Source organism: Balaenoptera musculus, chromosome 18, assembly GCF_009873245.2.
Source record: "Balaenoptera musculus isolate JJ_BM4_2016_0621 chromosome 18, mBalMus1.pri.v3, whole genome shotgun sequence".
NCBI lineage: Eukaryota > Metazoa > Chordata > Mammalia > Artiodactyla > Balaenopteridae > Balaenoptera > Balaenoptera musculus.
Window position 1 is genome coordinate 47257428 of NC_045802.1, and position 72089 is coordinate 47329516.

Consider the following 72089-nt stretch of genomic DNA (forward strand, 5'->3'; position numbering starts at 1 on the left):
TCTGTCCCAAGGCTGTTTCCTCTATTAAAGCATCACATTCATTTTGCCCACCTGCCCAGGCCCACATGACTGGACGGGCATCTTTCAAACTCTTCTTTATTTCCTCTTTCAAGTCACCTTGTGTTCTGCCTACAAAGCTCCTTTGCCTCTTGGTCAAGCCAGTCAGGTATAACATGTATATTTTATATATGATTTTCTGAAAAAGGGAGTTAATAAGCAAGACCACTCTAAAACAGCCTATATCTGGAAATCACAATAATTAAAATAATATAATGGTACAAAAATAGGCATATATGTTAATGGCACAGTAAAAGAGGCCAAAAGGGAATCTAATGAATTTTGAAATGTCACATAGCTAACATTTACTAATCACTTACTATGTGCTGGATGCTGAACTTACTGATTTCATTGTCTCAGTGAACTGATGACCTCATTAGGGATGAAGGAGCTGAAAGTTAAAGTAAGTTTCTCAAGATCAGCTAGAGCTGCAGCTAATATTAAATCCAGGCCACTGGGCTCCAGAGCCATATCTTAACCTTTACACTCTACTGCCTCTGAAAAATGAAGTTTAATAAAGCAGTTGGGAAAGTAATCATTAACTTATAAGTATTTTGGGTATAATAAGCTTTATGGTATTTTATACCGTAAGTCAAAATGAACTGAGGAAAGTGCTACATGTTTTCTTAAGCCATGGAAAAACACTAGAATCCACAAGATAAAATTTATTTTGACTCTGTAGCAATGACAATTTTCTAATTATTGAACAATGTAAAATATTACAGAGGCAAAGTCACACATTTGTCTATAATTTATTGCATATTATAGTATTGACTTTTAAGCTTCATTATAATTAAAAACATAAAACTTTAGAAACCAGTGGAACAAGAAAATATTTGTGATAAAATATTAACAGATTAATAGAATTCATACCTCCAATGTATAAAGAGCTTTAATATTTATAAAAACACAAAGATCTAAATAGCTTAATTGGCAAAGTTGATTTGCACAAGAGAAGATGCAAATAATAGTGAATAAATTTGTACTGGCCAGGCCAAATACACAATGTTAAAATTATTTATTTAAACTAATTTTATTATAAAAAGGATTTAGAAAAACTCAATATGCTAAAAAGTCCAATTAGAATGGTGAAGGTATTTGAAACAATTTCAAATGAGGAATGACAAGCAGTGAATCTGCTGGGAAAAGAAGAGTTGGGAGTCTGGGATAGTAGCAGGAACTCATGCCCAGGGAGCCATGTTTGGCTCACAGACACTGCCAGACCTTGAACTTCGAAGAAGGCTCAGAAATTAAGATGTAGTCGGACCTTGAACTTCAAAGAAGGCTCAAAAATTAAGATGTAGCTTATGGCAGTGGTTATCAAATTTTAACATGCATCAAAATCAGCTTAGGGCTTGTTAACACATAGCTGGGATCCACTCTCAGAGTTTCTTATGCAGTAAGTTTGGGGTGAGACCCACTGCCTGCCTTTCTAAGAGGTTCTCAGGTGATGCTGATGCTGCTTGTCTGGGACCCACCCTTGGAGAACCACTGACTTATAGAAGCATCTGCAGACATAGAGCTGAAGACAGGAAGCACAAAGAAACCAGCAATGGGGAAAAGGAGGGGTGGAGAGAGAGGAGACAGGGAGAAGGAGATAGGAAAGGATGGATAAAGATACACAGAGAGAAGCAATAAGCATTAAAGGAGGCTGCAATGAAAAAGGAAAATTTTCTTCCCACCAGAAAATATCTAGCCAGGACAGGTGAGTGGGGCTAGAGAATTACAAAACAGAGCAGACTGACATCACTCTAAATTTATGATCACAATTCTCTCACCCTGCCTTACCCTCTTTCCTTCCCTTCCCTGTTAATGATTTTGAATGACTAATAACGTACTATATCTGAGTCCCCTGTACCCCAAGGCTGCACCCCAACCTTCACCTTAACTCTCCAAATTATGTCTCCTACCTTCACCTCACCATTGAAATTATTTTCTTAAAATCACTGAATCTGTAGATCTGTTCTCAGAATTATATCCTTGACACATTAGCAGTGTTTCGTAGTTCTGTCTACTCACTTTTCCCTTGGTTTACATGACACACACTAACCTGGTTCTTTTTCCAAATACTGGACCCCTGACCTGCATCTCTGGTTTTCTCCTTGTATTTTAGAGGAAATCTTCTAGAATAAATTCTTCTAAGGTTCTCCAAAATTCCTTTCTTGTACTAGAAGAAATAAGTATATTTTGCCCAGCTTGGTATATGAAGACAGAAACATTCTAGTATTTATAATTCAGTAAATATTTATTTTCTATGGGATGTCATGCACTAGAGACACTGCAGTGAGCAAGCTTGATAAAGCCTTTGCACTTATGAAGCTGACATTCTGGTGGGAAAGATACAAGCAATAAACTGGTTAACACATAAATGTATGAGATAATTACAGCCAGTGAAAAATACTCTAAAAAAATAAAGAAATTTATATAGTAAAGTATCCTGAGGGGGCAGTACTCTGGAAAGTCAGGAAGGTTTCTCAGAAGAGGTGATATGGAGATGAGATCTGAATAAGAAAGAAACAAGCCCTGTGAGGATTTGAGGACAAATCCTTTAAACAACTGGAAGGAGGTCAAAGTGGCTGGAGTGTAGTAAGTGAAGGGAGAAGGTAGGGATAGGGTAGAAAGACATACAGGACCAGATCACATGGGGCCTTGAAGGTCATGATGATATATTTGAATTTTATTCTTAATGTCATAAAAATCCATTGGGGAATTTTAAACAGCAAATCATTATTTTGGTTAATGATGTTAAGGACTAATGGCTGGCCACACGCAGTTTTCTCTTTTTATTCCAAAGACTTTGCTGAAATAATAGTAAAGGAAGAAAAAACGCATAAAACTTTAAGAACAATGATAAAAGGAAAGAGACCAGCAGGAGCTAAAGTATTACCACAATATTTTTGGAAAATGGAAGCAGATGGACAGAGGAATGGTAACTGACTCAGATAGAGGTAGGTAATTATAACCTAAGTATGTGCAGAGAATACCAAAGGAGGGGTGAGTCATTTCTTATTGCCCAGGACTTGAAGTCATGCGGTCCCATGAGAGCAGTGTGAAGCAAAGGTCTGGAAATAGATGGATTGGATGAAAGTTTGCACATGAAGCTGTTAGTCTCCAGATGCCCATAGTTGAGCCCTGCATCAAGGTTATGTCCTCTATGGTAAGAAAAGGAGCATATATTCATGGAGAATTTGACTTGAGTGGAACATGGCAGAGTGAAGGACACATATGTGCAGCTTGGGGATAAAAACAGAAGATTAATCTAAAGTCTGAAAACTGATTAGGGTAGTTCTCATCCCCTTTTATTTGCCTGTTGCATGAATGTTCTTCTATACTCCACAGGCAAGAAACTCAAGGAAATTTTTCTCAGAAGAAACTGAAAAGTCCTAGAGAACACACTTTCACACAATTCCCTGACTGTTTAAACTTACAGTGAAGCCACCACTTGATCAGTCCTGATCATGGGCTACATATGTTTTCCAAGCACTATTAAATATTAACTAGGAGATAATAAAATAAGACATTTTAGAAAACCCCCCAATTTCTCTCTCCAATAAAAAAGAGATAAAAACAAATAGAAAGAAAACCCTGGAGAAACAGAGGTAAATCAAAGAGTAGCATAATTATTTCTGTCTTTAATATCATTAGGAAGATAAGATATTGCATATCTAACATGGGATTAGGAAACTAAAAAAAGGAACCAATAAAGAAAAACAGGTTAGATGAAATGAAAAATACAAGAAAATAGTTGGAAAATAAAGTTGAAGAAAGTCTTCAAAAAAGTGGAACTAGAAACAAAATGATGGAAAAAAAAGAAAGACAAGACTTGGGGGATCAGGGTGTCTAACATTTAACTCAGGGTGTTTCAGAGACTAAGAAAAGACAGAAGAAGATATAATGAAAGAAATAACACAAGATCATTTCCTCCAATTTGAGGACATGAATCTTTAGATTGAAAGGTTTACAAAATTCTGAGAAGAATAAATAAAAAAGACCTATTTCAAGGCAGACCATCATGACATATAAGAGCATCATGGTAGAGAGGCTTCTAGAAGCTTCTAGAGAGAAAGTAAACAGGTTACAAAGGAACAACATTAAACACACCATTCAACTTTTCAGTAGTAACAATGCTACTGACAAAAGGCAATGGAGGAATGCTTACAAAATACCAAAGAAAGTTATTTTCAACCTAAAATTTTATACCAGGCCAAATTATCATCAAGTTTGAGGATAAAATAAAATTATTTTCAGATATGTAAGTCATGCAGTCTCAACAAAATTACCTCTACATGCAAAACACAAAATGTGTCTAAAAAGGAAACTACCTAGCTTTAGAATTAATATATATTTAAATGAACAAAATAATGAAAACTCTGATAAGTTGTCTAATAAGAAAATTGTAAATAAAAATACTAATAATAGTATTACTATGGGAAATGGAGAATGAGAAGTGGGGGAATGGTGGTATATGAAAGCTAAGTGTTCACCAACCATAAAAGGAAGCTGATAGATAATATCTAAATTCACAAGTCACGAAATAGCAATCATATTACTTAGAAATGTGGAAGCAAACACCAGAAGAAACAAGGAAATATAAGGTAAGAAGGGATGAGCTAAGGAACTGCTGATTTTCACTGAAGTTTTTAAATATTATCAAATATTTTTCAACTTTGTGTATATATTACTTTGACCAAAAATAAACAAAACTTAAGGCAAAAGTTTCTTGTGGCAGAGTGGAGACTACATTGTAGTGAGGCAAGAATGGAAAGAGATGGCAATTTCCATGGTCCAGGTGAGAAATTATAGTGGCTTGGATCACAGTGGTAGTGGTGGAGAAAGAAGTGAAGAGATTCAGTATGTAACACAATGAAACTGACTTAATTTACTGAGGTATTGACTGTGGGGCATGAGGAAAAGAGAATCATCAAGGATGACACCTTAGATGGTACATGGTGGTACCACATGTTAAAGTAAATAAGCCTAAAGAAAAACTCAGTTGGTGAAAGCATCAATCAAGATTTCTGTTTTGTGCATGTTAGGTTTGACATTCCCATCCAAGAGGAGTGTCAGGGAAGAAGTTAGATGGTGTTCTGGGTTGAATTGGGTCCCCTTAAAATACACTGAAGTCCTAACCCCCAGTACTTACAAATGTGACCTTATTTGGAAATAGGGTCTTTGTAGATGATCAAGGTAAGATGAGGTTATTAGTGTGGGCCTTAATTCAATATGAATGAGTCCTTATAAAAAGGGGGAATTTGGACACAGAGAGAGACACACATAGAGGGAAGACAATGTGAAGACAGAGGAAGAATACCATATACAAGCCAAAGAATGTCTGAAGTTACCAGAAGATACGAGAGAGAAACAGAACAGATTATTCCTCACAGCCCTCAGAAGGAACCAACCCTGCTGGCATCTTGATTTTGGATTTCTAGCCTCCAGAACCATGAGATAATAAATTTCTGTTGTTTAAGCTACCCAGTTTGTAGTACTTTGTTACAGCAGCCCTAAGAAACTAATACAGATAGATACACATCCGGAGATTTAGGAAGAGGAAATGGTGGAGATACACATTTTGGAATCACGTGCTTATAAGTGGCATTTAGAGCCATGTAATTGGAGGAAATCACTTCAGTAGTGAATGCAGGTGGAGAAGAGGATAACGTTCAGTAATCAGGATTGAGACTGGAGTTTTCCCATATTTAGAGGTTAATCAGAGGGGGAGGAGTCTCCAAAGGAGAATGTGAGACTAAGTGGCCCAGGAGGTAGGAGAAAACAAGGAGAGTGTGGTGTTATGAAAACTGAAAAAATAAACAATGCTTTTTTAAATTTTTTATTTATTTATTTATTTATTATTTTTGGCTGTGTTGGGTCTTCGTTTCTGTGCGAGGGCTTCCTCTAGTTGCGGCAAGTGGGGGCCATTCCTCATCGCGGCACGCGGGCTTCTCACTGTCGCGGCCTCTCTTGTTGCGGAGCACAGGCTCCAGAAGCGCAGGCTCAGTAGTTGTGGCTCACGGGTCTAGTTGCTCCGCGGCATGTGGGATCTTCCCAGACCAGGGCTCGAACCCGTGTACCCTGCATTGGCAGGCAGATTCTCAACCACTGTGCCACCAGGGAAGCCCAATGCTTTTTTTTTTTAGGAGGGAGTGGACAACTGCTCAGATGACAAGTAAGATGAAGAGAAAGAAGGATTAGTACTGCTTTTGGAAACATGAGATTCATCATTGATTTGAGAGGATCACTTTCTTCTGTTTGAAGAGGGCTGAGGATAGAACTGGGGGTGAGGAAGTGAGGGCAGTAACTACAGAAAGCTCTCGTGCAATGATTTACTGGGAAGGAGACCAGAAGGCGTACTGATGGCCAAAGGGAGACATGGGATCAGAGCAGCAGCTTTAAAAGATGGGGGACTATGGTGTTGGACAGATCATCTTCGTGGATGTTAAGTGACAGAGGAGGTGAAGAACAGTCTTAAGTGAGCTAAAACCCTCAGTAATAGAAGGTAAGTGGCCAAAGGGAGGTTAGTAATAAAAACAGGGAGAAAAAGTAGGTGAGTGGTCTGAAGGCATAAATGTCAAAGGAGTGGGGGCTTTTGATAAAAGAAGGAAAAGAAATGACTTAAAACTAGCAATGTACCCCAACTCCAGGATCTTGTGGACATAGATGTATGAAGACAGAACTGCCTCATCCTGAGAAGGCTATGGAGGGAGTTGTGACCTGTGGACACAACCCCTCGCTTGTACTGGCCCCTCCTAGGGCAGCTGTAGGCATTTTCTATTTGTTATTTTTACATGTATTGCCCCAGGATTTTGTGACTTTATTTTCTTTTCTTTAAAAGGGCTCCACAAACTGTATGCATTTCAGGACTCAAAAAAATCCGATTCACTCTTGCCTGGAAGGATGAATGGGACAACAGATAGTTTCAGTTAGTTGAAGGGTCGAGAGCTTAGAGAAATGGTTGTCAAAACAAGGGAATTTGCCAATGACGCATCGTGAGATTTAGGGCCTACCAGAAGGACAGAGAGCATCAACTTCCCAGGGGACTTACAGAGACCAAGTGAAACACAGATTGTTAAGCTTTCTCCTTGACTTCCTCCATGGAAGTTCCATTTTACAGCAAGGCATGCCCCGTTTATGAAACTTTCCCTGGGGTATAGCACTTCCCTTGGTCCACTGGTAGAATGACTTGAGACAAAAAGATAAAGATAAAAGTAAGCCACTGGGTCGCGTCATGTCTTGGTGTAGGCAAAGATTTCTTAAGCAGTACAGAGCAAGTGTTAAAGGGGAAAAACAATAAATGAGTCTGCATTAAAATTAAAAGCTGTTCATCAAATGACATCATTAGAAGAGTAAAAAATCGAACCTCAGGTTGGGAGATGTCACTACTTGGAATATTATAGTACTGACTTGGATGAAGAGTTATAAAAGGCTACAATTTGTATGATTTGGGTTAAAGTTCACTCCAGCCTTTGCCTTAAGTTTTTGTGTTATTACTGTGTTTCTGCTTTATCTTACAAAAATGGGATCATATTGTACATGTTGGTTTGTACATTTTCCCTCCCAGTAGTCTATTACAAGTAATCAGACTTTAGAACTACAAGGCACAAATAAAACTGTTTAGTCTACCCATTTTTTATGTCAATGTCATTTTTAAAAATTGAGATATAATTGACATAGTATCTTGGTTTCAGGTGTAAGCATGATATGTAGATATTGCAAAATGATCACCACAGTAATTCTAGTTCACATCTGTCACCACACATAATTGCAAGTTTTCTTTTTTCTTGTGATTAGAACTTTTAAGATCTACTCTCTTAACAGCTTTCAAATATACCATACAGCAGAGTTAACTATAGTCACGCTACTGTAAATTACATCCCCAGGATGTATTTATATTGGAACTGGAAGTTTGTACCTTTTGACCACCTTCCCCCATTTCACCCGTCCCTACCTCTGGCAACCATCAAAGTGTTCTTCATTTCTTATAGGGTCTGGGGCAGTAAAAGGACTTGCTCAGGACCAGTGCTGTGTCTTGGCCCCCAGCCCATTGCTCCCCTTCATGGTAGAGAAAGCCTTCCAGAGGGCCTTGCATTAATTCTTTGCTCTTACCCCAGGTTGTATCCAAATGGGTGCCTGCCTCTTTTTTTAAAAAAATATTTGTGAAAGAAAGTTTCATAATTTCTTTCACTAGCTTATTTTTTGGGGGTGTCCAGATTCCTGTAGGGATGAAATTTTGATGAATTATAATATCTCTTTATCCCCAGGATAAAAAAGAAAAACTCTTCAGGAGTAAGAAGGAAGAGAAACATTCACTGCTAAGAAAGGTTCAGGTTGCAAACTTCTCTTGCTTATTTATTGAGGTTAAAAGTTAAACTGGATGAGGACAATCATATTTTTCTGACACATTGACTTGCTTCTTATGAAAATATATTTAGCTTTTTTTTCATGAATCATTTCAGTAGAAGAGCCAGGAGTTATGTTCTTATGCTGAGTAGAAACACTGAAGACCCCTTTGTGAGGGATTTAGCTAGGTACATGTATTAATTTGGTTCAGTTTTTCCCCTCTGGGCTAAATTTTGACTTGAAATTTGTGCATGAAGCAGGAGATGAGGGATTTGGGCTCATTTCTGTGATATCCATAGATAAAATTAGCACCATATTTATGAGCCTGATACCATTGTTCTCTGAACTGTTGCCAGGAAGGTTTTCTCATTGTTGTCACCATTTCCTTCTCTCCCAATTCCCTCCAATTACCCTTTCTCCTGGTTCCCAAGATCTGGCTCACTTTGTGCTGGTGAGTAAGAAGAAACGGGGCAGAGAGTAAAATCAAGAGATGCCAACCTTCAGAATCACAACTATGCGGTATTAAGAAATCTCCCTTCCAAATGGAGTGCCCTGCTCACAGAGCCGTTTTCACCATAACATATGTAACTTTTCATTTCATGTGACCTTTCTTTTTGCAAAGGTCACAACCTCCATCTGTAGAAATGTCCATTATCATTGAATGTTTCACGTATGAAGAGCATTTTCCATTTAGATTTTCAATAGTCATATAAATATGACTGTTTTCTGGACAGAGAATTCAATTTCACACCCACCTAATAGAAAAATGGTCAGAAATTACTTACCATGACATTTCCCCCTTCATAATAGGGAAGTGGGGGGAAATATACCTTTATTGTTTTTATGATGAACATAAATAATTTAGGAAATACAATCCCATATAAAGGAGAAAATAAAATTCTACATAATCCTATCACTGAAAGATGACTGCTGATACAATTTTGATGTATATTCTTTTTAAAAAATGGGATCCTACTGTAAGCATTCTTTTTGTAACTAACTTTTTAGAATTAAATGTATATTTGCCTTTTTGTAAGCAACCTTCCTACACTGTTGGTGGAAATGTAAATGGTGCAGCCATTGTGGAGAACAGTATGGAGGTTCCTTAAAAAACTAAAAATAGAGTTACCATATGATCCTGCAGTCCCACTCCTGGGCATATATCTGGAGAAAACTAATTCGAAAAGGTACATGCACCCCAATATTCATAGCAACATTATTTACAATAGCCAAGACATGGAAGCAACATAAATGTCCATTGACAGATGAATGGAAAAAGAAAATGTGGTATGTATACACAATGGAACATTACTTAGCCATAAAAAAGAATGAAATAATGCCATCTGCAGCAACATGGATGGACCTAGAGATTATCATATTAAGTGAAAGTAAGTCAGATAGAGAAAGATAAATACCATATGATATCACTTATACATGGAATCTGAAAAAATGATACAAATGAACTTATTTACAGAACAGAAGTAGACTCACAGACATAGAAAACAAACTCAGAGTTACCAAAGGGTATATAGTGGGAGATAAATTAGGAGTTTGGGATTAACATACACACATTACTATATAAAAAATAGGTAAACAATTAAGGACCTACTTATAGCACAGGGAACTATACTCAATATCTTGTAATAACCTACAATGGAAAAGAATCTGAAAAATAATATATATATGTGTATAACAGAATCACTTTGCTGTACACTTGAAACTAACACAAAATTGTAAAGTAACTATACTTCAATAAAAAAAGAAATGACAAATAATTAAAAGACTTTAGTAGTGAAATAAAGAATGAAATAAAAATGTGTATCGGCCTTTTCTATATCAATAAATATAAATTTACATCCTAAATGAATGAATATTGTCCCATCTATAATATACCCTATTTATTTAACTAATTCAGTATTGATAGACAGTTGACTTTTTCTATTTTCTGCCGATGTGTGAATCCCTGTGACAGGTATCTTTATATATAATACCCTGTGCTTTTCTCCAAACAATTCCTAAGTTCTAATCCTTAGAAGGGGAATCTCTATGTGAAATGACTTGTACATCACTAAGGCCTTTAATACATGCTGTCATATTCTCTCTAGCAAAGTTTTACTAACGTACATGTTCCCCAACAATGTATAAAAGTGACTTGTGGGCTTCCCTGGTGGCGCAGTGGTCGAGAATCCGCCTGCCAATGCAGGGGACACGGGTTTGAGCCCTGGTCTGGGAAGATCCCACATGCCGCAGAGCAACTAGGCCCGTGAGCCACAATTACTGAGCCTGCGCGTCTGGAGCCTGTGCTCCGCAACAAGAGAGGCCGCGATAGTGAGAGGCCCGCGCGCCACGATGAAGAGTGGCCCCCGCTTGCCACAACTAGAGAAAGCCCTCGCACAGAAACGAAGACCCAACACAGCCATAAATAAATACATAAAAATTTTTAAAAAATTAAAAAAAAAAAAAAGTGACTTGTTTCCTTGATCCTCATCAGTTAGAGACATTCTCACTCTAAAAATCCTTTCTCAGTCTTCTAGGTGAAAGCATTCTATCTCATTGTTACTCAATTTGATTTTCTTTTCTTTCTTTCATTGTTACTTAATCAGTGAAACCACTGGCTTAGTATGGTTCTAACAGAAGCACCATGGCTGCTGCTTCCTATTCTTTGGCACTTGTGAAATTAGGAACTGGATGCCTGAAACTGCCACAGCAGCCCCAGAAGAACCAGATGCATCTGCCAGAAGATCTCATCCCCCTGCACATAGCTGCTGCCTCACATTGCTCACTTCCAACTCAGGGACTCCCGTAAGTGATCCTCTAGCTCGAACCAGAACCGCATTACATTCTAGCACCCTAGCTGCAAAGGACACCAAGAAACGTAATTTAGCTTTCCAGACTATGTATAGCACAGGAGTAAGCTAGAGGTGATCGGAATGGACGCTGGAAGAGGCAACCTTTGTATCTGCTGTCAACCCAATGTCCCCTTATGGATGCCCAATGACTCTACACATTAGCCAGCCTTTTACAGCAGAGGGAGTAGAAAATGAGAGCTGTTGAGGCTGATCACCCAGTCCTACCCTGACATAGGATAGACAATACCCCACAGGAACTCCAGCTCTGGGAACTTCACCCCAGCAACTGTCTGGAATCCAGACTTTTCCCGGGTTCAGGGAGCCTTAATTCGGGTACGGTATGGGCTCACTGTAACTGTTACAGAAGAATGACAGAAGTGACCTTTGATTTAAAGAAATAATTTCCTTCCTAGTTCCCATTACTTAATTGTAAATTCAAGTAGAAGTTGTTCCTAAAGGGAACAATTCCACTGCCTTGATGGAGTGCATTGCCTCCCGATACTAAATAGTTAACAAAATTACATCCAACTATTTGCACACATTTGTTTACAGTCAAAGCAAGGTCTTTGTAAATAAATCGTTATATTGAAAAAAAATGTTTGAATATCTTTTTTTATTTGTTTTTTGTATGTCTTATGATGTAAATTCTCTTTTCAAATCTTTGTCCATTTTCCTGTGGGAGACAATTTTGTTGATTTGCGAGAAAACAGAAGAAAACTTCTGTCCACCACATATTTTACATATTCTGTCACTAGATTTTGTTTATGGTGGGTTTTGTTCTGTAGAAAATTTCATTCTTATGTAGTCAAATCTAGAAATCTTTTTCATAATGATTTCTGCCTTTAGGTGTCATTTTCACAAAGGCCTTCTAACCGACATAGAAAACAAACTTATGATTGCCAAAAGGGAAAGGGAGGGGGCAGGAATAAATTAGGAATATGGGATTAACAGATACAAACTGCTATAAATGAAATAGATAAACAACAAGGATTTACTGCATAGCACAGGGAACTATATTCAATATCTTGCAATAACCTATAATGGAAAAGAATCTGAAGCTGTACACCTGAAACTAACACAATATTGTAAATCAAATATAGTTCAATTAAAAAAAAAAAAGAAGGGCTTCCCTGGTGGCGCAGTGGTTGAGAATCTGCCTGTCAATGCAGGGTACACGGGTTCGAGCCCTGGTCTGGGAAGATCCCACATGCCGCAGAGCAACTAGGCCCGTGAGCCACAACTACTGAGCCTGCGCGTCTGGAGCCTGTGCTCCGCAACAAGAGAGGCCGCGATAGTGAGAGGCCAACGCACCGCGATTAAGAGTGGCGCCCGCTCGCCGCAACAAGAGAAAGCCCTCGCACAGAAACGAAGACCCAACACAGCTAAAAATAAAATAAATAAATAAGTAACTTTTTTTTAAAAATTAAAAAAAAAAAGAAATATGCACTAACCTCTTTATACACAGCAATGGAAAATATTAATAGATTAATGACAGAAAGGTCTCTGGGTTATTAGCAGATTCAGGCTGAATATCTTTTAAGCACACTTTACAGAAATTTTTTCTTATGGGGATTTACTTATGGCAAGTTGATGGAAGACCAAAAAATCTGTATTTCACTATTACTTTGTGATTATAATTCCCTAGAACTCGTTAGACTTAAAGTAACCTATATCTGGTATTTGACATTGAGAACTATCTGTTCTTTCCATCTGTCTTTGTTCCATGCCAAGATATCCATTTTGTTTTTCTTGTTGAGTAATAAGTTCAGTAGTGGTAAGCCTGGGTAAATAAATAATATTGAAAAGCACAATACTTAAAATCTAAGGTGATACACTGACATCTAACAAAAATTAGTATATTCACACTTCATAAACTAATGTTTAAATTAACTTGGTTACTATTTCCATAGTTTATTTAAGTTATAAAAAATAATAGATTTGAATTTTGTCACAAAATTTTTTCTAGAATTAATCCAGAAATCTCAGTTTTTATCAAGCAAAGCATAATCCCAGTTTTCCTCGCCTTCTTGGAAATATTATAAATTTTGTAGATACACTGTAAGGAGACATGATGGGAGGGAAAAGGAAGAGCAGTCTAGACACTGGATATTTTATATGTCACATTATTCTTTAATTCTGTGCAATGAATTCATCTCCAAAGTATAAGATTTTGGGATTCAAAATGCTCAAAAAATGAACTAAATTTTGAACTCTGTGTTTTTGAAAAAAAATTGCATAGTATTTAGATTTTTAAAAATCACTTTGTAGTCAATTCAAATAAATACCTCTCATCATTCTTATCACTTTTAGAAGGAGCTTTCAAAACGTCCAGGGCATGGCCAAAACACACTTTATGTCCAAGTTCTCCCTATTATCCTGGTCACTAGTGACCTGGTATAGATTTCAATTTGCTTTGGTCCTCTCAGTCCTATAAATCTTTCTTTTTTGCTTCATCTCTTTTGCTATATTATGACTCAATAATCAAATGATACCTTGAAAATTTCCTGTGAAAACATTTCGCAGTCTAGGTGCCAATTTGTATAATTTACACAGGTTGTAGGTAAAATATTCAATACCTTCTATTGTGTGTCATCTAACCTGAGTTCCCGGGAAAATTCAAGTATAAAATGCTTTGCATAAGATGACTGTATTTGTTGTCCAAACTAGGATACCTTTAAGAGTGAAAGGATGGTTGAGACTGTTAATGATTAAGCCAGAATAACAGGAATAGACTAGAAGTGTCCCAGGCAAACCAGGGCAAAGACTACCCCATTTAGAGAAATATTATAAAATATCACATGAGAATATTGTCATAATTGAATATAAACTCTTCTTGAGATTGCTTATTTAGATAGATCTCTAAATACTCTGATATCTTAAAAAAGGAAGAGATATATTCCATAAAAAACTCTTTAATCTGACTATCTCTCATTGAATTTAAGGCTTCTTAGTCTTCATTCCCAAAAAGATAGAATTTCTTTCCTTCCATCTTTCTTTCTTTCTTTCTTTCTTTCTTTCTTTCTTTCTTTCTTTCTTTCTTTCTTTCTTTCTTTCATTCATTCTTTCTTTCTTTCGTCTTCCTTCCTCCTCCCTTCCTTCCTTCCTTCCTTCCTTCCTTCCTTTCTTTCTTTCTCTCTTTCTTTCTCCCTTCCTTTCTCCCTTCCTCCCTCCCTCCTTCCCTCCTTTCTTCCTTCCTTCCTCCCTCCCTTTCTTCCATTCTCTCTTGAGGTTGAGGAATGGCAGCCTAAAAAAAGAAAAAACATGGAAGATTTATAGGAAGATACCTTCACCTGAAAAGATGCTTAAAGCCAGTGTTTATGGTTTTTTTTTTTTTTTAGTGTCTTTTCTTGTTTTTGATGATTGTGTATGTTTGTAAGCCTCGGGATAGGGACTGACTGGATTAGAACGTAGTTCGTATACAGTTAATATAAAAAACAGTAATAGCTAATGAATACTAGCTAGTATACCTGGGTGTGAGTAAGCAGATAATAACTGTAGTTAGTCATTCTATGTATATTATCTTTAACCCTTATAAAAAACCTGTAAGATACCATTAGCCCCATTTTACAGATGAATAAAACGAGGTTTAGTAGCTTGCTTAAGGTCACAATGTTGGGATGAAACAGAACTACTTTCTGAATCCAAACCCCATGATCTTCAGGCTACATGCTGTCTTGCTCTTTAAAAGGACCTGAAGATTGCCCTTGTCTTCTCTCCAACAGCATCTAAAATTTTTTCTGGGGTGATTAAAGACCTATAATTACAATATAATATTATGTATCTTTTCCAGCAAAAATAAATGTTATTTATTCTGTCTAAGGAGTGGGTCTCCTTGGCTACCTGTTATATCTGCTTTGCCAACACATTTAACCAAACAGAATTACAACAGCCTTCCAGAATTGATGGTTGTGTGATATTTACTCAGCCACAGTAGTTTTGCAGGTTATAATGGACTAAAAAATAATAATCTTTTCCTAAAACAGATTACAGCCCTGCTCGTTTAATCTCCCCAGATAGCCATCTGCTGTGGTAGCCAGTTTAAGCCACTTCTTATGTAGCTATGTCTCTTGTACCCCACTGTCACAGCAGTCTTGCCTCTCAGAGCCCCATTGAGATGACGAGTAGTAACAGAACCCTGATTACTATGAAACTGTTCATAGGAACACAGTCTAATGAGTGCTAATGACACACTGATGAGCATAACCATAGTGGCACTGATTATACGTAACGTTGATATCCTCACTAAGGAGAACTGCCTCGGTGTGTTTGTAACCAGAAAGAAGCCCAAACCAAAGCCTCCTGTGGGAGCTGAGGTCTAGGAGGTCTAGGAACATTGGCCCTGAAAATTCTACCTCCAAACAATATTGCCTGATTAATGCATTTCTATGAAGGACTAGCTTATGAAAGTTGAGGCAGGGCTCAGACTTGGTACTGTGTTGTAATCAAAACCTTACTATCGGGACTTCCCTGGTGGCACAGTGGTTAAGAATCTGCCTGCCAATACAGGGGACATGGGTTCAAGCCCTGGTCTGGGAAGGTCCCACATGCCGTGGAGCTACTAAGCCCGTGCGCCACAACTACTGAGCCTGCGCTCTAGAGCCCGCGAGCCACAACTACTGAGCCTGCGTTCCACAACTACTGAAGCCCGTGCACCTAGAGCCTGTGCTCCACAACACGAGAAGCCACCACAGTGAGAAGCCCATGCACCTCTAGGAAGAGTAACCCCTGCTCGCTGCAACTAGAGAGAGCCTGCGCGCAGCAAGACCCAACGCGGCCAAAAATAAATAAATAAATAAATTTATTAAAAACAAAAAACAACGTTATTATCGTTATTTACCCTACAACTTTGATAGACTTTTAAGTTTTTATTGGGGACAAAGACCCTATCACTTTTATCTCTGTATTCCCTACACCTTCACATATAATGTGTGTTCAAAGTATCTAGTAAGTGAATACATTCACGGAGCAGCCACAGGGGAGGCTCTATGCTGACCTAGATGTTTTGTCCAGTTAAGCAAAACAGGACCCTGCATGATACTGACTTACTATCAAGGCCCAATAGATAAGATAGACCTTCATTTATATTTATATAAGAGAATTATATTTAACCCCTTTGTTCCACTTCTTTCTCCCATTTTATCAGAATTCTGTGACATCTTTTCTCACTCTATTCACAAAATTATAACAAGTTTTGATCAAAAAAAGATATGTGCCTTCCTTGGGTAACCAGCATTCAAATTACCTAGTACTTTTAGATCTGTTACAGTTACAAAGGTGTACACCTGAGAATAGGAAGCTGCAAAGCAATCCTTGGAGACCTTCCAGAATTTTAGAATATAATTTTGGTATATATATATATGTATATATATGTATATATAGATATCATATATACATATATATGTATATATATGTATATATGATATATATATACATATATACACGTATATATATATATATATATATATATATATATATATATATATATATCTCAAGGGAATGGGATATATTCCCATTCCCACTGGTAATGGGAAGTTCAGAAATAATTTTTCCCCTTGACCTATATCTGTGATTTGCATATGTTAGAGGATGGGTTACTATCCGTTGAGATTCAGGATATTATTTCTCTACCAGTTTAGAAACTAGTAATTGTGACTTTAACAAGGACATTACCTCAAAATTATAAGTGATGTTTCGGCAAAAAGAGAAAATCCCTTCTTGTCGTAGTGCTAAGAGAGTACTGAAAGAAAATCACAAGTACCAAATAAGAGAGGCTTTTCTAGGGAAGTGTGTAGAAAGGCAAGGACTGGAGCTCTTTACACAATTGTGACCCTGATTCAAATCAGCTTGGTGGGACTCATTGAAACTATCTCCCCTCCCACAGCAGAGCCAGGGACAGGATTCAGGAAATCCCAAAAACAAGAAATGGCACTACTATCAGAATAATAGTCACAGAAATTTGGAAACTAACACCTCATGGCAGTAGGGTTAGGAAATATTCCTTAAGTTCAATTGATCCTGTCAGCAGACAAGCTATTTTTTTAAATGTTTTTTAAAGCCTCCATATAGTCTTACTGGGGTGTGGTACTTATTTCCTGCTTCCTTTATCTTGGCAGCACATCACCGTAATTGGGTTCCCACAAGGAAATGCCAAATCCTAACATCAGACAGTTATACTGAGAGCAAATAAAAATTATTCCACATTTTCCTTAGCAAATTAATCATTATTGCCGTTACCCATTATATTTGTAAGAATGTACCCAAATACTTAGCACACTCCTAACCACTTGAACATATATTTTTAAAGATCTCAGCTTTAGTCAAAATCCAACCAAAGAGAGATTAAAGCTTGATAGTAAATGAGACAACTAACTGGACAGACTTCGAAGGTCATCAGGCCTTACCAAAAGTGAGGATTTTTCAAGACAGAGCTCTCTTCCTGCAGTTCCTCAGATCCAGGTGTGGGCTGGGAGGCACAGGAAGGGGAAGAGGTTGCAAGGGGTCCCTGTCCTGGGGTCTAGAGAGTCCAGTTCAGGGTGAACCATAATAGGTGAGAAACATGCCCAGGGAGGAAGGTGACCTTTCAAGTCATCAGGATCTCCAATCAAGCTCCTCTCACACTGAGAATCAAGCAAGGAGCACGTACTGTCCTCAGCCACAGGTGTGAGCCATTAGCAGGCTGAACTTGCCATTGTCCGTCTTCCAGGTCTTCAAATCTCTGTTAAAATGTTGCATATCATTTAACTCTCATCCTAGGATGTTGCTTGATTTTTCTTTATTACTTTAAAAAAAAAAGCAAGGAAGATTCATTCATTTTTAGGTTTCACACTGAAGCCCACTCTACACTGGATAAGCCAGAGTTTATGACACTGTCTTGAGTTTTCTAGTTCTGTTCACAGCAAGATGAACTAAGTAGAACATTCAGACTCACACTTGCAGCAATATCAGTGCTTTCTATCCCCACTGGAAGGGACAGAAAGATTTTCCTACCAAAATGTTGCTTTCTCTTTCTTTCTTTCTCATTCTTCCTTTAAAAGTACACTCCAGGAGAGAGGAGAAGATGGTGGAAGAGTAAGACGCTGAGATCACTTTCCTTCCCACAGATACATCAGAAACACATCTACACATGGAACTGCTCCTATAGAACACCCACTGAACGCTGGCAGAAGACGTCAGACCTCCCAAAAGGCAAGAAACTCCCCACGTACCTGGGAAGGGTAAAAGAAAAAAGAAATAACAGAGACAAAAGAATAGGGACGGGATCTGCACCAGTGGGAGGGAGCCGTGAAGGAGGAAAGGTTTCCACACAGTAGGAAGCCCCTTCATGGGTGGAGACTGCGGGTGGCGGAGGGGGGAAGCTGCTGAGCCATGGAGGAGAGCGCAGCAACAGGGGTGCGGAGGGCAAAGGGGAGAGATTCCCGCACAGAGGCTCGGCACCGAGCAGCACTCACCAGCCCGAGAGGCTTGTCTGCTCCCCCGCCAGGGCGGGCGGGGCTGGGAGCTGAGGCTCGGGCTTCAGTGCTAGCTGGGAGGGAGTCCGGGAAAAAGTCTGCAGCTGCCGAAGAGGCAAGAGACTTTTTCTTGCCTCTTTGTTTCCTGGTGCGCGAGGAGAGGGGATTAAGAGCACCGCTTAAAGGAGCTCCAGAGACGGGTGCGAGCTGCGGCTATCAGCGTGGACCCCAGAGACGGGCGTGAGCCGCGCCTATCAGCGCGGACCCCAGAGGTGGGCATGAGACGCTAAGGCTGCTGCTGCCGCCACCAAGAAGCCTGTGTGCGAGCACAGGTCACTCTCCACACTGCCCCTCCCGGGAGCCAGTGCAGCCCGCCACTGCCAGGCTCCCGTGATCCAGGGACAACTTCCCCGGGAGAACGCACGGCACCTCAGGCTGGTGCAACGTCACGCCGGCCTCTGTCGCCGCAGGCTCGCCCCGCATCTGTGGCCCTCCCTCCCCCCGGCCTGAGTGAGCCAGAGCCCCCGAAGCAGCTGCTCCTTTAACCCCGTCCTGTGTGAGCGAAGAACAGATGCCCTCAGGAGACCTACACGCAGAGGCAGAGCCAAATCCAAGCTGAAACCCAGGAGCTGTAGGAACAAAGAAGAGAAAGGGAAATCTCTCCCAGCAGCCTCAGAAGCAGCGGATTAAATCTCCACAATCAAACTGATGTACCTGCATCTGTGGAATACCTGAATAGACAATGAATCATCCCAAATTGAGGAGGTGGACTTTGGGAGCAAGATATATTATTTTTTCCCCTTTCCCTCTTTTTGTGAGCATGTATGTGTATGCTTCTGTGTGAGATTTTGTCTGTATAGCGTTGCTTTCACCATTTGTCCTAGGGTTCTGTCCGTCCGTTTTTTGTGTGTTTTTTTTTTTTACTTAAAAAATTTTTTTCCATAATAATTTTTTTTTTATTTTAATAACTTTATTTTATTTTATCTTACTTTTTAATTTAATTTAATTTTATTTTATTTTATCCTCTTTCTTTCTTTCTTCCTATTTTTTCTCCCTTTTATTCTGAGCCGTGTGGATGACGGCTCTTGGTGCTCCAGCCAGGCATCAGGGCTGTGCCTCTGAGGTGGGAGAGCCAACTTCAGGACACTGGTCCACAAGAGACCTCCCAGCTCCACATAATACCAAATGGCAAAAATCTCCCAGAGATCTCCATCTCAACACCAAGACCCAGCTTCACTCAACGACCAGCAAGCTACAGTGCTGGACACCCTATGCCAAACAACTAGCAAGACAGGAACACAGCCCCATCCATTAGCAGAAAGGCTGCCTAAAATCATAATAAGGTCACAGGCACCCCAAAACACACCACCAGACGTGGACGTGCCCACCAGAAAGACAAGATCCAGCCTTATCCACCAGAACACATGCACTAATCCCCTCCACCAGGAAGCCTACACAACCCACTGAAACAACCTTAGCCACTGGGGACAGATACCAAAAACAACAGGAACTACGAACCTGCAGCCTGCGAAAAGGAGACCCCTAACACAGTAAGATAAGCAAAATGAGAAGACAGAAAAACACACAGCAGATGAAGGAGCAAGGTAAAAACACACCAGACCTAACAAATGAAGAGGAAATAGACAGTCTACCTGAAAAAGAATTCAGGATAATGACAGTAAAGATGATCCAGAATCTTGGAAATAGAACGGAAAAATACAAGAAACATTTAACAAGGACGGAAAAGAACTAAAGAGGAACCAAGCAACGATGAACAACACAATAAATGAAATTAAAAATACTTTAGAAGGGATCAATAGCAGAATAACTGAGGCAGAAGAACGGATAAGTGACCTGGAAGATAAAATAGTGAAAATAACTACTGCAGAGCAGAATAAAGAAAAAAGAATGAAAAGAATTGAGGACAGTCTCAGAGACCTCTGGGACAACATTAAACGCACCAACATTCGAATTACAGGGGTTCCAGAAGAAGCAGAGAAAAAGAAAGGGACTGAGAAAATATTTGAAGAGATTATAGTTGAAAACTTCCCTAACATGGGAAAGGAAATAGCCACCCAAGACCGGGAAGCACAGAGAGTCCCATACAGGATAAATCCAAGGAGAAACACGCCAAGACACATATTAATCAAACTATCAAAAATTAAATATAAAGAAAACATATTAAAAGCAGCAAGGGAAAAAACAACAAATAACACACAAGGGAATCCCCATAAGGTTAACAGCTGATCTTTCAGCAGAAACTCTGCAAGCCAGAAGGGAGTGGCAGGATATACTTAAAGTGATGAAGGAGAAAAACCTACAACCAAGATTACTCTACCCAGCAAGGATCTCATTCAGATTTGATGGAGAAATTAAAACCTTTACAGACAAGCAAAAGCTGAGAGAGTTCAGCACCACCAAACCAGCTTTACAACAAATGCTAAAGGAACTTCTCTAGGCAGGAAACACAAGAGAAGGAGAACACCTACAATAACAAACCCAAAATATTTAAGAAAATGGGAATAGGAACATACATATCGATAATTACCTTAAATGTAAATGGATTAAATGCTCCCACCAAAAGATACAGACTGGCTGAATGGATACAAACACAAGACCCATATATATGCTGTCTACAAGAGACCCACTTCAAACCTAGGCACACATACAGACTGAAAGGGAGGGGATGGAAAAAGATATTCCATGCAAATGGAAATGAAAAGAAAGCTGGAGTAGCAATTCTCATATCAGACAAAATAGACTTTAAAATAAAGACTATTACAAGAGACAAAGAAGGACACTATATAATGATCAACGGATCGAACCAAGAAGAAGATATAACAATTGTAAATATTTATGCACCCAACATAGGAGCACCTCAATACATAAGGCAAATACTAACAGCCATAAAAGGGGAAATTGACAGTAACACAATCATAGTAGAGGACTTTAACACCCCACTTTCACCAATGGACAGATCATCCAAAATGAAAATAAATATGGAAACACAAGCTTTAAATGATGCATTAAACAAGATGGACTTAATTGATATTTATAGGACATTCCACCCAAAAACAACAGAATACACATTTTTCTCAAGTGCTCATGGAACATTCTCCCAGATAGATCATATCTTGGGTCACAAATCAAGCCTTGGTAAATTTAAGAAAATTGAAATCGTATCAAGTATCTTTTCCGACCACAACGCTATGAGACTAGATATCAATTACAGGAAAATATCTGTAAAAAATACAAACACATGGAGGCTAAACAATACACTACTTAATAACGAAGTGATCACTGAAGAAATCAAAGGGGAAATCAAAAAATACCTAGAAACAAATGACAATGGAGACACGACGACCCAAAACCTATGGGATGCAGCAAAAGCAGTTCTAAGAGGGAAGTTTATAGCAATACAATCCTACCTTAAGAAACAGGAAACATCCTGTTCCTGTTCCTAAACAACCTAACCTTGCATCTAAAGCAATTAGAGAAAGAAGAACAAAAAAACCCCAAAGTTAGCAGAAGGAAAGAAATCATAAATATCAGATCAGAAATAAATGAAAAAGAAATGAAGGAAACGATAGCAAAGATCAATAAAACTAAAAGCTGGTTCTCTGAGAAGATAAACAAAATTGATAAACCATTAGTCAGAATCATCAAGAAAAAAAGGGAGAAGACTCAAATCAATAGAATTAGAAATGAAAAAGGAGAAGTAACAACTGACACTGCAGAAATACAAAGGATCAGGAGAGATTACTACAAGCAACTCTATGCCCATAAAATGGACAACCTGGAAGAAATGGACAAATTCTTAGAAATGCACAACCTTCCGAGACTGAACCAGGAAGAAATAGAAAATATGAACAGACCAATCACAAGCACTGAAATGGAGACTGTGATTAAATATCTTCCAACAAACAAAAGCCCAGGACCAGATGCCTTCACAGGCGAATTCTATCAAACATTTAGAGAAGAGCTAACACCTATCCTTCTCAAGCTCTTCCAAAATATTGCAGAGGGAGGAACACTCCCAAACTCATTCTACGAGGCCACCATCACCCTGATACCAAACCAGACAAAGATGTCACAAAGAAATAAAACTACAGGCCAATATCACTGATGAACATAGATGCAAAAATCCTCCACAAAATACTAGCAAACAGAATCCAACAGCACATTAAAAGGATCATACACCATGATCAAGTGGGGTTTATTCCAAGAATGCAAGGATTCTTCAATATATGCAAATCAATCAACGTGATACACCATATTAACAAATTGAAGGAGAAAAACCATATGATCATCTCAATAGATGCAGAAATATCTTTCAACAAAATTCAACACCCATTTATGATAAAAGCCCTGCAGAAAGGAGGCATAGAGGGAACTTTCCTCAACATAATAAAGGCCATATATGACAAACCCACAGCCAACATTGTCCTCAATGGTGAAAAACTGAAACCATTTCCACTAAGATCAGGAACAAGACAAGGTTGCCCACTCTCACCACTATTATTCAACATAGTTTTGGAAGTGTTAGCCACAGCAATCAGAGAAGAAAAAGAAATAAAAGGAATCCAAACCGGAAAAGAAGAAGTAAAGCTGTCACTGTTTGCAGATGACATGATACTATACATAGAGAATCCTAAAGATGCTACCAGAAAACTACTAGAGCTAATCAATGAATTTGGTAAAGTAGCAGGATACAAAATTAATGCACAGAAATCTCTTGCATTCCTATACACTAATGATGAAAAATCTGAATGTGAAATTAAGAAAACACTTCCATTTACCATTGCAACAAAAAGAATAAAATATCTAGGAATAAACCTACCTAAGGAGACAAAAGACCTGTATGCAGAAAATTATAAGACACTGATGAAAGAAATTAAAGATGATACAAATAGATGGAGAGATATACCATGTTCTTGGATTAGAAGAATCAACATTGTGAAAATGAGTATACTACCCAAAGCAATCTAAAGATTCAATGCAATCCCTATCAAACTACCAATGGCATTTTTCACAGAACTAGAACAAAAAACTTCACAATTTGTATGGAGACACAAAAGACCCTGAATAGCCAAAGCAATCTTGAGAACAAAAAATGGAGCTGGAGGAATCAGTCTCCCTGACTTCAGACTATACTACAAAGCTACAGTAATCAAGACAGTATGGTACTGGCACAAAAACAGAAATATAGATCAATGGAACGGGATAGAAAGCCCAGAGATAAATGCACGCACATATGGTCACCTTATCTTTGATAAAGGAGGCAAGCATATACAGTGGAGAAAAGACAGCCTCTTCAATAAGTGGTGCTGGGAAAACTGGACAGGTACATGTAAAAGAATGAAATTAGAACACTCCCTAACACCATACACAAAAATAAACTCAAAATGGATTAAAGACCTAAATGTAAGGCCAGACACTATCAAACTCTTAGAGGAAAACATAGGCAGAACACTCTATGACATAAATCACAGCAAGATCCTTTTGGGACCAGCTCCTTGAGAAATGGAAATAAAAACAAAAATAAACAAATGGGACCTAATGAAACTTAAAAGCTTTTGCACAGCAAAAGAAACCATAAACAAGACCAAAAGACAACCCTCAGAATGGGAGAAAATATTTGCAAATGAAGCAACTGACAAAGGATTAATCTCCAAAATTTACACGCAGCTCATGCAGCTCAATAACAAAAACACAAACAACCCAATCCAAAAATGGGCAGAAGAGGACCTAAATTGACATTTCTCCAAAGAGGATATACAGATTGCCAACAAACACATGAAAGGATGCTCAACATCACTAATCATTAGAGAAATGCAAATCAAAACTACAATGAGGTATCACCTCACACTTGTCAGAATGGTCATCATCAAAAATTCTAGAAACAACAAATGCTGGAGAGGGTGTGGAGAAAAGGGAACACTCTTGTACTGTTGGTGGGAATGTAAATTGATACAGCCACTATGGAGAACAGTATGGAGGTTCCTTAAGAAACTAAAAATAGAACTACCATATGACCCAGCAATCCCACTACTGGGCATATACCCAGAGAAAACCATAGTTCAAAAAGACACATGCACCCCAATGTTCATTGAAGCACTATTTACAATAGCCAGGTTATGGAAGCAACCTAAATGCCCATCGACAGAAGAATGGATAAAGAAGGTGTGGTACATATGTATAATGGAATATTAGTCAGCCATAAAAAAGTTTGAAATTGGGTCATTTGTAGAGATGTGGATGGACCTAGAGACTGTAATACAGAGTGAAGTAAGTTAGAAAGAGAAAAACAAATATCAAATATTAACACATATATGTGGAATCTAGAAAAATGGTACAGAGGAACCAGTTTGCAAGGCAGAAATAGAGACACAGACGTAGAGAACAAACATATGGACACCAAGGGGGGAAAGTGGGGCAGGGGGCAGGGGGCTGGGATGAATTGGGAGATTGGGATTGACATATATACACTAATATGTATAAAATAGATAACTAATAAGAACCTGCTGTATAAAAAAATAAACATAATTAATTTTGTTTTAAATATGCATGAAGTAAAGTTTCCAGGTACACTCAGCTGGTAAATGGAAAGACAGCATTCAAATCCAGGTTTATTAATTCCAGAACCCATATTTTAACCATGACAATGTTAAATGCCTACTAACTGTAACCTTGGTCAAGTTCCTACACTTTTCTCCTCTTGTTAGGTTATTGTGTGGATTATAGAAATTAGCATGTGTAAAACACTCAAGATGGTGCTTCGTACTAAGTAAGCTCTCAGAAATTTATAACCTAGAAATTAGTATTTTTGGTTTTAACAGTCAATTGTCTATTAGACAATTAGAAAAGGAGCAAAAATAATCTCTTATATTGATCCACAAATTTATATTTCTGGTATTCTCATTCTTTCCTATAATTCTAAATCTCTGTCTGATATTTCTCTCTCTCTCTCTTTTTTTTTAAAATTAATTAATTAATTTATTTTTGGCTGCATTGGGTCTTTGTTGCTGCGTGCAAGTTTTCTCTAGTTGCAGTGAGCATGGGTTACTCTTCGTTGCACTGGTTTCTCATTGCAGTGGCTTCTCTTTTGCAGAGCACGGGATCTAGGCACGTGGGCTTCAGTAGATGTGGCATGCAGGCTCAGCAGTTGTGGCCCATGAGCTGTAGAGCGCAGGCTTGGTAGTTGTGGCACATGGGCGTAGTTGCTCCACGGCATGTGGGATCTTCCCAGACCAGGGCTCGAACCTGTGTCCCCTGCATTAGTAGGCAGATTCTTAACCACTGCACCACCAGGGAAGTCCTGAATGTTTGGATCCTTTTACCAACCTCTCTCTATTTCCTCTACCCTCCAGGCCTTGGCAAATACTTTTCTACTCTGTTTCTAAGAGTTTGACTATTTTTTAGATTCCACATATATTTGACACCATGCAGTATTTATCTTTTGTCTGGCTTATTTCACTTAGCAGAATACCCTCAAGATCCATCCATGTTGTCGAAAATGGCACAATTTCCTTTTTTCACATGTCTGAATTATATTCCATTATATATGTTTATCACACATCTTCTTTATCCATTCATCCGTTGATGAACACTTAAGTTGTTTCCATATCTTGGCTATTGTGAATAATGCTGCAATGAACATGGGAGTGCAGACATCTCTTTGATATCCTGTTTGCATTTCCTTTGGATATATACCCAGATATGGGATTGTTGGATTATATCGTAGTTCTATTTTTAATTTTTGAGAAACCTCCATACTCTTTTCCATAGCGGCTGCACTGATTTTCATTCCATAAAATTTTCTTTATTTTGCCTCCATTTTTGAAGGATACTTTTATAGAGTACAGAACTGTAAATTTACAGATTTTTACTTTTTTTTCAGTACTTTAAAGATGTCATTCCATTATTTCCAGCTTCCTTTGTTTCAAATAACTAGTCAAATGTATCTTTTTGTTGTTTCTGTGTATGTAATTTGTCTGTTTTTCTGGCTGTTTTTAAGACCATATCTTTGGTTTTCAGCAAATATGCCTAGGTGTACAATTTATTCTATTTGGGATTTTGGTGAATTTTTAAAATCTCTTTGTTAATGTTTTTCATCAAATTTGGAAAATTTTTGCCCTATATTCCTTCAGATATTTTTTTCTCCCTCATCTCCCTCTTCTTTCCTTCGAAGACTCTAAGGACATGTATGTTTGACCACTTGATGCTGTCACATAACATTAAAGTTCTGCTCAATTTTTTCAATCTTTTGCTCTCTGTGCTTCAGTTTTATTTGTTTATTTAAAAAATTTTTTGCAAATAAGTTATTTGACACTTGTTAATTAGTTCAATGGCACATGTTAGTACATTACTAATCCCTAGAATTATAGAAAATAATCAGGTTATGCACATTACTGTCTTCCTTTTAATTTAGGGTTTGTTTCCTAGGGCTAAAGATATTTGTTTCCCTTACCGATCAAGTAATCTTTGCTTCAGTTTTAAGAATTTCTGTTCACCTCTCTTCTAGTTTTCTGATCCTTTATTCTGCATTCTTCAATCTGCTGTTGATCCCAACAATGCTTATAAAATTCCAGATATTATCTTTTTAAAATTCTAAGTGTAGCATTTGTTTTCTTATCAGAGTTTCCACATCCCTCCTGAAATTATCTATCTCTTCATCCATTTTCCTGAAGATCCGTTAATATATTTATCATCATTATTTTAAAGCTCTGACTACCAATTTCAGCATCAGAGCGATCTGTAGGTCTGTTTCTATTGACATCTTTCTTGACTATGGGTCACATTTTCCTGTGTTTAATAATTTTTAATAATTATTTAGTTTTTATGCACGTTAAATAAGTTAAAAGTTTATATTGGGCATTGTGCATGATGATACGTTGTAGAGATTCTGTATTCTGCAGCTTCCTCTGAAGGGTATTGAGGGTCTTTTTTTAGCAGGCAGTTAAATTACTGGTAGATCACTGTGATTGTGTCAATATTTGGTTCTAATTCTGAGCTTTGTTGGGATGGATCTATTTCAGTTAGTTCTGAGATGTGATTCTTACTCTAATGTGTAGCCCTTCTGGGGTTTTAATAGAAAGTTCAAGCTGTTCGCCAATCCCCGTTAACTTACTAGGACTTGAATGTCAAGTCCTGTCCCCTCAGAACTAGGCAGATGTTGAAATCTCTGTTCTGCTCTTTCAGCCTTCCTGCATTTGATTTCCACTGGAAACGTTATACTCTTGCTTCTCATTTGTACAGTTCAGGCATTAGCTAAGAGTTGAAGTGCAGATTTGAGGTGATTGCTTCATTTGCAGAATTCCTGCCTTCAATTCCCAGCTCCTCTGGCGGCCCTGAATTCTGACTTTTGACTTCTCATCACAGAAGGAGTTCTACTCTCTGATTGAGTTCTAGATCCCATATGCTACATGGACTGGTGATTGCCCTAAAAAAAGCCAGACAAGTATATATCTGAACCAGTTTGTTACCCTTATTTCAAGGATCATATGGCCTCCATTGTCTGCCTCCTTTGGGTTGCTCCTTAGTACCTCAAGCTGTTGTGTTTTACAGTTTGTCCAGAGTTTATAATTGCCAGTGGCAGGGGGACTGTTTTGGTATATGCTACTCTGCTATTACCAAAAGCCAGAAGCATACATTCTTAATAAATTATAACTATTAATCATCTTTTATCAATGGGTGCCATAATGTTACATTTGGGGGGCATAGGAAAACATCTGGCCAAAGAGAGTGTTTTCTAATTGTAAGCCATCGTCATTAGAGGAATGGCTTAGAGCTTATCAGAAGGACGAAGAAGAGCAGGAGACAACTACAGAAGAGGATATCACAGTACAAGCAGAGCCCTACAGCAGCTTGAACTCATGATAACCTGCTGTCATTTGCCCGGCGTCCGCTGCAGCTGTCTGTAAAGTCCATCTTATAGCCAGATGTTGCTTCTGAAAAAGTCATTGTAAAGTTCATAAACTCAAGTAAAGACTTTTATTTCTGACCTGTTGTGACTAATATACTAATCACTGGGCAGAAAGAGAAATCAAAGAAAAATACAAGACTGATGAAATTAAGAAATAATGATATTCTACATTGGAAAAAACTAAACTCATTGGCTGCAAATCATATTCATATGCTCCTAATTCAGAAGGTTGGAGAAGATTGTATCACATAATTGTGCTCATGTAAAACGTGTGGCATATCACCTACTCATGGCATTCTATCTAGTGTTTTAGGCTATGGTTGCCTTTAAATGTTGCCTTTAAATGTAAATTAATACTGACTCAGAAAACTACAGCCAGAAAAAGAAAAATCACCGATATTTATCAAATGCCTATCATGAAAAACCTATGCAGAGTACCTAAAACACTGACTTTGTTCTAAAAATTATAAATGCAATCAAAACTTTGTGAAAAATAACTAAACAGATAAAAGTTTAAGGAGCATTACAACTTGAACGAGAACTAGAACTTGAAAAGTAAGAGGAGCAACTCATAGGAAAGGGGGATAGTACCCCGATATGGGGATAAGCATAACCAAAATCTGGGAAACAAAATGGCATGAGACCCGAGAGAAGGTCAGTTTAATTGGGGTGATGGATACATGGGAAGCCAGGAGACTGAGTTCATAAAGTGGGGTCAGGTAAGGGTAGAGACTGTCAAATATTAGGGGAAGGAGTTTGATCTTGCCAATAGCACATTTTCCAAGTCTAGAAAATAGTAGATGGAAAATATTATTCTTAATATTATACATTCAATTTTACTTGGTATTATTTCTGGAGTTTTTCTTAATAAAAAAGAAAAAACATGGTATGCTTAAGCAGCAGAGGAAAAAGACAGATGCTATACTTAATGTGAGCTTAATCACTGTGATGATAATGGAGAGAATGATTACAATGAAATACAAAGGGGAAGGCCTTTTGCACAGCGTAACTTCTTGCATTTACTCCTTTTAGGAGCATATTTCCACTGTGGTGTAGTCAGATACTTTTAAAAGCCATTTTATGCAGCACACACTGAAGGTGATGTGAAAGGGACATCTATTTTGTGTACTGGATTGTACAAGTTCACCTTTTGTGAATTCCTTTATTCAGCCAACCATTTATTATTTAATCAATATGAATTGAGCATCTATTCAATATAACATCCAGGCATTATTCTAGGCACGGGGCAAAGTAGATGATGAGTTTCTTCCTCCACGGAGCCTACGTCCTAAGGCTTTCTCTTTACTCTGCTCTCTCTGCCACCCTGAGGCCACAGGCTTGCTGCCCATTTTTGTGCCTTCAGATTGATACACAACCCAGCCTGTTTCAATTTGAAACCTCAGCTTCTCTGTCTTCTTTCCTCTTGTCTTTCTTTCTTAGTTTTGTATAATATTAGAGAACTTCCAGAGTAAGACCTAGGCTCTCAGAAGTACTCCTTTTACATCTTAGCCTTCCTGAAGAACAGTTCCAAGTCGGTCTCAAGCCCAAGACCTTGCTAGGGGTTGGGAAAAATCACTGGAAATTGACCTATTTTATTTTGAACAAACCAGTGATGATGTTGATTAACAGAGTCTATTTTAAGACATAGTAAAGACTTTCTATGACATATGTAGCATAATGTCCTACAAAGTTTTCCCTCAGCCCATTAACTTAGTGCCCTTATTATCTCCTTTGTTGAAATAAAGCAACAACCAGAGAGCCATCATGCAATTTTATTGTTTTATTTCTCTTTCATAGGAGGAACAGATAATGATAAAATGAATCCTAATGTTCTCTGAATTAAATTATTTCTTGAGGCTGAAATTTTTAATATAATACTGCACAACTCCAATTCAAGATAGATCCCAAAGCAATAGAACGTATCACTGCCCTTTGATCTTCTTGTATTCTGGTATATCAGTGACCTACATGTACATTTCAAGAGCAGCTCTGAGCCAGTAGAGTCCAGTGCTGAAAGCAGAGCAGGTGACTTATGGCTTATGAACCTATTCTTTGCTGGCTTGATTTTTAGAAATCAGTTTTATCTTGGGCTGACTGTACTGATATCCACAATGTCAAACATTTCAGTACCTTGCCTGTAGACTTCCAGGCATAGTGAGAAAATGAATTCACATAGTGTTCATTGACAGGACATAATATTTAGCCCATTCAGTGGATTTTCTATTGATAGTGGCAAAGAAGTTTTCATGGCAAAAAGAAACCTGCATGTGGAACTTCCCAGGTGGCGCAGTGGTTAAATATCTGCCTGCCAATGCATGGGACAAGGGTTCGAGCCCTGGTCCAGGAAGATCCCACATGATGCGGAGCAACTAAGCCCATGTGCCACAACTACTGAGCCTGCACTCTAGAGCCCGTGAGCCACAACTACTGAGCCCACGTGCCGCAACTACTGAAGCCCGTGTGCCCTTGAGCCCGCACACCGCAACTAATGAGCCTGCGTGCTGCAACTACTGAAGTCCATGCGTCTAGAGCCCGTGCTCCGCAACAAGAGAAGTCACTGCAATGAGAAGCCTGCGTACCACAACGAAGAGTAGCCCCGGCTCTCTGCAACTAGAGAAAGCCCGTGTGCGGCAACGAAGATCCAACACAGCCAAAAATAAATTAAAAAAAAAAAAACCTGCATGTAACTAGGTTAATTTAGTTGAAATTCTTAAGTTTCATAAAAATAAGTAATAGTGGACATGCCAAGAAAAATATTTATGAGAATGGCAAATTGTATTTCACTTTCATTTTTAAGAAAAGGAGAGTTTCTGCTATAAATCAAGAACACATTCCAGAGTAAAACGTCTGAGTGGAACATTTAACATCTTCTGAATCTTAGCTAATACAACAACTTTTAAATTTGTTTTTCATGGTGGGCCTTATTTTCCCCTTTATATCCAGGATCTATAAAAACATTCAACTGTATAGTTAACAGTAAGATTTTGTGTACTTTATTTTTTATTGAAATATAGTTGATGTACAATATTATGTTAGTTTCAGGTGTACTACATAATGATTTGACATTTACATACATTATGAAATGGTCACCACAATTAGTCTAGTAACCATTGTCTGCATACAAAGTACTTACAATATTATTGTCCATATTCCTTATGCTGTATATTACATCCCCGTGACTTATTTATTATATAACTGGAGGTCTGTACTTCTTAATTCCCTTTCCCTATTTCCCCACCCTTAACCTCACAGATACAGAAAACATTTGTTTTCTGTATCTATGAGTCTGTTTTCATTTTGTTCTGTTTGTTTTGTTTTTTAGACTCCACAAGTGAGAGCATGTGGTATTTGTCTTTCTCTGACTTATTTCACTTAGCGTGATACACACTAGATCCACCCATGTTATCACAAATGGCAAGAGTTCATTTTCTTTTATGGCTGAGTAATACTCCATTGTATATATATAACACATCTTTAACCATTTGTCTGTTTTTCGACACTTAGGTTACTTCCATATCTTGTCTACTGTAAATAATGCTGCAATGAACATTGGAGTTCATATATCTTTTCAAATTAGTATTTTTGTTTTCTTTGGGTAAATACCCAGAATAGAAATTGCTGGATCATATGGAAGTTCTATTTTAAAATTTTTGAGGAACCTCAGTACTGTTTTCCATAGTGGCTGCACCAAGTTATAATTGCACAGACAGTGCGTGAGGGTTTCCTTTTTTCCATAGTTGACAATACTTGTTATTTGCTGTCTTTTTTATAATAGCCATTCTGACAGGTGTGAGGTGACATCTCATTGTGGTTTTGATTTGCATTTTCCTGATGATTAGTGATGTTGAGCATCTTTTCATGTTCCTGTTGGTGAACTGTATGTCTTCTTTGGAAAAATGTCTATTCAGTTCCCTTCATCTATTTTGTAAGCAGGTTGTTTGTTTGTTTGATGTTGTGTTGTATGAGTTCATTGTATATTTTGGATATTAATCCCTTAGCAGATACATTGCTTGCAAATATCTTCTCCAATTCAGTAGGCTGCCTTTTCATTTTCTTAATAGTTTCCTTCACTGTGCAAAAACATTTTAGTTTGATGTAGTCTTATTTCTTTATTTTTACTTTTGTTTCCCGTACCTGAGGAGACATATCAAAAAAAAAAAAAAATGCTAGACTGATGTCAAAGAGCTTACTGCCTACACTTTCTTCTAGGAGTTTTATAGTTTCAGGTCTTACATTTAAGTCTTTAATCCATTTTGAGTTTTTGTTTGTATACGGTGTGAGAAAGTAGTCCAATTTGATTCTTTGGCATGTATCTGCCTAGTTTTTCCAACACCATTTATTGAAGAGACTGTCTTTTCCCCATTGTATATTCTTGTCTTCTTTGTCAATGATTAATTGACCACGTAAGTATGGGTTCATTTCTGGGCTCTTTATTCTGTCCCATTAATCTATGTAAATATAGTACTGTGCCAATACTACACTACTTAGATTACTATAATTTGATAGTATAGTTTAAAATCAGAGAGCATGATACCTCCTGCTTCGCTCTTCTTTCTCAAGATTGCTTTGGTTATTCAGGGGTTTATGTGTTTCCAAACAAATTTTAGAATTATTTATTCTAGTTCTGTGAAAAACACCATTAGTATTTTGATAAGGATTGCAATGAATTTGTAGATTGCCTTGGGTAGTACAGTCTTTTTAAACAATATTAATTCTTCCAATCCACATGTTTTGTGTATCTTTCCCTTTGCTTCTATAGCCTTCATTTTATTTCATCTGCTTGTCTTTTCCAAGTACAGGTCTTTTACGTCCTGTGTTAGATTTATTCCTAGGCATTTTATTCTTTTTGATGCAATTGTAAATGGGATTGTTTTATTAATTTCTCTTTCTGATAGTTCATTGACAAGCTAGAGAAACTTAACAGATTTCTGTACATTAATTTTGTATCCTGAAATTTTACTGAATTCATTTATTAGTTCTAATGGCTTTTTTGATGGTGTCTTTAGGATTTTCTGTATATAGTATCATGTCATCTGCAAATAGTGACATTTTTAATTTTTCCTTTCCAATTTGGATTCCACCACTTGGTCTTCCAGTTCAGTGATCTGTTTTTCTGTATCATCTAATTTACTGTATCATCTAATTTTCTGTATCATCTAATTTACGCTGATTCATTCTAGCATATTTTTTATTTCATTTTTGTATTCTTTAGTTCCATTTAGTTCTTCCTTATATTTTCTAACTGTTTGTTAAACTTATTGTGTCCATCCATTCTTTTTCTGAGTTCATTGAGTATTTTTATAATCATTACCTTGAACTCTTTTTTTTAATATAAATTTATTTATTTGTTTATTTGTTTGTTTTTTTATTTTTTTATTTTTTTATGTCTGCTTTGGGTCTTCATTACTGTGCGTGGGCTTTCTCTAGTTGTGGCGAGCAGGGGCTACTCTTTGTTGTTGTGTGCAGGCTTCTCATTGCAGTGGCTTCTCTTGTTGCAGAGCACGGGCGCTAGGCACGTGGGCTTCAATAGTTGTGGCACGCAGGCTCAGTAGTTGTGGCTCATGGGCTCTAGCGTGCAGGCTCCGTAGTTGTGGCACACGGGCTTAGTTGCTCCGCGGCATGTGGGATCTTCCCGGACCAGGGCTCAAACCCGTGTCCCCTGCATTGGCAGGCAGATTCTTAACCACTGAGCCACCAGGGAAGTCCACCTTGAACTTTTTATCAAGTAGATTGCCTATCTCCATTTCACTTAGTTCTTCTGGGTTTTTAAGTGTTCCTTTGTTTGGAACATATTCCTCTGTCTCCTCATTTTCCTATGTTTATTTCTATGTGTTTATTCCTATGTGTTTATTTCTATGTATTAAGTAGGTCAGTTATGTTTCCCAATCTTGGAGAAGTGGCCTTATGTAAGAGACATCTTATAGGGCCAAGCAGCATACTGCACTCTGGTCACCAGAGCTATATGCTCTAGGGGTGCCTCCTATGTGGGCTGCATTGGCCTTTCTGTTACGGTAGGGCTGACTACTCTGGGTACCCTGGTAGGCAGGGCTGGCCCCTGGGCCAGTTGGCTTCCAGGCCCTTCCTTCTCCTGAGGCTGCTAGCCCACCGGTGGCTGGGGCCATGTCCCAAGGTGGCTGGCCGTGAGGCCCGGCAGGAACCTGGGGCTGGTCTTGGCCTACTGTTAGGTGGGGCTGGGTCAGGGTGGCCAGTTATAGAGGCTGTGGGGGGCCTGGGGTTGGTGCTGGCCTACTGGTGGGTGGGTAAATCCCTGGTGCTAATTGGCTAGAGGGAGGACTCCAAAATGGCCCTTGTTAGTGTCCTTGTGGCAGAATGAACTCCTCAAAACGGCTGCTGCCAGCAGCTCCATCTTCAGGCAGAGTCCCAGTTGCCCATGGCCTCTCTGGGAGGCTCTCCAAGATCAGCAAGTGGGTCTGATCCAGGGTCCTTTCAAATTACTGCCTCTGCGGGGCTTCCCTGGTGGCGCAGTGGTTGAGAATCTGCCTGCCAATGCAGGGGACACGGGTTCGAGCCCTGGTCTGGGAGGATCCCACATGCCGCGGAGCAACTAAGCCCGTGAGCCACAACTACTGAACCTGCGCATCTGGAGCCTGTGCTCTGCAACAAGAGAGGCCGCGATAGTGAGAGGCCCGCGCACCGCGATGAAGAGTGGCCCCCACTTGCCACAACTAGAGAAAGCCCTCGCACAGAAATGAAGAACCAACACAGCCATAAATAAATAAATAAATAAATTTAAAAAAAAAAAGAATACTTTGATTGCTAGGAATATTAAAAAAAAAAAAAAAAATTACTGCCTCTGCACTGGTACTAGGAGTGTGTGAGTATTTGCATGCACCCTTTAAGAGTGGAGTCTCTGTTTCCTACAGCCCCCTGCCTCTCCCACATGCAAGCCTCAGTGGGCTTCAAAGGCAAATGTCTAGACCTCGTCTTCCCAGTGCAGGATCCCTGATCTAAGAACCCCAATGTGGGTTCCTTGCAGAGAAGTTCTGTAATTGCGATTAGCCTCCCATTTGGGGGTCTCCTACTCTGCTCCACCTAGAACCTCCACAGGAACCTGTGTTGTGGTTCCTTCTTTACATCTTTAGTTGTGGAAAAATCTTTTCTGCTAGACTTCAGGTAGTTCTCATATAGTTGCTCCATAAATAGTTGTAATTAGTGTGTCTATGGGAGGAGGTGAGTTCAGGGTCTTCTTATTCCGCCATCTTGGCCACCCCTCCTCGTGCACTTAAAAATACACTAAGACGAGAGATCTCATGTTAAGTGTTCTTAACAAAACAAAAAACCCAACAACAATAACAACACAAAAGAACACAAAGAAATTTTGTGATGAGATGATGAATGCTCAGGACCTAGGTTGTGGTGATGGTATCACAGGTGTATACATATGTCCAGACTCATCAAGATATATACATTAAATACGTGCAATTCTTTGTATGTCAATTCTATCTCAATAAAGCTAAAAAAATGCAACTGCATTTAAGTCTACCTGACTTGATCAAATGGTAAATTTGTTGTTCAGTAAAGACAGTAGAGATGACTGAGGATTCCTCATTATGGAAAGCTCTTAGAACCCGCAAACCCTTATTCTCCAATTTCAGCTCTCAAGCTACCTCAATTCTGTCTTACTGGCATGAGTGGGACACAGGAAGCCTGAAAATATAGTCTGCATTTGCAGGATGGCATGTCTTCCATTAGCGCAGCCTAACTCATAAAATATTTCGTAAGTATGAATCCAGTGGACTTAAGAAGGGGAAGTTAGATATATAAATATGGTGGACCCATATTGTGTTATCTGACCTCCCTTCTCTGGGATTCATCCTTTACCTTCATCCACTCAGTCACAGGAGAAGCAGGCTTCTGACAGCTATTATGAAATATCCTACAGACTTCAGTTTTTCTGGTCCAGGTGTTGGCACCTGAAATCATCTGAGCCTATCAAACTCCTTTTCTTTGCAATTTTGAATGGAGTCCAAGAGAATCCTACCTCAATCTAGGCTGCTGAAAGAAGATGTAAACACTGGGTCATGTTTTCTGCCACATAGATCAGGGAGCAAAAAAGTAGTTTGGAAAGACAGAGCGAGAGAAAGAGAAGCAGAAAGATGGTAAGAAAACTTTGGCAGGGAGTTGAGGGCTTTATGACTATCCCCTTTCTGGCATACTGTGAATGCCCATAATACTTTTTCCCCAGTATCCATATAATAAATCCCTTTTTAAACTTAGCTATGTCAAGTTGATTTATATGATTTGAACCTAAAAGTCCTAACTAATACAAGGAGAAAATTTAATCCTAAAACAAAATTTCAAATACATTTAAAGAGTTCATTAGCTATGTCCATTTTTCCTATTCATGTCATGTACATTCCCTTTGTCTAATTAACTTGGGAATTTCATGTCCTAGACTTGCTAAGTCCTTCTTGCCTTAATATGCCCTTCCTTATGCTTGTAATGCCTCCCCTTTTCTACCTAACCATTAAAATCTGGGTCAAACTTGAGGTATTCCAGGAAGTCATCATGACTTAACCCAATCGATCTGGTTTCTTTTTAATTCTGTTTCTAACATCTCTCCACAGTCTGGAGACCACACTATATTATTTTGTATGTGTTTAAGTACTGCCTTAAAATTATTCTTAAGCTGTTTTTTGTGCTAATATTTTTTCTCCAAAGTGATAAATTATTTGACCAAAGAGATAAAATATTTTATTCCATATTTTACTATTTAACTTTAAATAACTCCAGTACTGTGAATTGTATACCACAGGTGCCCCTAAGGATATGTGAATTGTCTCTAGCACATCCTAAATGAGTCATCAAAATCTTAATTTTACAATACTAGAAGCAAATATTTGAAAACTATTAACTTAAAGAAAATAAGACAGTGATGACATCTGGAAAGGCCAAAATGTTAACCTTCTAAAGTTTACCTGTGATGCATTACTTCACTCATAGATTTCCATTTCTCAAAGAGAAGCAATGCAGAGTTCTAATGCAAATTCTTTTATGCATAATATATTTGAATGACTAACCACAGAGGTCCCTCCTTCTAAATGAAACAAACCAAAGTGCAGCTCTCCTGAGTCTAGTGTATTGGATTCGTTTTTCCATGCCTAACTCATCAATAGATGCACTCAATGAAAAGCTCTGTAGAATGAGCACACATCAAAACTATGAAGATGATGGATGAGACATCACAACCTCTGTAAAAGTGTTTGAGAAAAAGTATAGGGTAAAAATTTTTAGATTCTACATTATCATCTACTGTGGGTCATTAAAAAAGATATCATCCCCTACTGATGAGACTATTCTTTAATTTTTGTCCTAAGACATTAAAAAATGTATCAGTAATTAGGGACTAATGTAAACTCTCTATCAGGATATTTAATCTTTTCAGAGGGTCAGGAAGAAGCTATCATTTAAGGCTGAAATACAGAAATTTTCTCTGAGTCTCAATTTTTATATTGTCCCGTGCCCTGAAGCTACTGCGATGAGAACATTTTTGCAAATCTAAAATAAATAACTGGAGTAGGTCTGTTACTCACAGAAAAACACAGCGTGTTTACATGAATACCTCTTCTACTTGATTCCTTTGACCTGAGAACTTGAGTGAAACTCAGAAAAAGCTGCCAAGTTCCAAAGCTGGGAACAGACCCAGCCCAGCATGATTTTTATTCTCTTCCTCTAACTACCTAGAAACATTATCTCAAGTAGATAGGTGTTAAAAATTTACAATTCCGTTTCTACCCATCAATATTTGTGATACTTTGGAGCCTGCACACACACTAAGAATGACAAGTTACTCTGTTTTAATCATCTGTTAGGTGTGAACAGATTAAATATAACTGATCTTCTTGCTTTTTCGTCCTAGTTCTCCATCTCCACCTTCTCAAATCTAGTTCTTGGATTTTTATCCCATGTTTGCCTTTGCCCCAACGTATTTCGCTTTGTCAAATCTGCTTCTGCTTAAAATTGCAGTCCACTAGTTTTTCCCCCAGGTGTGGCCCTGACTGGATGGCATCTCTTGTCCTCTCTCAGGTCAAAGGGCCTTTGGAAGACTTGTCTGGTTAGGAAATGCCAGTAGGGAGCAGGCAAGGGTATCACCTGAGGAAGGGCTATGGAAGATCAGTGGAGGAGCCATGCTGGCAGTGGCTTCTTCTCTGGCAGGGTAGTGACCACACCTCCTCCTTTATCGCAGCTGCCCTGAGACCTCCAAGGCCTCTCTTCTTTCATGGAGTCTGCTCAATGGCCACCGTACCCACTGGTGTGTCAGCCGTCCCTTCTTCTAGTCTTACCTCAATACATTTGATTTCACAATCAGCAAAGTAGACACCCTCGCTGTCTGACTCAGAGGGTACTTGACTATTTTTTTACAACAGCAATTCATTACTCTTCCCAAATTACAGAGCTATTCACTAACTGGCCCTCCACCAAAAGGTTCGCCTGGGTCTCACTTGACCAACCATAAATTAAGATGTCTCCAGGCAAGGTTTCATATGAGGAACCATGGAGTTTTTAAGCAAAGCCAATCCACTGCAGTCTAGCAACTGTTAGTCAACGTTCGGAAAAATCTCTCAAAGATATTTGCTCTCCTTTCAAGAATAAAGCCCCCAAACACTCAATATTCAATTCCCTTTTCCCTTCCTCTCTGACTCTCCTTATCTTAACCTATGTCATGAAAAGGTCATGAAAATTTAGACAATTCTTGTAGTGTACTTTTGGCTTAGGGTCACAGTAAGCTATAATGATGAACATGTAAATATCAGATCTTAAAATAATCCAGATAAGCAAAATGTAACTTTGGCACCATAAACAACATCTCTTTTCTTTTTTCTTCTTTGATATCTTGTTAGGTTGACCCATACTGCAGCCTCATTTCAGTGGAATTTTTTTTCCTCATTGGTTTTATCGTTCCCATATTTTTTGAAAGATCTGCCATATTTTAGTATATGTTGGATTTCAGATTTTTAAAAAACAAAATTATCTAATTTGCTCTTTTGATAAAGTTTTGAGCTATCATGCCTGTAACAAATTTTTTCCCATGTGGGTCATTACACTCTTTGTAATAGGAAGAAATAACTTTCAGATGTAGGGAGCCTTTGGAATGAAAGTTTGAGTCTTTTAGAAATTCAGATAGCCCCAACTTTTGGATGCAAACAAAATACAGAGACTTGAAAACGTTTGTGACTCGTAATAGGAATGTGCCCTTTCATCCAAAGAATTGTTCGGCATTTAAAAAATGCTGGTGAGAATGCAAAATGGTACAGCCACTTTGGAAGACAGTTTGGTGGTTTCTTACAAAACTAAACATACTCTTATCATACCATCTAGCAACTGTCCTCCTTGGTATTTACCCAAATGAATTGAAACCTTATGTCCCTACAAAAACCCACACACAAATGTTGATAGCCGGTCAGTTCATTTGGAACTGAACTGCCAAAATTTGGAAGCAACTAAGATATCCTTCAGTAGGGGACTCTATAAACAGTCTGTGGTATCGCCACACAATGGAAAATTATTCAGCAATAAAAAGAAATGAGCTATCAAGCCACGAAAAGACATGGAGGAACCTTAAATGCATATTACTTAGTGTAAGAAACCAACCTGAAAAGGCTACATACTGTATGATTCCAACTATATGAAATTCTGGAAAAGACTATAAGACAGTAAAAGTTTGCTAGGAATTCAGAGGAAGGGAAGGAGGAATGAAAAGACAGAGCACAGAGGAGTTTTAGGAAAGTGAAATTATTGCTATCTATCCTGCAATGGTGAATACATGTCATCATACATTTGTCCCAACCCAGAGAATGTACAAAAAGAAGAATGAACCCTAATGTAAACCATGCAATTTAGTGAAGAATAATATATCAATATTGGCTCATGAACTGCAACAAATATACCAGAGTAATGCAAGTTGTTAATAGCAGGAGAAACTTTGGGGAGTGCGGGTGGAGTGGAGAATAAATGAGATCTCTCTGTACTTTCTGCTCAGCTTTTCTGTATGCCTAAAACTGCTTTAAAAAAAATAATAAATTCTATTAATTAATTTATATTTTTAAAAAATTTATTAAGTTAAAACAAAATAGAACAAAAATGAGCTGGCTTCTTCTGGACTCTGACAGGGTAAGAAAGTCTGAAGGGCTTTCAATGGCAGTTTTGGTAACTTCATGGCCCTTTGATAGAATGGTGGACAAAACAAACATGAATCAGTGAGTGATCTCAGGTGCTCGGTGCTCTCCATGCATCACCTCGTGGAGCCCTGTAAAGTGGGTGTTATATGAGGCCTTGAGGCTTCCAGAGAGTAAATAATTTGCCCAAGGCCACCATGACAGGAAATGACAAAGACAAATTGCAAATCCAGGTCTTTCTGGTTGAAGGAAAAAAGGAGGCAGGTCCCCTTTCCACGCCTGAGTGTTGGAACAGGGATGCAGTGAAGGGTCAGGGAAGAGTTTTTCACTATCCTGCAAAAAGCCCACCCTAGTTGTAACTTCATGGGCCTCAGAAACCAGCACCGCAGCAAGGCCTATGACTGCCCTGTCCCCACCCCAACGGTCCCCTGCTGGGCGGGGTGCCACTGGGATTTGAGGTGCCTTCTTAAGAAAGCTGTGAGCTCCTGAGTCAGAAGGAAAACGCAGTAGGGAGAGAATACTTACGCACAAGGCCTGTGTAGATGACCCGGCATTAATATTATGTAATACAGAAAATACTCTCAATATCTTTTATGATCCTCTGAGGATATTTTTATTACAATTACGGGGAACAGCCCTTGAAAGGTAACGCCCTCACTTCCCAATTTACCCAAAGAACTACCATACTCTTTTCTTTACTTCTGCTCTTGCGTGGAAAAAAAAAAAAAGTTCCAGGGCTTACGTATTACCTTTGCTAATTTTGAAAGAGAAGGAAAACCTTGCAGAATCAAAAGCTCAAATAGCTCACTTTAAAAGCACTTGAGAACAAGAGAAAGTTTTATGTGATTACATTAATAGCAGTGACAAATGCATGTAAAACACTTAACCATGGTCTGTGATGCAAAGAAAACCCATTTAGGTGTCATTCATCTTTTTCCCATTAGCACAATGAGTACTCCCTGCTTTATCTTTTTCTCAGACAACACTTGAATTAGAATGCTGCATTTTTCCAGAAGCTGGCATCCTAACTTCTCTCTCTGGTGCCCTTTTATAAAAATGGTTAAGACTCTGAAACCCAAAATATAAAACAAAATCTTTTTTTCCCTCCAATTCCATCTCTCTAAAAACATTGTTGGAAATACTTTCTCTTTGAAGAGACATAATTTTTATTTACCAATTTGTTATTTCTGGTACTTTTTCTCCAAAAGAAATAAAACTATGCAAAATACACTCTAACTCCTGATTCCAAACTCAGAATCCTGAACAGAAGGGACATAGGGAGAGAAAAGAAATTAGTGATGTGGTGTGGAGAGATGAGGTTGGGGGAAGGAGGAGACAAAGGAAGAAAAGACAGAGGAATGAGAAATCGTTGCTCTGAACCTGTTTCCTACATGCCCTGAACCCAGCTTCCTGCAGTCATGGACTTGTGGAGCGTGAAAACTTCCAGAAACATTAGCAATTGTCACCCACCCCCTACCCAACACACACTCAAGTTGTACAGGTGAGAGGACCTGTATGATGCAATGAAAATACAATTTTTTTTATTGATAGTCAGGAGACCTGTGTCTGACTAACCATGAACTTGGCAGGTCACTTGACTTCTCCGACCTCCCTTTTACACACTAGAAAGAGTAAAAGTTGGGCTTGAAGGTGCTTTGTTCCTTTCATCTCTGGCTTATCTGAAAACCAGTCCTGGAGAAGCCACTTGTGCAGAGTCGTATAGCTAGTTAGAAGCAGAGCCAGGCTAGATCTAAGGTCTCCTGAGGAACCATTAAGATTTTTACAGCTTCCTTTGGGTGGAGTGGTTTGTGAGGATGTTTATTCCATGGGCTGATGCAGGCACCCATCATTCTCAGCTGTCCTGTGTTTCTCCAAACCTCTTGAAAGTTTTGTCCTGTTTTCAAATTTTCTTTGGCGGATCAAGTCAGCCTGTATAAGATATCCCAGTATGAGCAGCCTGGCTCATTTTTTACTGTGAAAGTGAGAAGCATAGAAAGAACAGTCTGTTTACTAATGGGAGCAATGAGGCAGCACCTCACTTGAGCAAAAAGAGGAAATCAGGCAGGTAAGTGCAGCAGAGGGAGAGAACCAGACCCTCTGTCTCCCCAGGCCAACCTCATCCTGTCCCCTACAGCTGTACAGAGAGACTCTGGGGCTCAGTGGACAGAAGGTCCAATGCTGGCTGTCTCTCCTCTCTGCCCTCCAGATACACATTTAAAGACTCCCAAAGGGATTTCTTGCAAACTTAAGTTTCTGATGTGGAAGGAAATGTTTCCAGATATTAAAAAAAAAAAAAAAAAAAAAAAAGCACAGCAAGCTCCAGCATCACACAAAAGAAAAGACTTCAGTTTGAAACTTTGAAGAAATATTAAATAAGAGATAGAATTTTGGTTATGCCAGCTATGAATGCCCGTACTATAGGCCAGAACCTCATAAAACATATCAAGCCCAGGCAAAAATAAAACAAACAAAAACAGAATACCTTTTGAACTATGGCAGGCCCATAAATTCAGCTCCAAAATTACAAGCCAACACACACACCATATTGTACAACGGAGCCTGAAAAAGGGGAAGTTAGTAATAAACCGAAAAGCTTTTAAAAGGAACATAGTGAAGGAGAAAAAAAAGTCAGAATAAGTACTATCTGGGAAGAAACAGCAACAAAATACGTGATTTTCCTTTTTAAAGATTCTGGACTGCGTAAGTACATCTGAGACTGTGGATGAGTCAAGTTGGGTGGGTAAGTTCAGTGTCTTTGACAAATAAGTTTTGCTTCTCACCAGGACATTTGGATACTACATAAATAGAAACCTTCTTTTCATCTCGAGAAGCATAAGGAAGTGCTTTCTCAGAGTGAATATTTTCCTCAAATCACTTGGAAAAGAGAAAGAACATTTATTTCCATGTTTCTCATATCTAGCAAACTCTACTGACCTTAGGTTGAACTTGAAAACATTGTTCAGTGCAGCCACTCCATAAATTCCAAACTTGCCTTTCTTTACCATCTGTCCCTGGTCTTAGAAACATCTCCGGCAGTACCTCCCACATTTAAGAATGCTTTTTTTGTTGTTTTGTGGAAGGTGGGGTAGAATCCCCTCTGGTGTAAATGCCAGTGTGTGAAGTTGGGCTTATGCAACAAGGAGGTTCGGCCAGCTTCACAACAGACCCTCCGGTGGAACCAGGGGGTTTCGTGCTGGCTGATCAGGCCGTGGTTCTCAATGTGGATATGACAGTCTGCCTTAGCAGCTCCTTGTTAAATCAAGATGTTCTTTGTACTTGGTTGAGCCTATAGCTCATACTCTCTGGAGAGAACGGAGAACCCTTCTTGACACTTACGTGAGGCCCCAGGGCAGCGCTCACCGTGCCAGGATGCTGGGTTTCAGAAACGCTGAGCTACCCTCACATCCACCTTGCGTAGAAAGCAGTCGCAGACGCAGCTCCCAGGCTGCCATGTCGCTCACCTCCTGTTGCAAAGCCCGAAGTTTGTGTGCAGGAGGTGGGTTATGTTTTCGGAAGATGATACTCTGCTCTCCAGTTGCTACCTGCTTCTTAGCGGCAGCATTCAGAGCCCTTCGAAATTTAAAATTCAAGTTTGCCATTGACATTCTGGTGTTATTATTAGACTTGCTAATTTCGAAAGGGATGGGAGGGAAGATGAATATATATATATATGCCTTAAAGACTGCAAGGAATTGTCCGAAGGAAACAGATCAGGTGCCTGTGTGTTTCAACTATTTGTTCCTCCGCCACTCTCCTCTTTGAGTTTCTCTTACTTCGTCTCTGATCCACAGTTGGAGCTAGAATACAGATCAGTATCCTTAGAAGGAAACTGAATAATTAAAGGTCATTCAATATACCGTCAGTCTTTTATATAACCTCCAAAGGAAAGGCACTTAGAGCTAACAATGCCATATGGTTCAATTTTGTAAAAGTAGAATTATCATTGTAATCCTAGAATGTCATGCTTTCTACTCACCATAGGCCCTGATGCTTATACTTAAATAGTTGCCTTTATGTTTATTTGCCAGGGTATGTAATAGGGTGAACATTCAAAGGCATTTTATTTCTTCAAATATTTGAAAATCTCAAATATTTGTACTTATCTTAATTGTCAAGTGTATATATATATGTAATTGGCAAATATATATATTTATTGCCAAATATATGATATATATTTGAGTTTTATATATATATATATGTATGTATATTTCCCCCTAGAACGTACTCTGCTTTCAAAAGTATTTAGATTTTCTCTGTTTTCTTTCAGATCAAATCTTAAAAATAAGATACAATAGCATTTGTTATTCACCTATTAAATATAGAGACTTCATGAATATTGAATATTCCATGGGTATGGTGTTGAACGTAGAAATTCCATGGATTTGGTATGGCCGCCCTTTCTTGCCTGCCTGTAGAAATACTGGGAAAAGGTTGGGACTTACACATGTGTATTTCTCCTCCTGGGGAATGTCTGGTTGAATAGACAGCAGGATTTCTTCACTTTGGGGCTGGGAGCATAAACTGAATGCTGGGGAAACTGGGATCTAAGCTGCCCTAACAAATCTGGATACTTTAACTCTGGGTTGGGCCATGTGCAGTAGAAATCTTCAATTTTACATTAGCTCTTGGTTCCTGTCTAGAGGGCTTCCAAATATTTTTCACATGATGCTACTCCTAGAAAATAAGAATATTTGTATCACAAACTTAAGAGTATTTGAAACATAGCTGAGGATCCTCTATGCTACAAGTGACTTACTCAAGGACTTGGGCCACCTCTGACCTTAGCTGGCTGCCCAAGGGCTAAGCCTCCTAATTTTGCAGCACACCAGTTGGAATCCAAACCCTAACTGAGCAGGCCAGGCAGGTTACAGAGCAGTCTAGATTTGTTTTCTCTCCCATCTTGATCAGTTCTATTCTATTATAGTACTATAAGTACTGAATCGATTTTATTCAGTGCTATAAATATTGAATGAAATTCTAACAGACATGGTCACTGGACTTTTAAACATTCCCCCATGTAATGATCAAAGCTATTTGAGGTATGAAACACAAATCTGGCAGCTGCGTATCTGCAATTATGCTTATTTGTCTTAAAAATGTATCAAAGAGAAAAATGTATTATTTTTCATCTTTCCCTGCAATTACTTCATGTCCTGGCTGTCCTGCACATCTTACCCAGGCTCGCCACCATTCCGAAATCATCCCTCTATTGGCCCCAGTTAAAACTTCCATTCTCCGATAATTAAAGTAACTCAGATTAAGATGAGAATAAAGTTTAACTCCATCCGTTTTAGAGTTTGTGACCATAAATCAATCTTTAATTATTGGAACCCACAGTGAAACAGTAGGTATTCTTAATTTCCTCACAAACTCTCCAGGACTCTTTTTCCTTATTTATTTCATTTTTCAGGGAGTAGAGTATAGGGAAGCAGTTTTTCTGTGCCAGAGAATCTCATGAGCTTCCCTCCCCTCTCTCCCTGGAATCCCTCCCTTTCTTCCCAGGTTCAGGAAGAAAAGAGTCACCAGTTTGAGAGCATATATATTGGCCCAGGGAGCTGAATTTGCAAAACCTAAGTCTGAGTTGGGTGAGAGGTGTTTCTTTTATGCCTTCTCAAATTGTCTTGAGAGGTTTACTTTGGGGCTAAAAACATCAGAGTATCTGAAAGCCCAGCTCTGTGCTCAAAAATGGAGACAGTGGTCATAGTGTCATAATGTCAACCTGTCACAAAGCAGGTGGCCTCCTTCTCACAGCTGCTGCTGACTGCTCACCGGCAACGTGGCAGGATGGTGAGGGCCACTGTGCAGGCTGGTAGGAAAAATGGGCCTCAGAATCTGAAAGACTGGAGCTTAAATCTTGATTTGGCCACTTCCTAGAAGGGTGATTTTATATTGATTACTGAAGCGGTCTGAATGGTCTCTGTTTCCTCATCTGTAAAATGGGTTACTAACCCCAGCTCAAAGAGGTTCATGTCCCAGTGAAATGAGATGTGAAAGTTGCCGAGCACAGAGAATCCTATCTATAAGAACTAGTCTGAAATTAAATGGTTGATGCTAAACTGTGGTTTTTCTAAGACATTTCTTAGGCTTCCACCCTGCCACTTGGTTTTGACTTTTGATGTAGGGGAGTCTGGAGGTAACTATTTCTTTCCATCCCAGTCTTGGGAAAAGGGAAGAGATAAAGTAGGACTTGTCTCTACATTCAGTCTGGCCTCAAATTCATAACATCAAGCCAGGCTTCCCCAAGAAGCCAGAAATCCCTGCAGGGCTGGTTCCACACTCTTGGACACTTGCTGTCTCAGAAGCAAAGCCTGGGGTCGAGAGCTTGGGGATGTCTCTTGATCCCTCTTGGCAGGACCCAATCTCTCTTCCTGCTGCACATTAGAATTCCATACGGAAATTTAAAAAATACTAATAACAAGCCTCTAATCCCAGTGATTCTGATTTAACAGGTCTGGATTAGGATCTGAGCAACAGTAATTTTTTAACTGCCTCAAGGGATCTTAATATATAGCCAGAGCTGAGGACCACTTCTCTAGTTATTGCAGATCTAAGTGACCTGAAGACATTAGAGGTCAAGGTTGTGGTTGGAGATGTCTGATGATCTGATACTGGAGAACCCTCCCTTTCTCAGGTACTTCAGACATGGTGGCAAGGGCAAGAGAGAAGGAAATGGGGTAAAATTAGCTGCCCCTGGAGCAAGTCTTGGGCAATGATAAGCAGCATTTTCTTATGTGCTGTGGGTCCCAATTTTCCAAGTAGCTGTTGAATAAGAGAACACTGCAGATTTTTTACAACATAACTCCGGAAGCCACATTTAAGCTGATATCATTATGGACTTTTCAATCTCCTGCCCGCATTTAGTTCCTTTATTTCTGAATTAAGAAGTACTTAAAGTGTAATGACTTACTTGAATTGCTTGTTCTCTAATGGTGGTTACAGGGCTGTGCTCTTAAACCCCTGCACATGGAGGATATTTTGATCAAGTCAGAAAGAGCAGCATGAAAGCATTCAAATTATGGGAACAGAACCAAGATGTCTTGATTTCCAATTCTCTCTATCAATTAAACCACATAATAAAACTCAGAGAGGGCTACTTCTCTCCTTGAAATAGTGAGATGAACATGTTTTTCTCTTTTGTTTTTACTGACGTGGAGCTCTGACCAGAGTAATGATCCCATTTTTTCCTGCCTTATCTGATGAAACTCTTTCTCAGCCAATGAAATCCAGTTTCTACCTTCACTCTTGTTTATTCACACCCCCAATAAACTGAGGGTCCTTTTGCTAGGTACCATGTGCTTCCCCTCTCCTTCCCAGCGAAAAAAGCCTCACACTGAGTTAATCGTCATCTTAAGTATCTTAAGGCAATAGAAACAATATTTACTCTGTCATGTGAAAAAAATTAGGAGCTACCTTAAGGACTATATCAAAACTAAAATTCAATGCAAAAATAAATACTTCTGACTTAGATATCTGCACAAGGAGGGGATCCATTTAATGACCTGATCCCAAATCAAAGTCAAAGGGCTTCACTGTCCTTATACGACGCCCCCCCCACTTCCAAAGGGATGTTAATATCAATTATCAAGGAGCAAATTTATAACCCATGGAGTTCTGATGTAACCAGGATAGATTTAATTACCTGCAGTCAATTTGGGCAGGAGAGCATAAAGATAGTCAACTAAATCCTGCTAAATCCTTAGTTAGCTTAATCCTGACTAAGCTCCTACTAAATCAGAACCTGTCTCTAATCCTAATGACAGGAGGGCTAAATTACAGTTTTAACATCTCACTTGCAGATGGTGGCTGTCACAGGAGGTGTGGGAGGTGTCCCCAAAGAGGACAGTGTCTCAGGGAGCAAGCTCTTGAGGCTGCTTGCTGGTTCACTCTGCACAGTGGATTCCTTCATTCCACAAGAATATATTGAGTGCTAGGCGCTTATTAGACACAGCACAATGAGTTTATTGGAGGTGTAATATCGCATTAGGTAAGCGTGGGTGACTCTGTTAAGTAGGTCAGCTGGACCTGCTTGGGCTTAGTGCACCCTGTACTTAAAATGATGTCTGAGTCCATGGTCTCATGGCAGCCTTACAAATTATCTACAAGTTTCTTGGGAAATCATCCATTTATTTCCTCTTTCAACTCGATCTAGTTTTATGGAGCTGAGTGCCACAAAATTAAAATTCTTTACGTTTTCTTTCTATTTAGAGTTCCTTCGCTGATATATTCCCTTGCTTTTGTGCTCTCTTCTTATATTTGCTAGAGGCTTACCAATATGTTGTAGTATTTAGCGATATAAAAATTAGCTATATATACACCTTATTGTTATATGTCATCAATATATAAAGCATATATTGTTAAGTAAAAAAACAAGGAGCAGAACAATATGTAGATTGTAATGGGGAGTGTTGGGGAACTAGAGTAAGAAATTAGTTTTCTTTTCCACCTTCTGTACCATTTAAAATCTTTACTGTGATTAATAATAATAAAAAAATACCTATTTTAACTGAGTGAGAGAATCCAGACGGGTATTAGACAGGGCTCGTTTAGCACACTGGGGTCCATTTTCAAAGTCCAGTGGTGTCGGCCCCGTGTGCTTCAGCTTCAGTTCTCCTGAACTTGATTGTGCTTTTGATAACTGGCAGTGTGTCCTCAGGGTGGATTGCCAAAACACTTAGGGGAAGTCACTTGATCAAATTGTCCTTGGCACAATGGCCATTCTGAAAATAGACATACTCAAGTGAAATGAGTTATACTAAAAACTGATTCCAAACATTCAGTTAACTGAGTGCATGTTGTGTTTGAAAAAATATGTTTTAAAATGTGGAATTGTTTCACGTTCAAGTGAAAATCCCTGCCTAAATTACAGTATTTCGTCTTGAAACATGTCTTCCTCTGATCCGGAGTGCCCTTCTGGGCAGGATCTCTCTTGCCCTGGTCCATTTAAGGACTTCCAAGGACTCAGGGCATATACCAAGGCAGCAAGGAGTCCTGTGTCCGGGAGTGAAAGAAAAAGAACGTGTAGACAAGTTTGCTGACACAAATACACACATACACAAATCTAGGAAAAATTTTTTTGCAGCAAATGTGACAAAAATAGGGTTACCCTTTTTATTATAAGATACACTTTTACAAGTTCATTCAACACGAAGATAAATGGACCCAAACTATAAACCAACAGTTCTCAAATGAGCAAATATGGTTTGTTCATTCATTCATTAACTTAATACAGTTTTGGTTGAGTCCTTGAGACAAGAGCCTCACATATTTGTCGTAAGGTCCCCTCCTGGAGTTCAAAACCAGGAGGAGAGGACCTCACCTCCTACCCATTGGGAACCTCCAGCAATATTCTTGGTCTTGTGACCACAGAGAGCATCATTTTAACCTCAGACAAATGAACTTGCTAAGAGCACTGCTGATAAACCCCCCAGCAGAGGAGTACCATCTGGTGTTCTTACTTTGGAGTTTTTGGAGAGCTTGACCCACTGTAACTGCCGACAACAAAAAACATCAAGTCCAACCTGGTACCATTCCTTAGCCATGAGCCTCTGTTCCTGCCTGCACCATTTCCACTGTACCCCAAATGCATGCTACCCCCTCCGCCTCCCCTTCTGCTGGCTAGTTTCTACTCAGTAATTGAGGACATAGAGATTAAGGACATAATTCGGGACATAAGAGTAAGGTAGAAGCAATAGGGACAGAGCGAGGAGATACATTCATGAACTACTTCAGAGACTGTCTTGACGGAACTTGGCAACGTATTGGATGGAGCCTGTGGGTGAGAAAAAGGGAGGAGTCATGGATGGCACCCAGGTTTTTGGTGTGAGCGCCTGAGGGATCGTAATGCCAGTAACTGAAATGGGAAAATTGCAGCAGGACGGGTATGAGGAGACGAATTCAGTTCTGAACGTGTTGAGTTTGAGAGATCTGTGAGCTGCCAAAGGAGAGAGGTTGCGAAGGCTTTGCTTATATTCGTCTGGAGTTAAGCAGACAGATCTGGGCTGGAGATACATATTTAGTTGTCATCAACGTAAAGATGGGAATCAAGCCATCCCTGGGCGTGGATGAAATTGCTTAAGATTCGTGTGTAGTGTGAGATGATAAGTGGCCCAGGCTAGAGTTCTGAGTAACCCCCGTTATTTAGGAATGGGTCAGGGAGGAAGAGCTAATAAAACAGAGAGAGGGGTAGAAGGAAAGCTGGGAGTGTGCCTTTGTGCAGCCTGATTCCTTTCCCTGGAGTGACGTCCCACTCTTCTCTGCGGGGTAAAATTCAGCTCATCCCCCTAGACCTCTCAAATGTCTCTCTGATGAAGCAAAACTTTCTTGGTTCACTCTCTACTTCCTCAAGTGCCGTAAGAACTGCTCTCTCTTCTCTGCTTCTATAGCACTTCAGACAAAAGCCAGATTGTGACGTAGCCACCAAAGACGCCTCCTGCCCACCTCCACAATGTTCTGAGTGAATATGGAGTAAGAATATGACACGTGATTCTAATTTGTCTTCATTTCCTAGTACCAAGCAGCACATATGAAATGGTCAACAAGTGTTGAGCTAACTTTATTTGCCTGGCATGGAGAAGTTCCTCATTCTGACAAAGATTTCAGCCCAGTGGGACACATTATTCAGAAAAAAACGAAGCTTTTAAGAACTCTGCCTTTATAATGAAATCTATTTCTAGTACAATGTTACAAGTTAGTTTGTTATTATTCATGCCTCACCTACCTCCAAAAAGATTTGAGATAGCTTGCGATGAGTCACATGAATAATTCCATCTTTAAAAACAGCATGAAAGCATCATGCAGTGGAAAAAGTGATAACATTACCTGATAAATTAGACTAAGGAAAGTTGCTGCCATTGAGATTAAGATATAGTTTTGCACTTCTTAGCAGATAAAGTAATATGTTCTCTTTTTTTGAACAGCCCTAAGACTTCTGTGGGACTCTGTGTAGGTGGAGGACGGCACACAGGCACATTACTCAGACCAGCTAAACTTCTGCTGGGCTTAATTATATCCTTCAACTATTTATTTGCAATGTTGTATATAATATGCTTATGAGTGGCCTGTGAATTAGAACGACAGAAAAATAACTCACTTGCAGAAAAAACTCAAAAGGCCTTCTGTTCTGCAGACTGAGGGTTCTTTCTTAAGGTAAAAACATTTTAAGTTATCTCATAGTTGTACTTTTAGAATATGTTGCTTGAGAACATATGACAAAAGACTGTCGTAAATTTAGTAACCTTTAAATGCTTTCTGTTTATTAAAACATAATACTATTGGAATATATTGTTAAGAGATGGCATGAATTTTTGCATAAGATTAGGTGTATAATGTAGAGACATTGCTTGGGGAACACATGGATTTGAAATGTTTTTGCACTAGCTCCAGGAGTCTTCTGATCAGAGATTGGGAACCACTGTCTAGATTAGTGGTTTTCCAAGGTATTAATGTAATTAGCTTGTTTGTTTAGTTATAATTGGCTGTGTAGCTCTCATATTCTGGAGATCAACAAATCCCAACTCTGATTAAGACTGGAATTGGAGGCTACCTGACTGGAGTCCAGAAAGGAACTTGTCAAAAAGCCTATGATCATCCTACCAAAATTATACTAAGAAGAAAATATTATTAAATACCACCAGTGTTTCTGCATGATGATGAGTAGCCTGGCATTTAGTGTTAGTTTCAGCATATTCGTTTAAATATCCATGACTTTAAAATAGGCACTGCCTTTATTTCCACATCGCCAAAATTGCAAATGTCTTCTGAGAACTTTCCAAAAGTCCTAGAAGAGTCTTTAGAGTATGTATTAGTCAAACCTATTGACTTTGAGGAGAAAATGATTCTCTGTAATTATCTTACAAAATCAGATGGAATTCAGATTTTTCAAACTTCTACTGAAAGATAGGAAACTTTGAGGTCAATTCTTTCTCTAAGTTTCTAAGTTCTACCTGCTGCTATTGCATCAGAAAGCACACACTGTAATTTTCATCTGTGACAGAATTTCCCTCATCTCAATATTTCTAGAATTCAAAAGAGATGATTTTGATTCCCAATTTCTTTAGATTGTCTTCATTTATTTTCCCTCTCAGTAGCATCATAGATTCTTTGTCTTTTTCTTTTTTATTGATGTATAGTTGATGTACAATATTATATTAGTCTCTGGTGTATAGCATAGTGATTTGACATTTATATACATTACAAATTTAGCTCACCTTCATTTCTTCATTTTATTCTATTTTTAATTGAAGTATAGTTAAGTTACAATGCTGTGTTAGTTTCAAGTGTACAGCAAAGTGATTCAGTTATATATTGATATATATATGTATGCATATACATATATATATTCTTTTTCAGATTCTTTTCCATTATAGGTGATTACAAGACATTAAGTATAGTTCCCTGTGCTAAACTTCATTTCTTAATGTTGGTAGATTGTAGGGAATTTGAGAATTTCTCTTGGTATGTTTTAAACATCTACATATACACACCCTCAAATCACATCTAAAATCCACACGTGAAAGAATGAGATTATTTTTCCTTCACAAACCAGCGCTCAGTATCATTGTGGGACATCTCCCATCTCATGGATTATCTGTTCTCTGATTTGACAGAGATCCTGGATCCTGAGAATTTGTTACTGACTCAAGCTCCTTGAGAGCAGAGACAATTTCCAAACTGAGTCTTGTACTTCTGGCACCCTTTAGCATAGTCCGAGTTTGTAGATTTTAATTCAATTAAATGTAGATCCCTATCCAAGTATAAAAAAGGACAGGTGCTTTCTTGCTGTCCTCTCCACCCTTCCAATCCAATCCTCCCCTCTCTCATCCTCAGCCCCAGCTCAACCGCCAATTGTCATGAACTTCCTTTAGTTCCCAGCATGCCTCTCCCCGGACTTGCCTTTGACCTTTTGCAAATGCTGTTCCCTTCTACTGAAAGATCCTTCCCCACTTTTGCCTGGCTAAGTCATACTCATTTTTCAGGTCTATGCTTTTGTGTCTCTTCTCTGGAAATACTTTACAACTCTCCAAGTCTGATTAAGTATCCTTCAAAATTTGCTCCCATAACATGCTGTGGCATCATAACCCTCATCAAACTATTGTAATTGAAATATTCCTACTAGATTGTCAACTTGAGGGCAAGCAGGATATGTTACCTTATTTACCTGCATATCCTCAGGAACTTAGCACAATAGCTGAGACATAGTAGTTACTTTGATGAATAAGCAAACAAATGAATGAATAATTGCAATGACTAGGAATCTTTTCTCAAGAATTCTTTCTCCCAGACTCCCTTCAGCAATTTCGACTTCATTGTTGGCACAGTGGCATTGTTTTAGGTAAAGCTCTGTTACTGTGTTTATTAAAAAAACTGCTGAAATTTCTCATGAAGCTGGAAGTGCCATAGGATCAAAATCCTGCAGCCGTGTTCACATCATTCTATTCTGTGTAGGAAAGGATGTAACTCAGGTTCCTTGCCTTCAGTTGAAGATGCCAACCTGGTCTTCCTCCTGCAGTTACTACTTTGTCAACCGGTATGCCATTGGATATGGGGATGCAGTCTCTTTATTTTCATTCATTCAACAAGTATTGATTAAGGGTCCTGGGGAAAAAAACATCATGGACTTGGCAGCCGCTTAAGAATCAGAATTCAACTGAAGCATGTCATCATCCGAGCAGTCGTGAGCCAACAAATGCCAGGCAGAGATAGGGAAAGGGAAAACCCTTACAAACCATTCTGAGAGTGCTAAGTTATAAATATGTATTGGAAAAATCCTTTGATCGAGTCTCAATATGTGCCTTTCCTTATAGTAAGGAATCATACCCACCCTCTCTTAAAAAACAGATGAAGGCACACTTAGAGCCATCTGGAAGAAGATGCCGGTTGATTAGGGTTCAGTCTCTCTCTTTAGAGAACAGTTTACACAAAATTACACTGAATAGAGTTTCAGAATCAAGCTGCTTTTCCCTTTTCATTTTACAACATGTACTTTATAGAATGCGTAGTGATCTCTCTTAAGACATTTTTCTCTTTTATTTCCTAGTCTCTTTCTGACAGAAATTCCTTTCTTTGCAGAGAAATAAGACTTTTCTTTCATTGCCTCTATTCCCTTGATGACATGAAGTATTCAATCACAACCAATTTACAGATAATGTTGTGCTAGTTTCTTGTGTGTGTTTGTCAGTTTCGTCACCTGTGCCAGATTGTCAAATGCATGCCCTAGATAACGTGGCTACCTTAGTCAACAAGTTTCATCGTGCTTCTAAATGGAAATGTTCTGGAAATTTTCCTCTCGGCTCTTTTTCTCTTGCCTGTACCTTTTTGGATGACTCTGAATTGGATGTTCTTTGTCTGGTCAGTGCCTCTAATTCCTTAGGTCACCATAGGTATCAGCTGGGAAAGGCAGAAGAAATGAGGCCAAAACAAACCTTCCATCAACAGGTCAGAAACGTGTCTGGAGGGTCTTCACTCAGCGAACTTTCCTGATCTTATCAGTGGCAGTCAGATGAGCCGAAGCTCTTTGGGTGATTCCTGTTTTTCCCTACCAAGGAAAGGAAAAATCCGAATGATATGAAATGCTGCATAGTGTCTAGCAATCCAATTTTTCAGTGTCATTTGGGTAAAATGGTTTGATAAGTTTTACCCACAAGTACAGGCTGGGAAAAATTTTGGTTCGGATGTAGGGAGAAACAGGCAGAGGGGAAGAATTTAGTGCTAGCTCTGTTGATCTCATCAATATTAGTGACCCAAATTACCTTGCTAAAAATAAAGCAAAAGATAAGAGGCAAGGTAACTCCAGACTGCAGATTTCTAATCTCTAGATCTTTATCCATATATTTCTGCAGCCCGACTCTCGTTTTCCCTTTTAGTCAATAGCAGGAGCTGCATGGGCACGCTTGATGCCTCTCCCTTCATAAGTTGACAGTCACAACAGAACAGTTGGCATGTCCCTAGATTGTGGCACAGAGGTGGCACCTCTTAGTTCTATGACCAGCTGATGATCAGTCGGTGGAAAGCAGCTATAATTAAGACAATAACTAGAGGCAAAAGTACTGGATTCATGGAGGGCTGACTTCATGGGCATGGGTTTAAAGGAACCCTATGCTTGATTTAATACTCTGCTGTCGCCTTCTTGAAATTCTGAATAATTTTTGAAGAAGGAGCCTCACTTTTCCATTTTGTGCTGGGCCCAAGACATATTGTTGAGACATAAAAGAGCAATATAGAAAAGTGTGTACAGCATGTGTAAAACCCAGCTCTTTGTACCTATGCTTTAGACCATTCCCACTGCCCTCTCACCAGCCCCCCCCCCCCCAAAAAAACAATTATTATGTATTGAGAGACAATTTTGAGTGGTAATTAGGAGTAAAAACTGCAGCTAGATGGCCCGGGTTTAAAACTCACCATGGGAAAGTTACTATACTTTCTGTTGTCTCAGCGTCCTCATCTGTAAAATGGGGTAAGAATAGCAACTGCCTCATAAAATCGCTGTAAGGATTAAGTGGTTTAATAAATGGAAAGTCCTTAGAGCACAGCCTGGCCCTTAGTCATGCTAAATTGTCTATTATGTTATTATTATTAAATTAGATTATGTTATTTAGTAATTAGATTATCTCCGGAAGGCTACACCATCATACCTCATTTTATTGCACATTGCTTTATTGTGCTTCACAGATATTATGTTTTTTCCAAATTGAGTTTGTGGCAACCCTGCATTGAGCAAGTCTATCTGTACCATTTTTCCAACAACATTCGCTCACTTTGTGTCCCTGCATCACATTTTGGTAATTTTCACAATATTCAACCTTTCTCATTGTTATTATATTTATTATGGTGATCTGTGATCAGTGATTTTTGATGTTACTATTGTAATTGTTTTGAGGCACCATGAATCATGCCCATATAAGACCGTAAACTTAACTGGTGAATGTTGTGTGTGTTCTGAGTGCTCTACCCACCAGCTCTTCCCCATCTCTTTCCCTCTGCTTGGGCCTCTCTATTCCCTGAGACACAGCAATATTGAAATTAGGCTAGTTGATAACCCTACAGTGGTCTCTTAAGTGTTCAAGTGAAAGGAAGAGTCACATGTCTCTCACTTTAAATCAAAAGCTAGAAATAATTCAGCTTAGTGAGGAAGGCATGTCAAAAACTGAGACAGGCCAAAAGTTCCCCCTCTTCTGCTGAACAATTAGCCAAGTTTTAGATGCAAAGGAAAAGTTCCTGAAGGAAATTAAAAGTGCTACTCCAGTGCACACACAAGTGATAAGAAAGCAAAACAGCCTTACTGCTGATATGAAGAAAGTTTTAGCGGTCGGTATAGATCAAACCAGCCACAACATTCCCTTAAACCAAAGCCTTATCTGGAGCAAAGCCCTAACTCTCTTCAATTCTATGGGGTCTGAGAGAGGTGAGGAAGCTTCAGAAAAAAAGTTTGAAGCTTGCAGAGGTTGGCTCATGAGATTTAAAGGAAAGAAGCTGTCTCTATAATATAAAAATGCAAGGTGAAGCAGCAAGTGCTGATATAGAAGCTGCAGCAAGTTATCCAGAAGATCTAGCTCAGATAATTAATGATGGTGGCTACACTAAACGACAGATTTTCAGTGCAGATGAAACAGCTTTATATTGGAAGAGCTTTCATAGCTAGAGAGGAGAAGTCAATGACTCCTTCAGAGGACAGGCTGAGTCTCTTGTTAGGGGCTAATGCAGCTGGTAACCTGAAGTTGAAGCCAATGTTCATTTATCATTCTGAAAATCCTAGGGCCCTTCAGAATTATGCTAAATCTACTCTGCCTTTGCTCTGTTAATGGAACATCAAAGCCTGGGTGACAGTACGTCTGCTTACAGCATGGTTTACTGAATATTTTAAGCCCACTGTTGAGACCTACCGCTCAGGAGAAAAAAGATTTCTTTCAAAATATTACTGCTCATTGACAAGGCACCTGGTCACCCAAGAGCCCTGATGGAGAAGTATGAGATTAATGTTGTTTTCATCCCTGCTAACACGACATCCATTCTGCAGCCCATGGATTAAGAATTAAGTTTGACTTTCAAGTCCTATTATTTAAGAAATACATTTCATAAGGCTATAGCTGCCATATATACTGATTCTTCTGATGGATCTGGGCAAAATAAACTGAAAACCTTCTGGAAAGGATTCACCATTCTAGATGCCATTAAGAACATTCATGATTCATGGGAAGAGGTCAAAATACCAACATTAACAGGAGTTTGGAAGGAGTTGATTCCAACCCTCATGGGTGATTTTAAGGGGATCAAGGTTTCAGTGGAGGAAGTAACTGCAGATGAGATGGAAATAGCAAGAGAACCGGAAGTGGGGCCTGAAGATGTGACTGCATTGCTGCAATCACATGATAAAACTTTAATGGATGAGGAGTTGCTTCTTATGGATGAGCAAAGAAAGTGGTTTCTTGAAATGGAAACTAGTGAAGATGCTGTGAAGGTTACTGAAATGACAGCAAAGAATTCAGAATATTACATAGACTTAGTTGATAAAGCAGTAGCAGGGTTTGAGAGGATTGTCTCCAATCTTGAAAGAAGCTCTACTGTAGTAAAATGCTATCAAACAACATTGCATGCTACAGAGAAATCGCTTAAGAAAGGAAGAGTCAGTCAATGAGGCAAGCTTCATTGTTGTTTTATTTCAGAAATTTCCACAGCCTCTCCAGCCTTCAGCAACCAGCCCCCTGATCAGTCAGCAGCCATCAACGTCAAGGCAGGAGCCTCCACCAGCAAAAAGATTATAACTTGCTGAAGGCTCAGATGATGGTTAGTACTTTTCAGCCATAAAGTATTTTTAAATTAAGGTATATACATTTTTTAGATGCAATGCTCCTGCACACGATAGATTATAGTACAGTGTAAGCATAACTTTTATATGCACCAGGAAACAACATTTTTTTATGTGACTTGCTTTATTGTGATATTCATTTTATTGTGGTGGTCTGGAACTGAACTCACACTATCTCTGAGTTATGCCTATATAATAAACCAGTGAAAGTTGTTCCCTGTAGAGAAAGGGACTAGGGAACAGGAATAGGAGCAGAAGTGGATTTTTTAAAACTCAAACTTACACAATTTTAGGGCCCCCTTTAAGAAAAGCGATACAGAGACTTCCCTGGTGGCACTGTGGTTGAGAGTCCGCCTGCCGATGCAGGGGACACGGGTTCGATCCCTGGTCCGGGAGGATCCCACTTGCCACAGAGCTACTGAGCCTGCGAGCCACAACTACTGAGCCTTTGAGCCACAACTACTGAAGCCTGCAAACCTAGAGTCCGTGCTCTGCAATAAGAGAAGCCACCGCAATGAGAAGCCCACGCACCGCAACGAAGAGTAGCCCCCACTCGCCGCAACTAGAGAAAGCCCGCGCACAGCAACGAAGACCCAACGCAGCCAAAAATAAATAAATAAATTTATAGAAAAAAAAGAATAGCAATACAAATTATAAATTAAAAATATAAGACAAACATTTATCTAGAGAAAAACATTTCTTTTTAAATCCATGCTAGCCTTTTTTTTTTTTTTAATTTTATCTATTTATTTATTTATTTATTTTTGGCTGTGTTGGGTCTTCGTTTCTGTGCGAGGGCTTTCTCTAGTTGTAGCAAGTGGGGGCCACTCCTCATCGCGGTGCGCGGGCCTCTCACTGTCGCGGCCTCTCTTGTTGCAGAGCACAGGCTCCAGACACGCAGGCTCAGTAGTTGTGGCTCACGGGCCTAGTTGCTCTGCGGCATGTGGGATCTTCCCAGACCAGGGCTCCAACCCGTATCCCCTGCATTGGCAGGCAGATTCTCAACCACTGCACCACCAGGGAAGCCCCGAGAAAAACATTTTTAATGCTGAAAAATACCACAAAGTTCAGACAAAATATCTATTTATTTATTCATTGACTAACAAACCTCTAAAACACTTTCCCCTGCATTTTTGCTGCACAATCTTTGCCTCATCGTGTGACAATTTTATAATTTTTATGAGAAAAGAAAGATATTTCTATTTCTTATGAGAATAGATAGATACTTTTTTCTGTCTATACATTTTTAATCAGCGTTATTGAGGCATAGTTAACATACCATAAAATTTATCATTGCGAGTTCACAGTTCGGTGATTTTTAGTAAATGTATATAGTTGTAAAACATGTTTCTAAAAATTTCCATCAACCCAGAAAGTTCTCTCAGGCCCGTTTGCCCTTGTTTTGTTAAATTTATTCTTTATTGTCTTATTGTTTTTGATACTATTGTGATTGGAATTGTTTTCTTAATTTTATTTTCTGATTGTGCATTGCTTGTACTTTATACAGTTGATTTTTTAAATTTATTATCTTGTTTCTTATAACCTTGCTAAACTTGCTTATTAGTTATAGTAGGTTTTAAAAAAAATATATTTATGATTTTCTACATATAGGATCGTATTGTCTGTCAATAAAGACAATTTTACTTTCTTTTTTTTCCAGTTTGTATGCCCTTAATTTTTAACTCCTGCATTATTGCACTGACTAGAGGCTCCAGTACAATGTTTGATAGAAGTTTTGAGAGTGAACATTCTTACTTGTTCCTTTTCTTAGGGAGAAAGCACTCAATCTTTTACCACTATGACGTTAGTGACAAGTTTTCTTGCTCTTTTTTTTTTTTTTTTTATACTTGATTTACAATGTTACAGGTATACAGCAAAGTGATTCATTTATATATATATACATATATATAATTATACATATATAATTTTTCAGATTCTTTTCCAATATAGGTTATTAAAAGATATTGAATATAGTTGAATATAGTTACCTGTGCTATATTCTAGGTCCTTGTTGTTTATCTATTTTATACATAGTAGTCTGTATCTGTTAATCCTGAATTCCAAATTTATCCTTCCTCCTTCTTTCCCCTTTGTTAACCATAAGTTTGTTTTCTATGTCTGTGAGTCTATTTCTGTTTTGCAAATAAGCTCATTTCTGTAATTTTTTTTAGATTCCACATATAAGTGATAGCATATGGTAATTGTCTTTCTCTGCCTGACTTACTTCACTTAATATGATAATCTCCAGGTCCACCCATTTCACTGCAAATGGCATTATTTCATTCTTTTTATGGCTGAGTAATATTCCATTATATGTATACACCACATCTTCTTTATCCATTCATCTGTCAATGGACACTTAGGTTGCTTCCATGACTTGGCTATTGTATATAGTGCTGCTATGAACATTGGGGTTTATGTATCTTTTCGAGTTTTCTCTGGATATATGCCCAGAAGTGGAATAACTGGTTCATATGGTAACTCTATTTTTAGTTTTTTATAGGGAACCTCCATACTGTTCTCCATAATGGCTGCACCAATTTACATTCCCACCTTTTCTCCACACCCTCTCCAACATTTATTATTTGTAGACTTTTTGATGATGGCCATTCTGTTTTGTTTTTAATTCCATTAACAGGTTGCAAAAATTCCCTTCTAGTCCTCATTTGTTGAGAGCTTTTATCATGAATAGGTGTTGGAACTTGTCAAATGTTTTGCTGCATCTATTGAGATGATCACGTAGGTTTGTCTTTTATCCCGGTAATACTATATATTATACTGATCAATTTCCAGATGTTAAACCAACCTTGCATTCCTCGGTAAAAATGCATAATCCTTTTTTATATGTTGTTGGATTTTATTTACTAATATTTTGTTGAAGATTTTTGAATCCTTTTTCATGAGGGACATTGACTATGAGGCACATAGTTTTCATTTCATGGAGTCTGGCTTTGACATCAGGGTACTACTGACTTCATAGAATGAGTTAGTAAGTGTTCCTTCCTTCTCTATTTTCCAAAGGAATTTGAGTAGGATTGGTATTGTTTCTTACTTAAACATTTGAGAAAATTCACCAGTGAAGTCTTCTGGACTTGGACTTCACTTTGAAGAAAGGTGTTTAGTTACTAATTCAATTTCTCAATTTGTTATAGGTCTAGTCATATATTCTATAATATTTGGGGGAGGGATGTATAAATGCGTGATTTACAAACAGTTTGTACTCACTAGTTTTTAGAACTGCTACATTTTAGTGATTTACAAATTGAGGAATTCTGATAAATTCTGTTTTGTGCAATTCCACCAAAAAAGGGAGAAAAGGGGGGAAAAAACTATGGAACATTTATAATTGCATACACTATATGTTTGAGTATATTCCTGACAAGAGACAACTTCTGTTTTGCCTAAACTTTGGTGAGAACAGAAGCCTCTGTTTATAATGTTACTTTTCTGCTGTCTGTAAGGTTTTGCCACAGACTAGCTTCTGGTGCTGTATAATTCATAACTAATTTCACTTCCACTATGCATATGCCTTCAGTGCTTGTTGCTGGGTACTCAGGTGCACCATCATAAAATATAAGCTCTGGTCTAGATACCATCGTTTCATGATACCATGAAGACTGGAAAAATAGTCAGTAGGATTATTTATTGAAGTCAATTATACATTGAGCCTGGTAGTAATAATGTAACTATATACAGAAGTGATTACAAACCACGTAAAAACATCCCACAAAATCCAAGCTGAAATTATCCCCAACTCAATTTTCTTTTAGCTGTAAATGCCTGTAGCCACTTCAATGCCAACAAAAAGAGAAAAAAGCATGACAGAATAGAACTGGAAAGAAACAGTTTTCTATACCAATTGCGATTAAATTATCTAACTTTTGCAAATGTTATAAAAATTTTGGCTCTGTGAACATACTGCCTTTCTGGGTCCATCTTAGAGTCTTGGAAGTGGTCCATGCAAATGAGGGACTCTGAAACTCAGTATGAGTTTCATGATAAATGGGAAATCAACCTCTGGGTAAAAGAAAGACTGACTCCAAAAAGTATTGGGTTCCAAATCTTCTTCTTGGCATCTTACAAGTTGTGTAACAGACCTATTGAATAAAACTACTGAGCTTTAATTTTCTCATGTTATATAAAATTAGCAACAGTAAGTTTTGACATTATTAACCATTTCCTGCATGCTATGCACTTCAAGTGCATTATCTCAATTCTCACTACATTTTGAAACAGGCTTTGTTAAAAAAATCCCCATTTTACAATGAAGGAAACTGGGTCACTTTCCTGAAACATACTAATGATTACCTCATATCATTGTTCTGTGCAGTTAATGTGAAAATAAATAATCAATGTACATTTTACACTCTGCAACATTACACCAGCCCCCAATAGAGAGAGCCCTTGTAGTGTAAGAAATTCATCAGCTCACCTGTAAGTCAGAAGACCATTAAGTGGCCAATCAGACTGAGCAAGTCAGGTCCTGGAGCATCTCCAGCCTACCATTACTACTCATCAAGATATGAGTCCAGTGGGCAGAATAATTGCACACATTATAGTGCAAGAGTTTTCAAACTTTACTCAACATTAAAATCATGAAGAGGAAATTGTGCTTGTTGAAATAAAGATTCCAGTGACTTATCTTCAGATATTTTGATTTAGTCGGTCCAGAATTTGGCTTCAAGATCTGCATTTTCATTAAGTATCCTGGGTGATTTTGATGTAGAGGTTCTTGGGTTATAGATTAAGCACAGAGGAACTAGCTCTTAGTGGAAGAAGCTACTAGCTTACTTGGTGTTATTTTTTTCTTTATATCCTGACTTCAAAAAGAGAGAATGAAAGAAAAATTTGCTTACCACTTAACTTGCTGATGCATCTAGGAACTTTGATACCTCTGGAAAGCTGATCTTGTATTGTTATACATTATTTGTATTTTACTGTGAGTGAGTTTATTATGTTTTCTTGTGAGGGCAGGTTTTGATAGGAAGAGAATCTGAGGACACTAGGCTGTTGCAACTGATGAGATCTTTCAAAGGAAAGAAAGGGCATGCAGCTGGGGGAACAAACATGCCAATTTCTTCATTTTACCTACACAGAGTAATGTCAGGAAAGGCCAGAAAGTAACTTGTTACCTTATGGGACATTTATGGGCAGATCATGGCAATAATTCTGCCAGCTTGCAATCCAACTAAAGGAATAGGAAGATCTGAAATTTAGGATCAATTATTAAAGTTGGAGCCTGAAAAACAGACTGAAAGTCACCATCAGATGGGACTATATGTCATATGTCACCAGATTAAGGATATTGATGTTTTCTATCAAATTTGTTCACATATATTACTGTGACCAAATATCACTGAGGTACGTTGTCCTTTGAGATGTAAATAAAATTAGTTGGACAATATTCCAGGTGAACTTAGTGAATTGAGAGACTCTGAGTTCTCTTTTTCATAGAGCAGGAGTCAGCAAATTTTTTCTGTAAAGAGCCAGAGAGTAAATATTTTCAGCCTTGTAGGCCATACATTCTCTGTCACGTAACTCAACTCTGCCATTGAAGCAGCCATAGACACAATATAAACAAATGCTTGTGGCTGTGTTCCAATAAAACTTTATTCAAAGAAACAGGTGGCGTCCAGACTTGGCCCAAGGGCATAGTTTGCAGACACATGTTCTAGAAGGTGGAGATGACTTACTGCTTACCCATATCTCTCGTTCTGAGTTTCTGCTTCTGCTGAATTAGTTTGGTTTATTGGCCATTTTATCATCCCACGCATGTCTCCTTATTCCACAATTTGTAAGGCTAGAAATGGAGCTCAAGCAGCCTGTGCAGAAGCTTATTTACACTGAGACCCAATCAGGCACCCATGTCTAACCATGAGACATGTTTCTTGCTGGTAACTTGCTTGGCATGCTTCAAACTGTTATATAATTCTCAGCTGACTCACTGGTTTTGATGTGAAAAAACAGGTTGTAACACGTCATTCATGCTGAAGGAAGCAAAAGTGGAGCTGATTGCTTCTCAGCAAATTCTTATGTTAGGGAGAGACATATGGGCTCCATATATTACTCTGTGAACCAACAGTGGTCAAGCAAGTGCCCCAGATTGGGCTGGTCTGCTATCAAATTGTCTCCTCTGACTGAAAAAAGTATGAGTTGCCTTAAGACAGTTGGAATCCAAGAAATGTCACATTTCTGCATTTTGCTAAATCACATTAAAGACAAATTGAGCTTTTTATCTTCCACCATTTCTGCTAAGTCCAAATTCAGTGATTTTCAGTTCTCCTTTCTCTTGCGTTGGGCTATAGAAGGACCTCAAGATTTGTGGGGTAGAGAAAAATAGAGGGCAGCATCATTCCTCAAGTTCTGTGTGCTTATGGCTGCTATAGCCCATGTTTTAGTGGTTTGTTCAAATATGGGCAGCTGTCAGGCAGCCCCAATTGTTCCATCCATGAGGGACTTGAGGGCCTTCACCAAAGCTCCCAGGATCACTGGGCTTAGTTTTCAGTCTTTCCAGCTGCAAGGGGCTGCATTTTTTTTTTTAAGGGGCTGCATTTTAACGGGCTCTGGTCTATGTCTCTTGTCCAAACTGATGCTCTTACCCACCTCAGAAGCAAGAATCAAACCAAATTTTCAGGAACTTGGTTGCTCCCCTTATCAAATTTTAAATCACCAAGACTCTGAACACCTTTCTTTCTCAGAAGATCAGTTTAATATTCTTGTTGGGTCCAGATGTCAGAGGTACAAATTGTTTGTCTTCCATAGTGATTTACTTTGTTTTAATTGAACTTCAATACCTTTAGACTGAACATGTCATCTCCAGTTTACAAGCCCTACCATTCTCTATTATCTTTCTCCAACTAGCCTTATTTGTTGCTACTTGTCTCGTCTAGGAGGAATGGGAGAATAATTCTCTTGATTCTTCCTGAAGAGTTTATAGTTAGTAGGAAATAATAGAATTTGTTTTCTCTATAGGGGATTTTACTACATAAAATTTTTAAACAAACCACTCTTGTAAAGTTCTGTTTATTCTAGCCCACCACTTAACCACTTCTCAAGTTATGGGCCTTGGACTAAAAGTATCAACGCCTCCTGGGAACTTGCTAGATATGTAAATTCTCAGCCGCTACCCCAAATCTACTGAAGTAGAGTCCTGGAAGCCCAGTAATCTGCATTTCAACAAGCCCTCCAGGTGATTCAGAGGCATGTGTTAAGTTTCAGAAGCACTGTTTTAGAATATGTGTTATACTGTGAAAGTGATAATCCACTAGAGAAAAATCTGTCATTTAGAACTAACAGTAATTCTCAGATGAGTCCTTTGTCCTCTGTCCTTTTCTTTCCATACTCTCTTGGAGTGCATATTCTCTCAAAATTTTAATTGATGCCCTCTTGTGGCTATGAGAATTCCCAAGTGTGTAATTGATCTATTATCTTCCTTCTGGCTTTTTACTAATGTTTCATTCCAGCAAAGCTTAATTATGACGTTCTGACATAATTGGAAAGTATATTCTTCATGTAGACCTCCCACACAAATTTTCCTTCCCTCTTTACCCCTTAATCATCAATGACCCTGTAGCAGGACTGGACTTAGCTAGGGTAAGTTGAATGAGTCACTGACCTCAGGTGCAAAATTTAAGGGGACACCCAAGAAATAAACTTACACACTTATGGTCAACTAGTCTATGACAAAGGAGGTAAGAATATACAATGGAGAAAAGACGGTCTCTTCCATAAGTGATGCTGGGAAAACTGAACAGCTACATGCAGCAGAAAGAAATTAGAACATCTCTAACACCATATACAAAAATAAACTCAAAATGGATTAAAGACCTAAATGTAAGACTAGAAACCATAAAACTCCTAGAGGAAAACGTAAGCAGAACACTCTTTGACATAAATTGTAACGTATTTTTTTGGATCATTCTTCTAAAGCAAAGGAGATACAAGCAAAAATAAACAGATGGTACCTAATTAAACTTAAAAGCACAGCAAAAGAAACCGTTGACAAAATGAAAAGACAGCCTACTGAATGGGAGAAAATATTTGCAAATGATATGACCAATAAGGGGTTAGTATCCAAAATATATAAACAGCTCATACAACTCAACATCAAAAGAACAAACAACTGGATTACAAAATGGGCTGAAGACCTGAATAGACATTTTTCCAAAGAGGACATGCAGACAGCCAACAAGCACATGAAAAGATGCTCAACATCGCTAATTATCAGGGAAATGCAAATCAAAACCACAATGAAATGTCACCTCACGCCTGTCAGAATAGCTATCATCAAAAAGAACAGAGATAGGGCTTCCCTGGTGGCGCAGTGGTTGAGAATCTGCCTGCCAATGCAGGGGACACGGGTTCGAGCCCTGGTCTGGGAAGATCCCACATGCCGCGGAGCAACTGGGCCCGTGAGCCACAATTACTGAGCCTGCGCGTCTGGAGCCTGTGCTCCGCAACAAGAGAGGCCACGATAGTGAGAGGCCCGCGCACCGCGATGAAGAGTGGCCCCCGCTTGCCGCAACTGGAGAAGGCCCTCGCACAGAAACGAAGACCCAACACAGCCATAAATAAATAAATAAATAATAAAATAAAAATTAAAAAAAAAAAAAAAAAAAAAAAAAAAAAGAACAGAGATAACAAATGTGCACGAGGCTGTGGAGAAAAGAGAACCCTCCTACACTGTTGGTGGAAATGTAAATTGGTGCAGCCTCTGTGGAAAACAGTACAAAGGGTTCTCAAAAAACTAAAAATAGAGTTACTATGTGATCCAGCAATTCCATTCCTGGGTATATAGCTGAAAAAACCAAACAAACAAAAAAACTAATTTGAAAAGATACATGCACCCCAATGTTCATAGCAGCATTATGTACAATTGTCAAGATAAGGAAGCAACCTAAGTGTCCTTCAACAGATGAATGGATAAAGAAGATATGGTATAAATATACAGCAGAATACTGCTCGGCCAAATAAAAGAATGAAATTTTGCCATTTGCAACAACATGGATGGACTTGGAGGGCATTATGCTAAGTGAAATAAATCAGACAGAGGAAGATAAATACTGTATGATATCACTTAAACGTAGAATCTAAAGAATACAACAAACTAGTAAATACAGCAAAAAAAAGAAGCAGACTCAGATATAGACAACAAACTAGTGGTTACCAGTGGGGAGAGGGAAGGGGGGAGAGAAAATATAGGGGTGGGGATTAAGAGGTACAAACTACTATGTATAAAATAAGCTACAAGGTTAGATTGTACAACATGGGGAATATAGCCACGATTTTATAATAACTATAAATGGAATATAACCTGTAAATTATATAACATTGTACAGCAACTATATTTCAATAAAAAAATTTAAGGAAGCACTAAAAAGTCTCAATAATCAAGATAAATATTTTAATGAAATACTTTTTTTGCAAAGTTAAAATTAATGCAAGAAAAGCCATTATAAACAAAATAAAAAATTTTTGAAAGACAGGATTAGGAGCTTATCATACCAAGCCACATTAGCTTGAGGCAAAAGAAAAAATCAGTCATACTGTACTGATCCTGGCCTTATATAAAATTTTGATATTTTGTTCATTATAGATGTCTTTCCATAAATTTTTATTTTATTATGTCATAGTTGATACTTTGGTTTCAGAGGAAATAAAACACATTTTGGTTCCAGGTTCCAAAGGGGATACAGAGAAAAGGCTTGGATCCCATAAGTCTCCCTCATATCGGTTCAACGAGTGATGGGGCTCCTGGAGAGCAAGTTCCCAGTAAGAGGAGAGCTGAAATGGAAGGAAGGACCCTAGAGGAGATGAAAAAAGTCACCACTTGCCCAGGGCTGATGGCTATCTGCTCACCAGCTCTCTAACAACTGCAAGCTCAGTGTACACTAAACAATCTCACGCTTGTCACAGACTGCTCTGCAATTAGTCTCTAGATAAATCAGATCTGTATATTTATCTTCTCCAACTAGTTTGCACTTCTTGATGTTGGGGATCATGTTTTCTCTCTTTTTTTGGTATTTTTTTCTTTAATGAGGATGAACTAAGTAGCCGTTCCAGAAGCATCATCTTTGCTACGTTTGACTTCATTCATTCAGTCTTTTCTTTATTCAGTTCGCAATACACTTGAGATCAAACGGAATTGAGGAGATGTCACTGGATGAAGCAACTCAGCATTAGAAAAAGTTAAAAGCCTGGTTGCCTTTGGTGTGTACTAATTGTGACAGTTACATGAAGATAATCTCAACTCTCCAGGAGCTTCTAAAGCTTGGAGATAGATGCGTCCAATGCAGACGTATATACATAGTACATTATAAAATAACTTAAAACAGTAAATCAGTGTATCCAAGTAAATTGACAGTTAAATCACATTCTTAAGGAACAGCAGTGTTTCTTTCATATGTTTCCAAACCAAATGCTACACGTACCCACAGTCAAACTCATGGGTCTTTGAAGATGCGAACATTCTGAGCACAAATTCACCTTTCATGCAAAAATTCCCAAACCCAGATCATAAACATGCCCTTCATAAATCACCAAGTAGTCTCTTCAGTTGTAATACTATACCAATTAAATTGTCAAGAGTTTTTTTCTTTTATAGCAATTGATTCAGTATCTTTTAAAGTCCTCAAAGCTGTCAGATCTCTAAAGTTTGAACTCCAGTAAATAAACTTATGCCTTCCTTTGTATTTAGAAGTTTACAACGTAGAATTTCAAGCTCTGACCTGTTGAGAAAGTTACCTTCGTAGAATGAGATTTTATTACTATGGTAACTTAACAAGATAGAGGTATTAAGAGTAATTTTCCCTAGCACTTTCAGGAGAATTTGTCATTTCTGACTTGAAATCACTGTCTTACATTTAACAAAATGAGAGATTAGATGAATCATTTATTTTTATATTCTTCTACATTCTAGAATAAATGTACAAGTGTATTGAACAGAGCAAGTATCTTCTGGAACATTTTTTGCACTGATGAATAGTTGTTCCACTATTGTGAGGCTTTGTGCCACCAAGACAGTAAAGATGCCAATCCACTCTGCTTGGCTCAGCAATTGCAACAGGCAAGGAGGAAACTGTGTCAACTGCATGACAACTTAATTTGCTTTGAGCTGATGAATGGCCAAGGGAGATGCCAACAATTGACAGAAGAAAGTGATTCCCACGTCACTGTGAGTCCTAGGGATTCACCTAGAAAGTCACGCGTATAAATATCTTCTAGAGGGTAATGCCCCATTGCTCAGCTCCCTGGGACATGGGGCACACAGACCTCACTGCAGTTGCCCTCCAAATCTGTGAAGCACAGGAGCAAAAGTATACAAAGGACAAGATGTCTATTTCTATGCCTTATATTTATAGTAGACTCAGTGGAAGGGCTCATGGTGGTATTACGCACCTACTTTTCAAGTCTGTGAAGCCCATGACCTGATGCAGGGAAGGTCCCTTCCAATTGCACTACTGTCCTCCTGAGGAGATTTTTGAGTCATACTAGGAGGAAGCCAAGGCCTTCAGAACCACCTTGCACAGGACTGTGTATAAGCAAGTCATGAGGGAACTTTGAATGGTATGAGGTTGAAAGGCACTTTTTATTTTGAAAGTTTTAAAATGATCTCCAGGCATCATCACAGCAGAAACAGGAGAGAAAAGTTAATAAAAATACTTGTGTGTGTATGTGTGCTCGCCTGTGTGTGTTTTGCTCGATTCTGAGTTTATTCCTTTGAAAGTCATCCTTCCAGGGTTTGTTCGCTCTGACAATATCTGCTGAGGGTGAGTCAATTCCCTTTCATTTGGAGGTAATTTGCAGCCACATTATCCTGTCTAATAGGAACAAAAAGCAGCCAGAAAGATTTCCTGAGAAGCAGCTGGCACATGCAAATGCAAGGCTGCTCATTTTAATTTTGGTTGTCATGACATTTCTTCAATTACCTCATTGACCTGAATCACACTTCCTTACACTGCTTTCAGCCTTACTGTCTGGAATTTACAGACTTGTTTTCTTATTTGGATAGCCCAAAGAAAAACCATGAGCAAGTCTGGATGTTACGGTTCTCGCAATGTTGGACATATGCAGAAAATGTCACTTGAATTTGTAACGTACTGAGAGTATATATATATATATATATATATATTTTTTTTTTTTTTTAATTTCAGGTAGGATTTTTTTTTTTTTAATTTATTTTTGGCTGTGTTGGGTCTTCGTTTCTGTGTGAGGGCTTCTCTAGTTGTGGCAAGCAGGGGCCACTCTTCATCGTGGTGCGCGGGCCTCTCACTATCGCGGCCTCTCTTGTTGCGGAGCACAGGCTCCAGACGCGCAGGCTCAGTAGTTGTGGCTCACGGGTCTAGTTGCCCCGCGGCATGTGGGATCTTCCCAGACCAGGGCTTGAACCCGTGTCCCCTGCATTGGCAGGCAGATTCTCAACCACTGCGCCACCAGGGAAGCCCCTGAGAGTATATTTGAACAAGCCTGCCAGTCACACATTCATTGGGTTTATTTCTTTGCCAAAGAGCCATTCCTGGATGATATCTTCATTTTACAAATCAAGAAAGATATGCTCATAAATGATAAATGTGGATGGTGGAAAGTACATACGGCTAAGAGAAATAATAAAATATAAAGATAGTCATGTGAAACCTACTGGACAGCAAGGACACAAATTTATGTATGTTCTATTAAAGCAATCTGCTCTCATTTCTCCGGGTGGATGCTTAAGAAATATTATTCCTCATCTTCACTATAGCTGGCATAAAAGGTTTGGTAATAGCTCTCAGCTGTGTTTCAAAACACAGAGCAGAAAAAGATTGGTCAAATCTTTGCAATCACTATAATTTGTCCTTAGGAAGACAGTACATATTCTCGCTCTTCTTTGATGGTAAATATCAAAGATTTTAGTATACATTAGACACATTAACCAGTCACACATAAATATGAGAAACAAATTGAAAATATAAGATTTGTTTCATTGCAAGAGATATAGCATGGTTTTCAGTAATAAAGAGAGAAATAATTAGCCCTGATTGAAAAGCACACGGCCAAAGAGTCATATATAATTAGCCTTTTGGGGAAGCATTATTGCAAAGTAGATGAAATCACTGATTACAGTAATAATTATCTGCTTACATTATGAATGCATATGAAAAATTTTAATTTCTTTCCTTATTAGTAGTTTTCCACTGTGCATTGCTAATGAACGGAGTTTACTAAACTAGTTACTGGTGGAAATGTCGACATACAAATGCAACCTCTGTTCATTTTCATTATGTCCAACCCATAAGAAAATTCAGGCTGGTCTTTCCCAGAAGTGTTGAGGGTACATTGTGTCTGAGATCAGATGGTCAGGTGTGCAGCCTTTGTGAATAAGCCTGTTCTGCTAATATTTACCAAAGACCACAAGTTCCTGTAGCTGGAAGATCCAGTAGTTAGCCTATTGTTTGAGCAAACTGAAGCTTTCTTTGGAAAATCTTGGCAATGGGAAGTGCATTTGCGTATTTATTTATAAAAACTGTCATACAGTTTTCTCTCTAAAGAAAAATAAGT